Raw genomic sequence first — 70,695 nt, 5'->3', positions numbered from 1 at the left:
GCCTCCTCAACCCTCCTCTCCTCCCTTTCTGCATCCTTTGACTCTATGTCCCCTATCCTCCCGGCCGGCTCGGTCCTCCCCTCCTGCTCCGTGGCTTGACGACTCATTGCGAGCTCAATGAACAGGGCTCCAGGCAGCTGAGCGGAAATGGAGGAAAACTAGACTCCCTGCGGATCTGGCATCTTTTCACTCCCTCCTCTCTACATTTTCTTCCTCTGTTTCTGCTGCTAAAGCCACTTTCTACCACTCTAAATTCCAAGCATCTGTCTCTATCCCTAGGAAGCTCTTTGCCACCTTCTCCTCCCTGCTGAATCCCTCCTCCCCCCCTCCTCCCTCTCTGTGGATAACTTCGTCAACCATTTTGAAAAGAAGGTTGACGACATCCAATCCTCGTTTGTTAAGTCAAATGACACCGCTGGTCCTGCTCACACTGCCCTACCCATGCTTTGACTTCTTTCTCCCCTCTCTCTCCAGATGAAATCTTGCGACTTGTGACGGCTTCCTCTCTTCTCCAGACCATTTCCGGAGACCTTCTCCCTTACCTCACCTCGCTCATCAACTCATCCTTGACCGCTGGCTATGTCCCTTCCGTCTTCAAGAGAGCGAGAGTTGCACCCCTTCTCAAAAAACCTACACTCGATCCCTCCGATGTCAACAACTACAGACCAGTATCCCTTCTTTCTTTTCTCTCCAAAACTCTTGAGCATGCCGTCTTTAGCCAACTCTCTTGCTATGTCTCTCAGAATGACCTTCTTGATCCATACCAGTCAGGTTTCAAGACTGGTCATTCAACTGAGACTGCTCTTCTCTGTGTCAAGGAGGCTCTCCGCACTGCTAAAGCTAACTCTCTCTCCTCTGCTCTCGTCCTTCTAGACCTATCTTCTGCCTTTGATACTGTGAACCATCAGATCCTCCTCTCCACCCTCCCCGAGTTGGGCATCTCCGGCGCGGCTCACTCTTGGATTGCGTCCTACCTGACAGGTCGCTTCTACCAGGTGGTGTGGCGATAATCTGTCTCCGCACCACGTGCTCTCACCACTTGTGTCCCCCAGGGCTCAGTTCTAGGCCCTCTCCTATTCTCGCTATACACCAAGTCACTTGGCTCTGTCATATCCTCACATGGCCTCTCCTATCATTGCTACACAGACGATACGCAATTAATCTTCTCCTTTCCCCCTTCTGATAACAAGGTGGCGAATCGCATCTCTGCATGCATGGCAGACATATCAGTGTGGATGACGGATCACCACCTCAAGCTGAACCTCGGCAAGACGGAGCTGCTCTTCCTCCTGGGGAAGGACTGCCCGTTCCATGATCTCGCCATCACGGTTGACAACTCCGTTGTGTCCTCCTCCCAGAGTGCAAAGAGCCTTGGCATGACCCTGGACAACACCCTGTCGTTCTCAGCAAACATCAAGGCGGTGACCCGATCCTGTAGGTTCATGATCTACAACATTCGCAGAGTACGACGCTGCCTTACACAGGAAGCGGCACAGGTCCTAATCCAGGCACTTGTCATCTCCCGTCTGGATTACTGCAACTCGCTGTTGGCTGGGCTCCCTGCCTGTGCCATTAAACCCCTACAACTCATCCAGAACGCCGGAGCCCGTCTGGTGTTCAACCTTCCCAAGTTCTCTCACGTCACCCCGCTCCTCCGCACACTCCACTGGCTTCCAGTTGAAGCTCGCATCTGCTACAAGACCATGGTGCTTGCCTACGGAGCTGTGAGGGGAACGGCACCACCGTACCTTCAGGCTTTGATCAGTCCCTACACCCAAACGAGGGCATTGCGTTCATCCACCTCTGGCCTGCTGGCCCCCCTACCTCTGCGGAAACATAGTTCCAGCTCAGCCCAGTCAAAACTGTTCGCTGCTCTGGCACCCCAATGGTGGAACAAGCTCCCTCACGACGCCAGGACAGCGGAGTCACTCACCACCTTCCGGAGACACTTGAAACCCCACCTCTTTAAGGAATACCTGGGATAGGATAAAGTAATCCTTCTACCCCCCCCTTACCCCACCCCAAAAAAAATAAAAATAATAATTGTAAAGTGGTTGTCCCACTGGCTATCATAAGGTGAATGCACCAATTTGTAAGTCGCTCTGGATAAGAGTGTCTGCTAAATGACGAAAATGTAAATAGTGATGTGTATAGTGTATATTAATGTGTATATTGATGTGTATATTAATGTATAATGATGTTTATACAGGGCTCATCTGTGAAAGAGACCTTGGCCTCGGCATGACTCCCTGTCAAAATAAAGGTTAAATAAATAAATGTTCATGTCAAATTATTACATCAGTAAGCTGAAGCAGTAACAACTTCTGTTACGGTGCTTTTCAAAGGGCTATCATTCTTCTTCTCTTAAATAATAATAAATAATGCTGAAGGGAATAATTGCAGTAAGAGAATATTCTGGGTACAAAATGACTCATAGATTATTAATTTACCAGATGAGAAATAGTCTCAGCTTTTCCATATTTCACACTCATCAGCGTGTCTGTCACTGCCTTTCTGAGGGCAGGAAGAAATGGCCGTATCAACGTGAAGGATTATAAAAGGAATATGACTGGATCACGGTAAATGCATTAACAATAGGAGGTGAAAAGGGAATGCCACATGAAAGCTATAGGGGAATCCAAGCCTCAGACTCATGACGACTGCAAGTGGAAGTCCACAGCCTTTCTCTCTAAAGGACAGGGTGGACGGTGGCCTTGAGGCTGGTACTGAGTCACCCTGGGAAATGCAAAAGGACCAAGTTCTCTCTCTACTCTGCTTCTTTTTCTTTTGTCGAAATGGTTAACGGTTGGTTCTGGAATGATATGCAATGGTCGTTGAGCATTATGAAACCCTTTTGTCTATAGTTGATTTGGAGACTATATTGTGCCAGTTGGATTGTACTAGCTATGCATATTTCTTACCTAGTGATTCAACATTGTAGATTTGTAAATATGCCAGATGATAATTGTTTTATTGTTGATGACAGCGTTTGACAGGGCTCTCTTGATTTGATGGACAGTTCTCTCTTGATTTGTTTAATATCTGTATACCTCTAAACCTCTCTCTCTCTGTTACACACAAATCATCCCATAGTCAATTATACTATTTTTGATCTTAGGAGTTTAATACATATAATAGGCAGGGGACATTTATTCATATAGGCAAAATGTTTGTATTTTCTTTTACAAAACACCCAAGCACACAGAAGCATGCACATGCCCACATGCCCACCCCACTGATCTCTGCTTGTGGTCCTGGACCCTCTGCCTGTGGGTCACTAGGATGTCTCTGAGGGCCCTTGGCCTGTGGGTCACTAGGATGTCTCTGAGGGCCCTTGGCCTGTGGGTCACTAGGATGTCTCTGAAGGCTCTTGGCCTGTGAACTGGCTATTAGTGGGGCTTTAGCTCGATGGTTGCCATATGGTAATAAACTCCAGGCAGTCTCCAGTTACTGCTCTGTGATGTGGAGCCTTTGTCCTCGTGCTGTGTTTCCACAGTGCCTCATGAGGACGCTGGAATGAAAGTTTCCTGGACCTCGAGCCTTCCTGAGCAGCCTTCCTGAGCCAGGTTCTCTGAGCCAGGTTCTATCAAAACTGAGAGAATGGAAATAGTGTTCCAGTTTCCAGGCAGAAACCATCTCAACCTTCTGAGTCCATTCAGAGAGTTTTATAGACACTCAAAACAGATAACTGTCGTTTCAACCCCTGTCAATTGATGAATGGCATTCTTATGTGAACCACTCTGTTGTGGAGAAAAGTACATCTTGGGCAGAAACTGACAGCTGCTAAACACATGCCTGACACTCAGGAAGAATGAATCACAATAACCACTGTGTATAAGCCCATTTAGTAGATAAAAATGTACATGGCACAGGGTCATTGTACAGCAGCCTTTGTGCATTGTACCGGACAGTACGGTTTCCAATATTTTCACACATGCAGGAAATGTCTGCTCTTGCACAGCTTGGATAAGTAATTGCCCTGCTTGTATAATACTCCACATTTTAGTGTCTTTTCAATAAATAAAATATTCCTAGTGGCTGATATTCTACCCAGAAGCAGGACTGGAGCCCACTGGTCCACACTGATTATAATGAGCAGGATTAGGGGGACAGAGGGGCAAAAATATACAACTGGAGATTTGGGAACCATTTTAGGGCTGCAAAGCAAGTATTCACAGACAGTTTTGGCAATCTAGGTAAGAAAACAATTTAGCCATTGATCTTAGTATGTTCTGTCTCTAAAGCTTTATGAGAGTATGATTCATAGAATGACACCTCCCACTGTGCTAAAGCTGTGGTAAAATGTCTTTCCCCTGTTCAGACAGTAAAACATGAAGTTATTACCCACTAAGGGGTGTCAGGGGAAAGCTACTGGGCAAGCTGAATGGATTTGTTATGGGCATTAAAAATACCCTGGAGACAACAAATAAATATTCCAAGTAGAAAACAGTTATTTTCTTTTTTGAGCAAAGGTCGTGCTGGGAGCTGGAATGCACATTACCCTAAGTATGGTTTTAACAGAAGAACGGGCTAAACTCACTAGTATTTTTCAGTGGAATATGAGGCCAAATAGGATAGAGATTGTAGAAATGGTTTTGGACAGACCTGACTAAAGACCCGCAATGGGACACATTAAGATTCTAACAAAGAAAAACGGACGTCAGTGTGCTGCTAACAGTGTATCTTCCTCCACTAACCCTGTCCCCATACCGGGCTCGAACCAGTGATCCTCTGTTCGCAGACACACGTGATCGCCTTCCTTGACAACGTACCAACCGTTTAAGCTATCGAAAAATATCTCTCCCCGCGGACATAGATGGAACCAACCATGTTGCTATGGAGCTGAGGGTGGCATCAGGAGTATGCAGTGTGTAAGCCGGGCGCTAGGCTGCAGATGAGCGCTATGCCATGGAAGAAGGGATCAGTCAGGGGGAAGAGGAGGATCAGGAAGACGACGACACCCAGCAGGTAGAAGAACAGCATCAAGCAGCAGTGTGGATGCTCCAGGGCTGAGCCGATAGGAGGGAGGCCCATGCTGTTACAGAAGGAGTGGCACAGCACTGGCCCCACCAAATGGCCTGAGGAGAGAGACCAAAAACACACCAAGATGGACAGATATAACAGTGTGACAGAGAGAAAAACATTCCGATTTAAATTGAAAGATTGCACCCACAGGTATTCGTCCTGGTTCTTTCACGGGACTTCCTAATTGGCCTAGTAGTAAAGGTATATTTTAACGGTAAACATTTATTACCTTTTAATGTGGAAGGAAATTAACACAATCAGTCGTGATGTTTTTTCATCTGATTGTCAAACAAATCACTTCAAAAAAGTAAAGTAGGCTACTTGTGCACGTTCCTCCAGCATCCAAACAGTGCACTGTGCACCTGTGATTTTGATGAACGGAAAGAGACATCTGTTACAAAACACCAAAAAGTGTAATGACACACTTTTGTAGCCTGAATTAATTTATGCTTCTTGCTGACAGATTGACCTTTTTTGTACAAATTAAAGTCGGCACAACTGAAAAGGGGCTGAAATACAGATGCAAATACAGCTGTATGTGTCTGTACCGAGCTCACTGGCGCCGGAAACTGAAGGCCAAATTGAAAGAATGTTGCAAGTTCGCTAGTGGCAGGACCCAGTTGATACAATGTTGCAAGTTCTATATCGTGGAGCTCCGCCCCATAGGGGAGCTCTGCTCCTAATGGTTTACCCTCTGCCCTAAGGCAGCAGCAGCCTGAGACAAAATTATGCACACACCTACAGCCAATAGGAGTACAGGTGTCCCTATAAGAGGGGGTGCCTCCCCTCAATCAGCCTCCCTTTTTCTTCAGCGACTGGATGACTAGACTGAAGAGCCAAGAAGAGACGAAGCACGAAGACTCAGGGACGAAAACGCCATTGATATTCCAGTCATCAACGTCGTCTAAATGAGCACACCGGGAGATTTTCCACCCCCAAAAGCTCTTTTCAGAGCTCAGTGCAGATGCACTTCCATGGCGGCGGTGACCACCACGACTTATGTTTCGTGTGTTTGGGATCCCAGCATGCCAAGGAAGGCGTCTGCAGTCCCCCGAATTGCGCCTCCTGCGCCTCCTTTCTTTAGAGGAGAGGAAGCAGCGTTGGGCGTTTTCAGGAGGACATCCCCCTTGAGGATGTGTTGTCGATACTAGCCTCTGCTTCAGAGGCGTCGTCCGACGGCGCAGACTCTCGGGGAAGATGGGGATTTTGAGGAAGGGTCTGGCATTCCAATGGAACAGTCGGACCCCGTCCCTCATACTTTCAAGCCCCCTTTCCTTTGGAGAGCGAGAGGGCTTGTAGTCCCTATAGCGAAGGGGGATACGAGCTCTGAGAGATCAGAAGCTCTCTCTTTCGCTGCAGCCTCTCTGAGAGCGGATTTTCCGGGTCTCATTGAGAGAGCTGCTCAATGGCTGGCAATAGAGCTGCCCCCTCTTCCCTCCGCACCGGAGGTTGATATGATGGAGGGCGGTCCTTATTCCAGGCCAAGGAAGGCGGCAGAGCCAGTGGCTCCTGCCATGCCTTCTTTGGCTAGGTACGTTGGAGGCTCGTGGGAGGCACCTTTAGCGGCGCGTTTGCCTGTAAAAGCGTATCTCCCATTCACGAGAGTGGAAGGAAGGCTTCAGGGTCAGGGAATCCCCAGGTTAGAGAGCGCCATGGCGGCGTATCTCGTACCGGGTTCGAGCCCTTGGCCCTCTTCCAAGAAGGCCACGTTGCCATCCCAGAAGGACCGACTCACAGCGTCGCTGTTAGAGAAGTCTTTTGGGTTGGGAGCCCAAGCTGTAGCAGCAGCTAACAACATTGCCCTCTTGGCGGCCTCTCTGTCCCGTTTAACCACGGGTAAGACAGAGATGGCACCGGAGGAGGTGGAGGAGGCGTCCAGAATTTCTGGCGCCATACTCCACCTTACACAGGCGTCCGCAGTCTGCGCAGGGAGATCCATGGCCACTTCGGTGGTCGGGGAACGACACCTCTGGTTGTCTTTGACTTCCATGAAAGAGGCAGACAGGACGTCTCTCTTGAACGCCCCCCTCTCTGACGACGGCCTCTTTGGGGTCGCAGTCAAGGAGGCGACGGAGCGTTTTTCGAAGTTGGAGGAGGAGAAGAAGCAGTTGGCCAAGCACCTGCCGTTGGCAGGACGACTCGGCCCCCCTCCTCCCCAAAGGCCATCTACCTCCGCCCCTCTAAGTAGACCGGGATCTACGACGAGGCGGCGTAATCGGCGTCATCCGGCGGCCACGAGCAGCAAGGGAGCGGGCTCGGCCCTCCCAGCAGCTACGGTAGCCCCACTACAGCCGGCGAGGGAGGTGACGAGGACGCCGACCTGGCCCTCCAAGGGAGGCAAGAGGAGGCGTACGTGACGGGACGCGGGGGAGAGGATGGAGGACGCATCGATGGTGTCGAACGCGCCCACTGTTTTCCCCCCCACCCTTCGGTTGAAGGGACGGGTGCTGATGTAAATGCTTTTGTTGATGTGTTTAATAAAGAGTTGGCTCCACCTGACTTTGTCAAAAAAGAGCCTCTTTTCCATAATACGTCCGAGAGCGTTCAAATCTCACCCTCTCTTCCTTACCACTTCTAAGAGCCGTTCAGCCCACCGAGGGTGCGTTGCTGAACAGGCACTAAGAGTAGGTATCCAGAAGACCTCAATCAGGTCGTCACATCACACTTCACGTATAAGAAGTGCTTTACATAGAAGGCAGCAGTCCCGGTCAGATTCTGACATGAGGACGCAGCCGCTATTTGGGGATGGCGCACTAGTACAGACTAAGGTCTCCACTAGTACGAGCCAGACCCATGCTGCGTTCACGGAGGGCCCGTACCGCGGTCACCAAGGTGCCCAGAGTATCGGCGCCCCAGGCATTGTAACACAGCAGCTATCTGGGGACGGCGCATTATCGCAGACCAAGGTCTCGGTTAATGCGATTCAGACCCATGCTACGTTCACGGAGGGCAGGATTACTAGCGTTATGGGTATAACCAAAGTATCAGCTCCCCTGACAGAACGAGCCAGTACTCACCACACTGAGCGTGAATCAACCCACCAGGGGTGCAGAGTTGAACACACACAGAAGGTGAAAGTTAAGAAGGTATCAAGGCGCCGCCTTGTTTTACCTCATAGAGACCTCATACTACAGACTTCTAGGAGTACTGTAGTGAAGGGGCTCTGATAGCGAATTGCAGTCACCTAAGATGACGCAATCGCTTGTTGGGGATGGTGCCCTGCCGCAGGCTGTGGCCTCGGTCAGTGCAATTCAGACCCGCGATGCGTTCAAGGAGGGCAGGAATACGACGGTTACGGGTTTAACCGACATCCCTACTCCTCTTTCTTTCTCAGAACGCATTTCCTCTCCCTTTCACGGGAGGCCCACCTTGGGCTGTTCCACCACTTCAATGTTGGGGAACAGTGGCGGTAAGGGCCATAGAGGAATACAGGTCCTTCCTACTGGATGCACCACAGCTTCGCGCCCAGCCACTTTCTCAGCATTGCTGGCAGTGGCGAAGAAGCTGCACCCTCTCACGCTGGCTAGAACAGACGTTGCAGAAGGGTTATGCTCTCCAATTCCACCGGACCCCACCCCGTTCAGGGGAGTGGTGGAGACGGTGATGAAAACGCCAGACAAAGTGGCCGCTCTGATGACAGAGATTACGGAACTTTTGGCGAAGGAGGCGGTGACAGTAGTTCCCCGGGAGCAAAGGAACAAAGGGCTATATTCGCCTTATTTCCTAGTGCCCAAAAAGACGGGGGGAGTGAGGCCGATTTTTGGATTTACGCATTCTCAACGAGAGCATAACCAAACGGCCCTTCCGAATGCTAACGACAAAACGTCTGCTGGAATGTGTCCAGAGAGGGGACTTTTGTACGAGCATAGACCTAAAGGACGCGTACTTTCATGTGCTGGTTCAGCCGCGTCACAGGAAGTTTCTGCGGTTCGCCTTTCAAGGGGTGGCGTACGAATACACGAGGATGCCATTTGGGTACGCCCTGGCACCTCGCACATTTTCCAAGTGTGTGGAGGCGGCATTGGAACCATTGCGTCGTCAGGGAATACGGCTACTAGCCTACCTGGACGACCTACTGGTTCTCGCCCCGTCAGCAGAGCTGGCGATCACTCACACAACACAGACAGTGATGCATCTCACAAGTCTGGGGTTCGCTGTGAATTGGAAAAAGAGCGCGCCCTGGCCCACTCATCAGATTGTCTACCTGGGGATACAGCTAGACACTGTGAGGATGAGGGCTCGAATCTCGGACCCCCGAAGGGTAGCCTTGTTGCTAGCCCTAAGGAAGTGTCGTCCGAATCACACGGTGACGGGCGCTTGTCGATCATGTCACTTTTGGGTCTCATGTCGTCAGCCCACTCTGTGGTTCCGCTGGGACTCCTGCACATGCGCAGGACGCAGCGATGGTTCGCCTAACTAAGACTAGACCCATTGCGTCAACGTCATCGGTTGGTGGTGGTTCCCCTCTCGCTCAATGCAGACCTAAACTATTGGAGAAACTTCGCGGCGTTCTCACGCACGGAGTCCCGATAGGAAAGGTGTCCTCTCACATCCCAGTATTCACGGATGCGTCCCTGACGGGATGGGGAGGGACATGTCAGACACAAGCGATAGGAGGTGTGTGGCCTCAATCAGGTCGTCACATCAACCTCCTGGAGTTGGAAACGGTTCGACTGGTTCTGACCCACTTCGCGTCTACCCTTCGGGGTCGCGATGTGCTGGTCTGGTCAGACAACCGGACCACAGTAGCCCACATAAATCGCCAGGGTGGAGTCAGGTCGCCTGCTCTCCATCGGGCGGCAGAGGAATTGTGGCTGTGGGCTCACGAGCACCTTCGCTCATTGAGAGCAGCACACATTCCGGGCTACTTGAACGTAGGAGCAGACCTCATGTCAAGAGGGGGTCCTCGAGACGACGCAGTGGTGTCTGCATCCAGACATTGTTCTCCAGATTTGGGAACAATTCGGGAGAGCCGAGGTGGACCTATTCGCGTCACGCGTGAACGCGCAATGTCCTCTGTGGTTCTCTCTGAGGGAACAGGACGAACCGCCACTGGGAAGGGACGCCTTTGCGCACCAACCGTGGCCGAGAGTTCTCCTGTATGCATTCCCTCCGCTGTCCTGCATTCTCCCACTGCTAGCCAGGGTGAGGTCAGGGGGCTGTCAGTGATACTGATAGCGCCCGATCGCCCGGGGCTCTGTGGTTTGCGGAGATGAGTCAGATGTTGATTGCGCCACCTTGGCCAATTCCACATCGACGGGACGCGTTGTCTCAGGCGGCTGGCACGATAGGGAAATTGCCCATAATCGGCCAACCACTGAAGGCCTGGCTGCTGAGAGGGACAGGCTAGAGCGCCGTGGGTTATCTGATGCAGTGATCAGGACCATACAGGGTTCACGTGCCAGTTCCACTTCTAAGATGTATGCCAGTAGATGGAACGTGTTTTCACGATGGTGTGTCACACAAGGTGTGGACCCCATGAGCTGTCAGGTGGAGAGTATTCTCTCTTTTCTGCAGCTCATGTTTGATAAGCAAAAATCGCCTGCCACGATTAGTGTTTGCAGCAGCGATTTCAGCTTGTCATGAGGGTTTTGGCAGAGACAATGTCTTTAGTCACCCTCTAGTGAAACGCTTCCTATTAGGAACGCGGCGACTTAGGCCAACACCTAGAGTCACGCTTCCTCAGTGGGATTTGGCTTTGGTACTCGAGCGCTATGTAAGTCGCCGTTCGAGCCATTGAATCAAATACCCCTCAAGATGCTGTCTATCAAGACAGCACTGTTGCTCGCTTTGACTACAGCTAAGCGGGTCAGTGATTTGTGTGCTCTTTCGACGAGACCTGACTGCCTGGCCATCAATGGTGACCTGAGCAGAGCAGTGTTACGTCCCTAACCCGGCATTTGTGCCGAAGGTTATTAAGAGTTCATATAGGTCACAGACCGTGGAGCTGTGGGCTTTTTCTCCTCCTCCTCATAGAGAGAGGAGTGAGGAGAAGCTCCATCGCCTGTGCCCGGTACGCGCTTTGGCATGTTACGTCGAGCGCACAGCAGCGATTAGGTCATCGCCTCAGTTGTTTGTGTGTCACGGTGCGGCTGCACTAGGTAGACCACTTTCAAAACAGAGGCTGTCTCACTGGCTTTGTGAAGGCATTGAGACAGCTTATGAGGTAGCAGGGCGGCAATTGCCTCAGGGTATCAGAGCTCACTCCACTCGTGGAGTAGCGGCTTCTACTGCCCTTTTTAGAGGAACAGGAGTAGAGGATATCTGTAGAGCAGCATCCTGGTCGACGCCGTCTCCATTTATCCGTTTCTATCTCTTAGATATGTCTTCTAATTCTCTGGCTCGATCTGTACTCAGCGTGGCTGAAGGGAGATCTTGAGCAAGAAAGAGAGGAGAAGCAGGACTGTGGACTCAGGTTTCCATCAGGTCCGCTTTGGTTAGGAAGACGTGTTTTTGACAGATGTGTTTTCTAACTCTTTGGCTCGGTCTGTACTCAGCATAGCTGAAGGGAGATCTGGAGCTAGGAAGAGAGGGAAAAGCAGGACTATGGACTGGGTTTCCATCAGGTCCGCTTTGGATAAGAAAACATATTTTGTGACATGAATCCTGACTGACAGGATCAGTACAGTAGAGGCATGCGTTGATTAACAGAATGTGAGGTCATCTATCTGCTTGTTCAGTTAGTATGACTCATGTTTTTGTTCCTGCCCACTAATCTCTGGGATTCCATTGAGTGAGTGAGGCGGTCTACCGCGTTCATAATGTAGAGTGACACTTGATGTCATTCCATTAGTGGTCGGTAGTGTTTTCACAGGATATTGAGGCACATCTATCTGCTAGTACAGATTAGTATGGCTTCTATTCTGGTGATCTGCCCACTAGTCATTGGCATTGCCATTGGACTAGGTGGGGCGGGTTTTTTAACCGATGACGCGGTATATTGTGACGCCCGTAGGGGTTTTTAGTTGCAGTACTGCGGGACTCGGTTGCAGCCATTGCTAGGCTTGACTTTCTCGTTTCGATGGGAAGTGTTAGGCTCGGCAGGGAGTACATTTTGGGAGCGCTACGCTCCGCCTTAAACCATTAGGAGCAGAGCTCCCCTATGGGGCGGAGCTCCACGATATAGAACGATTAGTTACCGGAGTGTAACTCCAGTTCTATGAGTGGAGCGGAGCCCCATAGGACTTAAGGCCCTGCCGACCCTCTCTAGTCTCGCTGAAGAAAAATATCTTGGGAGGCTGATTGAGGGGAGGCATCCCCTCTTATAGGGACACCTGTACTCCTATTGGCTGTAGGTGTGTGCATAATTTTGTCTCAGGCTGCTGCTGCCTTAGGGCAGAGGGTAAACCATTAGGAGCAGAGCTCCCCTATGGGGCTCCGCTCCACTCATAGAACTGGAGTTACACTCCGGTAACTAATCGTTCGCTAGTGGCTGGACCCAGTCGATACAATGTTGCAGGTTCGCTAGTGAAAGCTCAAGACAGACAGAGAGAAAGGCAGACAGGCAGAGTAGATAGATGAATGCGATTGAAAGAACCTAACCCAACTTTCACTGGTTAAAACCATGACAGAGAGGTGAGGTTGTTCTTTTCATTTGGAATAAGCTTTTATTTTGATATTTACCACTGTAGCAGTAAAAAATACGAAAAATAATAATAAGATAATGGTTAAAATCGAGCCCCCCCCCCCACAGTTAGACTTTTGTTGCATTTAGGGGAGCTCATGTCTCATTTGACAGCACAGAATGCAGTCACGTGTGCTCATCTGTACATGTGTACACAGACACACATTCACCTGTCCTGATGAATATGAAGGCAGTGTAGGCACCAAACACTGAGGTGTAAGTGAACTGGAACACTACGGGGAATACAGAATTACATCATCACTGTAATTCACTAACAGGACACTGCACATGCTTTTACGATTAATTGGGGAGGGGAGGGGGTATATTTGCATTTGATTGTGTGTTTGTGTATTAAAAGTGTCTGGTTTCAAGGTTTCTGTAAATGTTTGTATGCCTTACATGCAGAGAGCAGGAGAACTGGCAGAGTGTCTTCTTTGAGTTGCAGCTGTTCAATAACATGGTGAAAATGGGCTGCAATGGTTGATGTGAGACAGAGATGGAAACCGTAACAATGGTGTTAATGTCAAGCAGAAGTTGTCAAATAACCTAGGCCTGTCTACTAACGTCTGCATTGCCCTACCCACGCCAAAGAAGAGAGGAGCGATGAAGATGGCAGCGGTGGGTCCAGTGCAGGGTACTAGCGTGGGCAGCATACAGGCCCGGAACACCAGCTCCTCAGTCAGTGGTGCGACCACCTGGTTCCCCAGCCACACCAGGTCCCCCCCACACACCACCCAGGACCTTGGGACTGCAGCAGGGTGAGTATCGTGATGGGTGCAACAAACAACATGCACTCATGCTCATGTCAACACCCACCCACACTGCACAGACTCACTCACACCAGGCCAACTCTGGGGGACATACACACCAACACTAGCAAGAGCATGCTCACAGACATATTGACACTTATACATGCTTGATATAACTCACCGAGGCTTGATTTAATTTATGTGGGGTTATCCATAGCTGACTGGGTCAAGGGCCAAGAAAAAACACCTGAGAGAAGAGTTAGGAGGATGTACTTGTGACCACAAAAGTTGATCAGTGCATAATTGAATAGCAGTATACCAGTAACATACCAGTCAATACCAGTCATCCTGATTTTTGTTTCAGATTTAAAATAGTTATGTTGACATAGTAGATTTTAGATTCAGAGTGTGTGTGTGTGTGGGGGGGAAATCTAATGTAAAACAGGCCCACTACCATGGTGAGAATGAGGGGTAACGTGGCAGCTGGCACAAAGCCCTCCAGTCCAATGCCCATCATAGCCCACTGGGAGGGGCCCAGCATAAGAGGGAGAGAAGACAATATGAATAGAAATATAGCCTTCAATAAGCCTACTGTACTCATTTCCCACCTACCCAGGAATTTCAGACTCAACTCAAGTGAAGTATGAGTATTACACATAGATCTGCACAAAGACTACAATATTGTAGAGTAGCTACATTAACACTAATCAATAACTTAATTGCAACTTTGAAAAACATGATGGATGTTGAGGTTTGGTTCTCCTATCTCTGCAATTTACCGTGACGCCCACCCAATCTGCCCAGCGTCTTTTAATCACACTGGGATGATCCCGGTGTACACACACACACACACACATACACACACAGACACACACCCAGAGAGACACACACAGGCCGTTAAGCAAATAATGCGCTTTTCTATAGCACTAGTACGCAACATTAGACTATTGACAGACTTCTGTGTCCCAGTCCACACAGTTACCTTGGTAACTTGCCCCACCATAGGTATAAACTGCCGACGTAAGAAAAGTAAACAGTATAGAATGGACACCCTGCATACTCCATCCAGCGCCAACAAACTATCAACAAACTTGCAACATTGTATCAAAATTCTTATTTACAATGAGGACGGTGATTGGGAGTCCCATAGGGAGGCGCACCCCAGCCAAACCCGGACGACGCTGGGCCAATTGTGCGCCGCCCTATGGGACTCTCAATCACCGCCGGATTGTGATACAGCCTGAAATCGAACCAGGGTCTGTAGTGACGCCTCTATCGCGAGCTACAGAGCCTTAGACCGCTGCGCCACTCGGGAGCCCTGACATGAGCGTGCACCTGGGTTGTTTCAGTAAACTCTCTTATGTCAGATGGTGTCCAGCTCAAGGTTTCGGTAAACTCTCTTATGTCAGATGGTGTCCAGCTCAAGAGGATTATCGGTAGCCTACTGTATAATAGCTTCATAATAGCTCCTGTCCAGGTTCTGTATTTTGTGATGACTCTGACCTCTGCTGGTCATTACACGTATCACATTCACTTTCAGTAGAAATGTTAGGGTCTGAAAGATATACAAAAAACGATATTTTGAGTCAACACAATAATGGTAATAATAACAATATACTTTGACTATGGACTGCCATGTCTTCTGGGCGTTAAAAGCATGTTAAATTATCCACAGCAAAGAAGAAATAACTAGCAAAAGCCAAATGATTGAATTAGTGGATAGAAATCAGTTATTTGTAGTTTTAAGGAGATATGTAAAGTAGATAGTACACTACATGGCCAAAATAATGTGGACACCTGGTCGTCGAACATCTCATTCCAAAATCATGGGCATTAATATGGAGTTGGTGCCCCCTTTGCTGCTATAACAGCCTCCACTTTTCTGGGAAGGCTTTCCACTAGATGTTGGAACATTGCTGCGGGGACTTGCATTAGGCCTGGCTCGCAATCAGCGTTCCAATTAATCCCAAAGGTATTTGATGGGGTTGAGGTCAGGGCTCTGTGCAGGCCAGTCAAGTATTTCCACACCGATTTCGACTAACCATTTCTGCATGGACCTCGCTTTGTGCACGGGGGCATTGTCATGCTGAAACAGAAAAGGGCCTTCTCCAAACTGTTGCCACAAAGTTGGAAGCACAGAATCGTCTAGAATGTCATTGTATGCTGTAGCGTTAAGATTTCCCTTCACTGGAACTAAGAGGCCTAGCCTGAACCATGAAAAACACTCCAGTCGACGCTTGGCATTGCGCATGGTGATCTTAGGCTTGTGTGCGGCTGCTCGGCCATGGAAACCCATTTCATGAAGCTCCGGACGAACAGTTATTGTGCTGACGTTGCTTCCAGAGGCAGTTTGGAACTCGGTAGTGAGTGTTGTAACCGAGGACAAATGATTTTTACGCGCCACACGGTTCAGCACTCGGCGGTCCCATTCTGTGAGCTTGTGTGGCCTACTACTTCGCGGCTGAGCCATTGTTGCTCCTAGACATTTCCACTTCACAATAACAGCACTTACAGTTGACCGGGGCAGCTCAAACAGGGCAGAAATGTGATGAAACTGACTTGTTGGAAAGGTGGCATCCTATGACGGTGCCACATTGATAGTTACTGAGCTCTTCAGTACGGGCCATTCTACTACCAATGTTTGTCTATGGAGATTGCACGGCTGTGTGCTCGAGTTTATACACCTGTCAGCAACGGATGTGGCTGTCAATGTGCCCTTGAGCAAGGCACTTAACCCTAATTGCTCCTGTATGTGGCTCTGGATAAGAGCATCTGCAAGAGCCACCCCTGGCTAGTACTGTAATAATGAAAGGTATCTGTTATCAGTCACCAACCAGAGGTCGCCCATATAGTATATTATAGGGAACATGTAAAGCTGTGATGGTACAGCAGCATTGTGACTTGAGATGAGGTCAAATTAAACGCTAAAGTGTTGGACATGCCTTAAATCCCTCCTGTTTATAGCCAGCTTCCACTCCAGAAAGAACCAAATGCTGTTGGCCTTTGGTTATGCACTCATTCATTAGGCAACAGAAATAACATGCAATGATTACACACAGAGAATCAAAACAAACATAAATCACAGTAATAAAACCACCATGTAATAATAGTATAATATAGCAATGATTAAAACAGACATTAAAAGATGGACACCATGATAGCAGATTTCCATTTGCCACGTGGTCTCCAGTTTGTGAAAATGGATTTACTTCACCCTGTCCTCAAAAGCATCCTTATTTTTTACCTACATAGTGTTTGTGTGTATGGGCCCAATGAGGTCTAAATCTGATTTCTGACGGATAGATGATACAAAAAGACTCTGGTTTAGCTGTCACAATGCGTCTCTTATTTCACATTGTCATCATCAACAGTCAGCAGTGTGACTAGGAACCATAAAGGTCATAAAGGATATTATAAACTGGGTGGTTTGAGCCCTGAATGCTGATTGGCTGACAGCCATGGTATATCAGACCATATACCATGGGTATGACAAAACATTTATTTTTACTGCTCTAATTACGTTGGTAACCAGTTTATAACAGCAATAAGGCATCTCAGGTGTTTGTGGTATATGGCCAATATACCACGGCTAAGGACTGTATCCAGGCACTCCGCGTTGCGTCGTGCATAAGAACAGCCCTTAACGGTGGTATATTGGCCACATACCACACCTCCTCGGGCCTTATTACTTAAGTAATATAGTCAACCATAGTTGAAAGAACATCCATGATTTCTTTCAATCACAATGTGTGTTTAAACAGTCTGATACATACAATCATCAGTTTTATGCCTTACAATGTGAACCACATTTTTATATTAAGATGTTTCCACTTCTGTGCATATCGGTGAATAACAATTGTGAGTTTATTTATTTTTTTTTTTTTTTTGGGGGGGGGAACTATTCATTCAGCACAAAACTGTCTTACTCACTCAATTATGGGCATAGGTGAAGATTTTAAAAATGTCAGTCAGTTCTTGAAGATCCCGCCACCTCCACCAGCATATTTTCCTGTTCTGTCAGAAGCACCCCAACTTCAACCCTGTACTGTTAATCTACGCATGGGCCTCTGGGGGTGAGAGGAGGGGGCAGGACAGTCTTAACAGCATCCTCCTCCAGACTGCCTCACTGGGGTGCTGTCAATCTTCAGGTTGTGCTTCTCTCCTCCTGCTGTGGCCCCGGGCCCCATGCGCTTCTTAATCTCAGCCGCCATGGTCATGAAGGATTGCTCCACGTTAGTTGCGTCCTTAGCACTGGTCTCCAGGAAGGGGATGGATAGGGAGTCAGCAAATTCCTGTTTGAGGAGAGTGAGACAGGTCAGTCACCAGTCTGACTAAAGTAGTACAGTGCTTCCATTGTAAGTAATACAGTGTGTCCCAAACGCATGTCAAAAATGTTATAAATTGATTTGCATTTTAATGAGGGAAATAAGTATTTGACCCCTCTGCAAAACATGACTTAGTACTTGGTGGCAAAACCCTTGTTGGCAATCACAGAGGTCAGACGTTTCTTGTAGTTGGCCACCAGGTTTGCACACATCTCAGGAGGGATTTTGTCCCACTCCTCTTTGCAGATCTTCTCCAAGTCATTAAGGTTTCGAGGCTGACGTTTGGCAACTCGAACCTTCAGCTCCCTCCACATATTTTCTATGGGATTAAGGTCTGGAGACTGGCTAGGCCACTCCAGGACCTTAATGTGCTTCTTCTTGAGCCACTCCTTTGTTGCCTTGGCCGTGTATTTTGGGTCATTGTCATGCTGAAATATCCATCCACGACCCATTTTCAATGCCCTGGCTGAGGGAAGGAGGTTCTCACCCAAGATTTGATGGTACATGGCCCCGTCCATCGTCCCTTTGATGCGGTGAAGTTGTCCTGTCCCCTTAGCAGAAAAACACCCCGAAAGCATAATGTTTCCACCTCCATGTTTGACGGTGGGGATGGTGTTCTTGGGGTCATAGGCAGCATTCCTCCTCCTCCAAACACGGCGAGTTGAGTTGATGCCAAAGAGCTCGATTTTGGTCTCATCTGACCACAACACTTTCACCCAGTTCTCCTCTGAATCATTCAGATGTTCATTGGCAAACTTCAGACGGGCCTGTATATGTGCTTTCTTGAGCAGGGGGACCTTGCGGGCGCTGCAGGATTTCAGTCCTTCACGGCGTAGTGTGTTACCAATTGTTTTCTTGGTGACTATGGTCCCAGCTGCCTTGAGATCATTGATAAGATCCTCCCGTGTAGTTCTGGGCTGATTCCTCACCGTTCTCATGATCATTGCAACTCCACGAGGTGAGATCTTGCATGGAGCCCCAGGCCGAGGGAGATTGACAGTTATTTTGTGTTTCTTCCATTTGCGAATAATCACACCAACTGTTGTCACCTTCTCACCAAGCTGCTTGGCGATGGTCTTGTAGCCCATTCCAGCCTTGTGTAGGTCTACAATCTTGTCCCTGACATCCTTGGAGAGCTCTTTGGTCTTGGCCATGGTGGAGAGTTTGGAATCTGATTGATTGATTGCTTCTGTGGACAGGTGTCTTTTATACAGGTAACAAACTGAGATTAGGAGCACTCCCTTTAAGAGTGTGCTCCTAATCTCAGCTCGTTACCTGCATAAAAGACACCTGGAAGCCGAAAATCTTTCTGATTGAGAGAGGGTCAAATATTTATTTCCTTCATTAAAATGCAAATCAATTTATAACATTTTTGACATGTGTTTTTCTGGATTTTTTTGTTGTTATTCTGTCTCTCACTGTTCAAATAAACCTACCATTAAAATGATACACTGATCATTTCTTTGTCAGTGGGCAAACGTACAAAATCAGCAGGGGATCAAATACCTTTTTCCCTCACTGTAGGTATTGGCGGGTCAGAACGTCTATTTCACCAGCCACGTTGGCGGGTGGTCAATTTGCAGGGCTCTACAGTGCAAGCATTACATTCGCAAATAAAAATAGTCAAAAGTCAAGTATGAAAAATGCTGCAGTAGCTGTTTTCAAAGTATTTCTGCCGTTTAGTTTTATAGCTGCTAATCTCACAAAGAAATACAAATCTATATCCCACCACGCACAGCGACACTGCCTGGCAGGGGAGCTTTGTGCAATGTGCTGATATATTCATTTTTGGAGGCGTTGCTAACAGGCATAAAAGCTGGTCTAATTTACTCAAAAGTTTACAAAGTGAGACTTTGTCCTCCTGTTTCTTGGCTATTTACATTGTTTTGTTCACAAGGTCGGTTGTTTTTCAATGTTAGTTTGAGTCTGCTGCTTCAACTGATAGCGAAGAGACGCTCTAGTCAGATCAAAAATCTCACAGACACACGTGACACTACTCGAGTGGCCTCGTTAACACGGTAATCTCTCGCCCTTAAAGGGGCAGTTGAACATTTTGTCTCTGGTATTTCGATTTAAAACACTCCGGTCACAAAAAAAGTAATGAAATTGAGCAATATACCACGACTTCTTACATTTCTTGTTTTAGAAACATTACAAAGAATGGTGATCTGTTTTTTTGTGTGTTGTTAAAAAATGTAATTATGGCCCAAAGAAAGTTGACTGGTGAAAACATTCGAGTGGCTGGTAGATTTTTTTCATTTACCTGCCACAGTGGCTGGTGGACCAAAAAGTTAATTTTAGGCCCTGATATCAACTACTACAAACTAAGGCTACAGAGTATACTATACCCAAATACTGTGATTAATCTGTTTCAGAGTCCACGTTTCCTGAGGACTCACCTTGGCTGTCGTGTAGTCTACTAACTTCTTGGTGGTGAGGTCACACTTGTTCCCCACCAGCAGCTTGTTGACGTTCTCGCTGGCATAGCGGTCGATCTCCTGCAGCCACTGCTTTATATTGTTGTAAGACTCCTAGAAACAGAGAAAATACCTCAGTTACGTGTTGTCAATAAATGCTGGTTGACTCAAAGATGTTAATGAATCTTCTTTTTGGAAGGGTGTCACTAACCTGATCTGTTACATCATAGACAATGATGATACCATGGGCTCCTCTGTAATAGCTGGAGGTGATGGTGCGAAACCGCTCCTGACCAGCAGTGTCCCACTAAAGACAATAAAAAAATATGTTAATTAGTTAACACACTACATGGCTGCAAGCATGAACTGCAATTAAACTTCCCAGGACAGCTGCCAGAGGTGCTGACTCAACTCACAATCTGTAATTTGATGGTCCTGCCGTCCAGTTCAATAGTTCGGATTTTGAAGTCCACGCCGATGGTGCTTATGAAACTTTCTGTGTAGGTGTCATCCTGAAATGCATAATTTAAAAAACACAGCATTATCAACACACTCACACAAATGGACACACAGTATCCATCCAAACGTTGATGTAAAGCTGAACACTGATCAACATGCCAATAACACTGATAGTTCTTACCGCAAATCGAAGCAGGAGGCAAGACTTGCCCACCCCTGAATCGCCAATCAGAAGCAGCTTGAACAGGTAGTCACTAGGGGGAAAACCAGGTTAGGGAACATTAAATAATATTTAGAGACTAACAAATCTATTCTATCAAGCCCCCAGCATTGACTTTCATCTGGGGAGTTACGCTAAGTTCATATGCAACGCTGTCATTTCCATCTGAAATTAGCTGTTATTATAGCTACAGTTGCAAGGGTGTGCAAAGAAATGTCAGAGGAAAACTTAAAATATAGAACGGTAGCAAGAGACCCATAGCTCATCCAACTAACTAGATCAAAATCTTATACCATTTTATGTCAGCATAGCTACAGCGAGGGAAAAAAGTATTTGATCCCCTGCTGATTTTGTATGTTTGCCGACTGACAAAGACATGATCAGTCTATAATTTTAATGGTAGGTTTATTTGAACAGTGAGAGACAGAATAACAACAAAAAAATCCAGAAAAACACATGTCAAAAATGTTATAAATAGATTTGAATTTTAATGAGGGAAATAAGTATTTGACCCCTCTGCAAAACATGACTTAGTACTTGATGGCAAAACCCTTGTTGGCAATCACAGAGGTCAGACGTTTCTTGTGGTTGGCCACCAGGTTTGTACACATCTCAGGAGGGATTTTGTCCCACTCCTCTTTGCAGATCTTCTCCAAGTCATTAAGGTTTTGAGCCTGACGTTTGGCAACTCGAACCTTCAGGTCCCTCCACAGATTTTCTATGGGATTAAGGTCTGGAGACTGGCTAGGCCACTCCAGGACCTTAATGTGCTTCTTCTTGAGCCACTCCTTTGTTGCCTTGGCCGTGTGTTTTGGGTCATTGTTATGCTGGAATAGCCATCCACGACCCATTTTCAATGCCCTGGCTGAGGGAAGGAGGTTCTCACCCAAGATGTGACGGTACATGGCCCCTTTGATGCGGTGAAGTTGTCCTGTCCCCTTAGCAGAAAAACACTCCCAAAGCATAATGTTTCCACCTCCATGTTTGACGGTGGGGATGGTGTTCTTGGGGTCATAGGCAGCATTCCTCTTCCTCCAAACATGGCGAGTTGAGTTGATGCCAAAGAGCTCGATTTTGGTCTCATCTGACCACAACACTTTCACCCAGTTCTCCTCTGAATCATTCAGATGTTCATTGGCAAACTTCAGACGGGCCTGTATGTGCTTTCTTGAGCAGGGGGACCTTGTGGGCGCTGCAGGATTTCAGTCCTTCACGACGTAGTGTGTTACCAATTGTTTTCTTGGTGACTATGGTCCCAGCTGCCTTGAGATCATTGACAAGATCCTCCCGTGCTCTTTGGTCTTGGCCATGGTGGAGAGTTTGGAATCTGATTGATTGATTGCTTCTGTGGACAGGTGTCTTTTATACAGGTAACAAGCTGAGATTAGGAGCGCTCCCTTTAAGAGTGTGCTCCTAATCTCAGCTCATTACCTGTATAAAAGACACCTGGGAGCCAGAAATCTTTCTGATTGAGAGGGGGTCAAATACTTATTTCCCTCATTAAAATGCAAATCAATTTATAACATTTTTGACATGCGTTTTTCTGGATTTTGTTGTTGTTATTCTGTCTCTCACTGTTCAAATAAACCTACCATTAAAATTATAGACTGATCATTTCTTTGTCAGTGGGCAAACGTACAAAATCAGCAGGAGATCAAATACTTTTTTCCCTCACTGTATGTATTTAAGGTCTCTTCTTGTTTTACTTGTGTATTTTGTTTTGCGGTAGACGTGTTTGATGTACTGTAGTGATGTAAGTTGTTGATTGCTGATAATTTGTATAACAAATATTTGTGCTTGATATTTGTAATTTGTATTTCGAATAAAAATAAATGTAAAAAAACTAGCTTGCTTGCTACATCTCGTCATCCGGTGTTACTCGGTCTGTGGAGCTAACAAAAACAACACCTAAACATCACCAACTTTACTCACTATTCAGGATTCATGGTGTCCGAAATCTGTGTTTTCTCGGCCCTTGTCTGGGTCACACACTCATCTTCTTGGTAGCTAGCTGCGTTGTTATCGTAGTGGGAAAGAAGACTTGTTGTTGTAGCTAGCTACCGTACAGTAACAAGCTTCGCTAACGTTAGCTCACCAAACCGCGTTTGGCAAATGGTTCTGCAATTTTACGAGCCAAAATGTTTTGTATAGTTTGTTGGTTAGGTAAGTGTTTGATGACTAATCAATTTAGCTAGAATTAGTGTTCTTGCTTTCTTTACCTTGTTGTTTTCCCTTCTGTCTCGCTTTCTTGTCATCATCCCTAGCCTTTTGCGCAGGTGTCAGTGAGTGATGACGTTGAATCGATTTCCTACACAGATGGGAAATGTAGTTCAGCCAAACCCCTTCTAAACGTCCTTCTGGTTCAGCTGGCTCAGGGTTAGGGCTCAACTATGGCCTGTATCAGTACACTGACACAATACACATTGTTTGAATATGTTTTCTCTAATTTGTTGTCATATTATCTTATGTGGTACTTTTTCATGGAGATATGTCATTGTGTTCTGTGAATGAGGAGTCATTTCTGAATATGTCTATTATCTTGATCTTGCACTATTATTTATTACAATTGTTTATGATGAATAAATAAGCATCCTTTGGTGTTTCAGAAAAACTCTTAAAATATATTATTTATCATTCACTGGTTTAAACAAAACATAATGCATATCATTTTTTAAAAGAGGATTGGACAAAGTAATACTTTATTGTCACATCATTACATTTTCAAATCTACCAATGATTAGTATCAAATAAATCAAATCAAATTACATTTTATTTGTCACATGCTTTGTAAAAAACAGGTGTGGACTAACAGTGAAATGCTCACTTACGGGCCCTTCCCAACAATGCAGAGAACAAAAAAAATAGAAATAGTAGAAAAAAATGGAAGAAAATAATAATAATAATATTAATAACACAAGGAATAAATATACAAATAATAACACAAGGAATAATAGTAATCATCATCTATGATAATAGCACATAACATCTAACTAGCCATTGGTAAATGTTGAATCTATTAATACTAGACAATTTGACAGTCTATGCTAAAAATAAAAATAAACCATGGAAAGAACTGCAGTGCCAGGTAAAAACAGTGGGACATACAGTATTATTTAAAGGATGGTATTTATTGTGCTGTATGTTTTCCAAGTAGGACTACTAACTTCTGTCTACAACTAAAGTTTCATGTTTGTACACTATCCTCTTTTTGTTTCATTTCTGGTTAGATCTGACTGTTCATGCCACTCGTAATATGACACACCTAACACAAACATTTCTCATGCACATGTCCAATCCATAAATAAAATAAAGATTGATAAAACACAATTAAAAGTTCTCACCAGAAGTCATCAAGACGTGATACTCTCATAAACTTGAGTCTTTCATCAAACATCTGGGTCCAAAGTAAAACACAGAGCTGATGTTACCAAACCCTCCTGTATACACAGAGCTGATGTTACCAAACCCTCCTGTATACACAGAGCTGATGTTACCAAACCCTCCTGTATACACAGAGCTGATGTTACCAAACCCTCCTGTATACACAGAGCTGATGTTACCAAACCCTCCTGTATACACAGAGCTGATGTTACCAGACCCTCCTGTATACACAGAGCTGATGTTACCAAACCCTCCTGTATACACAGAGCTGATGTTACCAGACCCTCCTGTATACACAGAGCTGATGTTACCAAACCCTCCTGTATACACAGAGCTGATGTTACCAAACCCTCCTGTATACACAGAGCTGATGTTACCAAACCCTCCTGTATACACAGAGCTGATGTTACCAAACCCTCCTGTATACACAGAGCTGATGTTACCAAACCCTCCTGTATACACAGAGCTGATGTTACCAAACCCTCCTGTATACACAGAGCTGATGTTACCAAACCCTCCTGTATACACATAGCTGATGTTACCAAACCCTCCTGTATACACATAGCTGATGTTACCAAACCCTCCTGTATACACAGAGCTGATGTTACCAAACCCTCCTGTATACACAGAGCTGATGTTACCAAACCCTCCTGTATACACAGAGCTGATGTTACCAAACTCTCCTGTATACACAGAGCTGATGTTACCAAACCCTCCTGTATACACAGAGCTGATGTTACCAAACCCTCCTGTATACACAGAGCTGATGTTACCAAACCCTCCTGTATACAGAGAGCTGATGTTACCAAACCCTCCTGTATACACAGAGATGTTGTTATCAAACCCTCCTGTATACACAGAGCTGATGTTACCAAACTCTCCTGTATACACAGAGCTGATGTTACCAAACCCTCCTGTATACACAGAGCTGATGTTACCAAACCCTCCTGTATACACAGAGCTGATGTTACCAAACCCTCCTGTATACAGAGAGCTGATGTTACCAAACCCTCCTGTATACACAGAGATGTTGTTATCAAACCCTCCTGTATACACAGAGATTATGTTACCAAACCCTCCTGTATACACAGAGCTGATGTTACCAAACCCTCCTGTATACACAGAGCTGATGTTATCAAACCCTCCTGTATACACATAGCTGATGTTACCAAACCCTCCTGTATACACAGAGCTGATGTTACCAAACCCTCCTGTATACACAGAGCTGATGTTACCAAACCCTCCTGTATACACAGAGCTGATGTTATCAAACCCTCCTGTATACACAGAGCTGATGTTACCAAACCCTCCTGTAAACACAGAGGCCTGATTATTTTGTGTCTAACCACCAGACCGTTCATTTCATAGCCAGTTCCACCAAAGCATTCAGGCAAAGTTCTCTTATATTGTTGATGAGATCAGTGAGATGTTTACAGACGTAAAAGTAGACATTATGACCTATACGTCTGAACCGCTTAGCTTCATGGTGGTCTAAAAGTATATGAAACATCTGTACAGTGGGCTTTCTGGCTATTGAATGACAGAGTAAGGCACATTGACAGACTGAACTGGAAAGGTCCTCATTTCTCAATCAAAAGTACTTCATGGATGGGCGACCTTCCCAGAGTCTCTTACCTCGAGATACATTGGGATTGTTTTCTTCAAGTATCTCCAAAAGGGAAGGCACACAGCTCCTTTATTAATGATCAGTCCCAAAATCCCAGTTAAAGATTTATTGCTGTGGTGACAGGTTTGTCTAGGAGTGTTTCATATTGTAGGTTGTTGAGTGACTGAGAGCTTGGTTTAAAGCAGGGATTGGGGAGGTTTAGATATTGATGGGTTGGTATTTAAGGCACTGCCCTATTTGTCATTGTCGTCCCTTCTCTCACTGCAGCACACACTTGTCTTTGTTGCTGAACTTCCTGCGTCTAAGCTCCAGCCCCCGCTCCAGACGCTCATCCTCCTCAACGGCACTGAGGACACACAAACACACACATAAACAACCACGCAGTCCTGCATCGTTTAAAACGTGTGTAGAATATGATGTGTGTTTATGACACTGTGTGTGCATGCTTAGTGTGTCATACTGTATAAGCATATATAAGCACGGATGTATAACAAACAGATGTCCTAGTCTCACCCTCTCTCCTTGGCGTCCAAGTCCCTGACCAGCACGTCCCGCTGGTTGACCAGAGAGACTAGTTCCTGCAGCAGGAGCTCCTCCCGGTGCTGCTGAGCGTTAGTCTTCTGCCACTCTGGAGAGAGGGGGGGGATGAGGGAAGATAGAAAAGTTTGTGGTCATACGCATGTCCATAAAAAAACGGAGTATACCTGAAAATAACAGACAGGCCCACACACTGAATATGACAACGTTTCGAACCACAAGGATCTTCTTCAGGTCAGACCTGGATCAAAACGTTGTCAATAAAGTTGGTAATTTGGAGCATATTCAGTGTGTGGGCCTTTCTGTTCTTCTCAGGGATGAGAGACGATATCATAGTAATTATATATACACACAACTGCTATAGGTCTACAGTCGTCTCACTGGTTGTGTTCAATGTAAACAAGGTTGTGTTTATCCATTGGACTCACTAACCTTCATTGGCCATCATGGCTCTGAGTTCTCTATTCAGCAGCTCAAATCGTTTCTCCAAGTCCTGCTCCTCCTGCCTGTTAAATACAATACATTCAATTACCTGCCCGTGGCTGGGTACACACACAGAACATAATATGGCACATGTAGTCAGATGGCACATTTCAGTTCAAACTATTTCCTAGTAACATAATCATGTTACTTATTCTTAAGAATAATAGATGGGTGAGTGGTCTGGTATGTGTCTTACAGCAGCTCCAGGTGGTCCTGTCTCCTGATCAGGGCGTTCTTCTTGTTGACCAGAGTGAACCACTCCTGGATCAGCTTCTCTTCCTCGTCACGGTCGCTACCTGGAGCAAGGACACAAAGTCCACATGGCACCTCAGAGGTTAGACCTTGTATCTACTGAGAAAAGTAGACAAAGGAGCCTGAGGCCTTTGATAAGCACACATAAAGGTAAGCCTGACACTGTTCATGTTTACAGCCCCTTTTTATATCGTTCTGTTTCTCACCTGATTCCATCAGTCTTCTGAGTCTCCTCTCCACGATGCCTGCTCTGTTGTCGATGTGCTTCTGTTCTGTCTCCAGGGCTTGCAGCTCACTCAGCACATACTGACTGGTGTCCTGCAGACGCTGACCATGAAGATACAGTGACACACATTGCCGAAACGGACATGCAAGGACAGACACAGATGAACATAGAGAGATGACAGAGAGAAAACGGTCAGGAGATTAGAGGGAGAAACAGGAATAAAGGCAAAGAGAAATCCAGGAAGTAAACGTCATACAAAACAAAGAGAGATGGATAGGTTACGCCATGGACATCAGTAAACACCCTAAGAGACACAGAGGACTAGAAGGTCCAATGCAGCCATTTTTATCTCAATATCAAATCATTTCTGGGTAATAATTAAGTACCTTACTGTGATTGTTTTCAATTAAAATTGTCAAAATGAACCGAAAATAGCTTCTTAGCAAAGAGTAATTTCTCAACATGAATTTTGTTAGGACTGTCTGGGAGTGGTCTGACTGGGAGGGGAAAACTGAAAATGTGCAGTTATATGTCACCATGGAAGGCTAAAACTCCATCCCACCAAAACAGGCTCAAATTTCAGGCGTTTTTTTACACTAAAAGGGCATTATCATAATTTTTACAATTTCACAGTATTATTCCAACCTCATAGTGTGGAAATATACACTGAGTGTACAAAACATTAGGAACAGCTTAATATTGAGTTACACCCCCTTTTGCCCTCAGAACAGCCTCAATTCGTTGGGGGAATGGACTCTACAAGGTGTCAAAAGTGTTCCACAGGGATGCTGGCCCATGCTTCCCACAGTTGTGTCAAGTTGGCTGGATGTCCTTTGGGTGGTGGACCATTCTTGATACACACAGGAAACTATTGAGTGTGAAAAACCCAGCAGTGTTGCAGTTCTTGATACAAACTGGTGCGCCTGGCCCCTACTACCATACCTCGTTCAAAGGCACTTACATCTTTTGTGTTGCCCATTCACCCTCTGAATGGCACACACACACAATCCATGTCTCAATTGTCTCAAGGCTTAAACATCCTTCTTTAACCTTTCTCCTCCCGTTCATTGATTGAAGTTGATTTAACAAGTGACATCAATAAGGGATCATAGCTTTCACCTGGATTCATCTGGTCAGTCTATGTCATGGAAAGAGCAGGTGTTCCTAATGTTTTGTACACTCAGTGTATATAAAACACAGGAAAATCACGTTTTTGACAGTGAGAGAGAAGGTTGCCTAAACCAAAAGAGAAAAACAAATATAAACAGTCAAGTGAATAATAACGTGACGTCAAGGTAAAGGTTTGAACTGACCAGAGTATCCTCCTCCTGGCTTGGGACACTGGACTCCTGGACTTGTGCTGGGCTCCTTGACTCTGCACACAGACCAAACAGCGAGACTGTATATTAGTATATTTACAACAATAACAACAAATCATTGGAGAATGCAGCCTTTCATATCATGCTTTACGCATTGTCATTTTCTGTTGTCTGCTCATTCAGTTCAGGTAAAGTCTCCCGGTAAACCTCCTACCGGATTCTGAGGAGCCGTTCTTCATCTCTCTGTCTGATACACTTTCAGCTGACTAGACAGGAGACACAAACACAATAGACATGATAGGTGAAGAGAAACATGGCCTGGTTTAAATAGCAAAAGATTGACATATTAATAGAACATCAATCTCCGTTCAAATGCAAGAAAACTGTTTTAAAAGCTGGGAAAATGGGAGAAAAGATACAGACAGTATTCAGAATGTACCTCTATGCTCTTAGATGTGCTACTCTGTTGTTCCAGCCCATCCCCTTCATCCATGGACTCACTTTTCAGCCGCAAGCGCCTTTTCTTCACCAGGTCGGCGTCTCTCACGTGACCAAATCCTGATTTGGCTGCAGAGGTGTGTGACCTGGGTGGAGGCACGGGGGTCTGTGTCTCTCCCGCTCCCCCATCCACATCCCCAGCTCCGCTTCCCTTCTCTTCCACTTTTGTCACCCGTTTAGTACGAGGGGGTGGCACTAGGCTCCCATTGGGCTTAGAGGCCTGTTCTGTAGCGCTCTCCTCCAGGGAGATGCTACCTTCCTGTAACTTGCGGGCACAGAAGCGAGCAGCTGCATCCACATCAGAACCCTCACTGCGCAAAGTCACTGCATAGCTGGACTGGCTGCTGTTGTGCTCGATCTGAAGCACACTCAGCTCCTGCCCCATAAAGTGGGTGCGGATCTGATTCAGGTAAGTCATGACGATCAGGCGGTCTGGCACAGAGAGCAGCACCATGTCTGAGGGCTCCAGCAGTCGGGAAATGCCCAGCGCAGCGAAGCCATCAAAGGCCTGAGAGAGAGGGAATGGACAAAAACAATGACTTCTGTGTTCCTTATAGACATTATGTATAATTATTTAAATGTGATAATGCGGTGTAAATATGTCCACGATATGCTCATTGACTTTTTCACCTTCTTGTTGTTTAACTTGATATCGTTGGGTTCCAGTGCCTCAAAATCTCTAAGAAAAACACCAGTAGTTAATAGAAGGACGGAGAGGACATTTTCTACTATTTTCTACTATTTTGTGAGAACTTCTACTCTATTTCCTGTAAGGAGGTGGCATAATTATACCTTTCCTACTTTCAGCTGTAAGGGTTGGTTTAAAGTACATGCGTGGACTAATAATAAAGTTGCTGGACTTTTCACATTCAGACTAGGATCGAATATTGTGGGTGATTTACAGTGGGGGAAGAAAAGTATTTAGTCAGCCACCAATTGTGCAAGTTCTCCCACTTAAAAAGATGAGAGAGGCCTGTAATTTTCATCATAGGTACACGTCAACTATGACAGACAAATTGAGATTTTTTTTCTCCAGAAAGTCACATTGTAGGATTTTTAATGAATTGATTTGCATATTATGGTGGAAAATAAGTATTTGGTCACCTACAAACAAGCAAGATTTCTGGCTCTCACAGACCTGTAACTTCTTCTTTAAGAGGCTCCTCTGTCCTCCACTCGTTACCTGTATTAATGGCACCTGTTTGAACTTGTTATCAGTATAAAAGACACCTGTCCACAACCTCAAACAGTCACACTCCAAACTCCACTATGGCCAAGACCAAAGAGCTGTCAAAGGACACCAGAAACAAAATTGTAGACCTGCACCAGGCTGGGAAGACTGAATCTGCAATAGGTAAGCAGCTTGGTTTGAAGAAATCAACTGTGGGAGCAATTATTAGGAAATGGAAGACATACAAGACCACTGATAATCTCCCTCGATCTGGGGCTCCACGCAAGATCTCACCCCGTGGGGGTCAAAATGATCACAAGAACGGTGAGCAAAAATCCCAGAACCACACGGGGGGACCTAGGGAATGACCTGCAGAGAGCTGGGACCAAAGTAACAAAGCCTACCATCAGTAACACACTACGCCGCCAGGGACTCAAATCCTGCAGTGCCAGACGTGTCCCCCTGCTTAAGCCAGTACATGTCCAGGCCCGTCTGAAGTTTGCTAGAGTGCATTTGGATGATCCAGAAGAGGATTGGGAGAATGTCATATGGTCAGATGAAACCAAAATAGAACTTTTTGGTAAAAACTCAACTAGTCGTGTTTGGAGGACAAAGAATGCTGAGTTGCATCCAAAGAACACCATACCTACTGTGAAGCATGGGGGTGGAAACATCATGCTTTGGGGCTGTTTTTCTGCAAAGGGACCAGGACGACTGATCCGTGTAAAGGAAAGAATGAATGGGGCCATGTATCGTGAGATTTTGAGGGAAAACCTCCTTCCATCAGCAAGGGCATTGAAGATGAAACGTGGCTGGGTCTTTCAGCATGACAATGATCCCAAACACACCGCCCGGGCAACGAAGGAGTGGCTTTGTAAGAAGCATTTCAAGGTCCTGGAGTGGCCTAGCCAGTCTCCAGATCTCAACCCCATAGAAAATCTTTGGAGAGAGTTGAAAGTCTGTGTTGCCCAGCGACAGCCCCAAAACATCACTGCTCTAGAGGAGATCTGCATGGAGGAATGGGCCAAAATACCAGCAACAGTGTGTGAAAACCTTGTGAAGACTTACAGAAAACATTTGACCTGTGTCATTGCCAACAAAGGGTATATAACAAAGTATTGAGAAACTTTTGTTATTGACCAAATACTTATTTTCCACCATAATTTGCAAATAAATTCATTAAAAATCCTACAATGTGATTTTCTGGAGAAAAAAAATCTCAATTTGTCTGTCATAGTTGACGTGTACCTATGATGAAAATTACAGGCCTCTCTCATCTTTTTAAGTGGGAGAACTTGCACAATTGGTGGCTGACTAAATACTTTTTTCTGTGCTTACATCTTGTCAGGATAGAAGTGGTGCAGGATGGAACAGAAAGCCAGACCATTACGCCAGGAGGTGTTAAAATTGGTGACCTTCACTCCCTTATAACCCTTTGTAACCTCCTGGCACCACTCCAGTAAAGACTTGCTGGAGGACACAAGACCAGGACTGGGCAGAGGACCAGACATCTGAGGAGGGTGTGAAGGAAAAAGAGAGAGGGACAGAGGGAGAGAGACCTGTTATAGATGACATTCTCATTGACATATTCAATCTTCAGCTGTGTTTTAAATATAATTAACTGTTTATATGCACTTAATCAAATCTACCTCATGGCTGATGACTAACACATCCTTCCCATGGGCTTCGTCCTTGTCCGCCGTGGGAGTGGAGGCCTCTGGGGCAACTTCCTGAAAGACCCCAGGAGAGGGGAGGAGTTTCTTCTTGCTGCGTCGAGGTGGTACAACCGTATCTGATGCTTGACCAGAGGGGACCTCCTTAACTGCTGGGTTCTGTCCATTGGACTGTGCGTCTTCACTGCCTGAGCTGGTAGCTGGATGCTGGATGTTCCCCTGGGTTGTGATGTCTGGTGAGGATGTCTGAGCAGCTTTCTTAGAGCATCTCGTTGGGACAGCCAGGTCACTGGACTTCTTTCCCCCTTCAGCCGTCTCAGATCTATACGGACAGAAATGGGATAAATAAGATGATGGGACAGCAAAGTCAAGTTTGCTGATATGTATAATTTCAGAATACATATCAGATTTCGTTTCAGTTGTACACTCCAAAATTATTGGGACAGTGACACATTTTTTGTTGTTTTGGCTATGTACTCTAGCAGTTGGGATTTGAAATGACGCACAAATATCACATCCTCCCCAAAATGCTAACCTCCCCTGTTATTGTAATGGTGAGAGGTTAGCATGTTTTGGGGGTATGATATTTCTGCGTCTATAACTTTCTAACTCATCATTATTCATGATTCATTCAGGATTATCCATAATCATTGTAGCATCCACATTAATGTTGAAGTATTTAGAAACATATTCTATTCTTATTTACAATAAAAGTGACTCCAAAATGACACAATACATTATTTACCATTCATTTCTATTGGGCACAAAATAATCTAAAACACAACCAAAACAAACAGAAAATGCATCCAACTAATTTGTAGAGTCACAAGATTGATGTAGTCATTGTGTGCCATGAATGTCAGATCAAATACTTAACTTTTTACTACTTTAATACACATAAGTGAATTTGTCCCAATACATTTGGTCCCCTAAAATGGGGGGACTATGTCCAAAAAGTGCTGTAATTCCTCAATGGTTCACCTGATAAGGATGAAAGCTGACAGTCTGCACTTTAACCTCACAGTCATTGTACCATTTCAAATGTAAAGTGCTGAAGCACAGAGCCAAAACAACAACAAAATTGTCGCTGTCCCAATACTTTTGGAGCTTACTGTATATCCTGCAAACAAACAAAAACAGTTTAAGTTAAGCACGGATTAATGTGAATATTATTTAACTGTGCAAGTAGTTACAAGAGCCAGATGACATGATCTAATTAACTTCAAATTGTTCTGCCAACTTACTGTTTATCCACTGATGTATCTACAGTGCACAGAGTAGCATCCTGTTCAATCTCAAGGCCCTCCTCTTCCTCCTCAACCCCTGATTCAGGCACCTTCTTATTGGAGACTGTCTCCACTAATTCAGTCAATAACAAGCACTCCTCTTGGGCAGTGACACAAGGAACGGTAGAGAGCGGGCCATTGTCTATTTCAAGTCCTGTGTCAACAGATACCCCATCTGTCCCTGTTTCTGTCCTCAGTATACTTTCCTTACCCTCCATTGGTTCCTTTGAATGGACTCTCAAGTTCACAGCGGAGTCTGATGATGTCATACACTCAGTGGTTGCCACCAGGTCCTCCAGGACCTGTCCCTGATTAGCATCAGTAATAGTCTCTGATGGGTTACTATTTGATGAGGAGGTGGCTATGGTAGAAGGCTCACAAATGATTTCCTGCTGACCTTTCCTTCCATCTAGGTCTAGGTGGTTTGGCTCAGGCCTGTATAGACTGACTTTCTGGGGGATCACTGGTGATGGAGTCTCCTGCTCCTCACTGGCCTCGGAGGCTGGGAGATCTTCTGGGTTCAGAGAGCGGTCTTCATCACGCAAGAAGGGTATCAGGCGTTTTCTGACGCGGGGGGCAGGTACATCTTCTCCTGCCATCTGACTAATCTTAGCCAGCAGCAACTTTTCCTCCTTTATGAGGCTTAGGTCGTCTTTGCGGGGTTCTGTAGGGCTTACGTGAGGGACCTTGGGACATGTAGTAGGTCTTCCAGGTTGAGAGGGGGGTATAGGCCATGGGACCACTGAGTTGACAAAGACATCTTTCTCATCGTCACCCTCCTTTGGTAGATAATACTCGTCATTGGCTCCCTTCTCTTTGGCTGTCACCAGAATGCTATCTGAAAAGTTGTTTCCATGGCGAGGATTAGTGGTTTTGGAATGTCTTCCTCTTCAGCATCAGTGTTAATGGTCTCCTTTGTTAAGCTAGGTGTGCTGCTCTCTTGTGCCATTGCGTCATTATTTGTATTATCTGGTGGAGGGACAGTTTTCTTTTTCTTTTGCTTTGGTGGAGCCAAGCAACTGGCAACAGGCGCTGTGTCTTGACTAACTCTCTCTGGGCCTACTTCCTGAAGAGGCACCGGAGGAGTGATTTTTTTATTTTTGCTGTGACAACAGGGAAGTGGCTCCAGTTCAACGGTTCTGGCAACAGGGCCTGCAGGAGGGGACAACAGTGACATGGCCTGCTGTGTGGATAAACCATCAGGGGGTGTGTCCTCGTGTGGAGCAGGTGGTGACGATGATAACACCCCTGGACTGTGAAACAGAGGTATCGATGTTAGCCATCTGGCATGGCTACAATAGCAATTCAATCAATTCCCCAAAATGCAGACTGCCACACAGTAAACATCAACACGGCAAGCTCACTATCAGCAATGTCCAGTTACATTCCCTGAAAACATTTCACTGGGTTCAGTTTGCAAAAACGTTTACATTCACATGCAAATGCACATTCAGCACTAACATCCAACAATTCAACTTTCTCCTCAGGCATGGTAGTAGATTCTACACACAAATATATAAAAAACACAAGTTCATGAGAAATAACTTTACGAGAAATCTTTACAAGATCATTCAGTATAAGCAAAGAAAATACTGTTCCACTCCAAATGCCTGTGGACAAAAACCAAGTCACAACTTGACAGAGCTCCATTCCTATTGCATGAATAAAATCTGCCTCATTAAACCTTGCAGGAAAGTAGTGCAGAGAGCGACAGGAGCTCAGGCACTTACCCTCCATCTACTGTATGTACAACTCTGCCAGCCACACTTTGCCCATATCCTCCTGCCCATCTCAAACTCCAACTCATCTGAATCGCTGTCAGAGATGAACACTGGATCATCTCCTTATAGGCTTTAGTGTCGTCAACGATGGGGGTGGCTTCGTTTGTATTTTCTTCCAAGCACTCTTCAAAAGCTATTTCATCCAGCTCTGCTTCTCTCAGCGGTGGGAAATTGTCTGTACGGCTTTTTAATAATTTTTGTTTTCTAGAGGTGGTAACACAGGTGGACGTCCATCCATCTCTGGTTTACCCTTCACAGTCTTCTCTTTCAGTGGTTATGTGATCTCCTTCAGTGGTTCTGTGATCTACTTCAGTGGTTCTGTGATCTCCTTCAGTGGTTCTGTGATCTCCTTCAATGGTTCTGTGATCTCCTTCAATGGTTCTGTGATCTATTTCAGTGGTTCTGTGATCTCCTTCAGTGGTTCTGTGATCTCCTTCAGTGGTTCTGTGATCTCCTTCAGTGGTTCTGTGATCTCCTTCAATGGTTCTGTGAGCTCCTTCCGTGGTTCTGTGATCTCCTTTAGTGGTTCTGTGATCTCCTTCAGTGGTTCTGTGATCTCCTTCAGTGGTTCTGTGATCTCCTTTAGTGGTTCTGTGATCTCTTTTGGTTGTTCTGTGATCTCCTTCAGTGGTTTCTTTGTGTGGTTTGGTGATCTCTTCTGAGGTTTGGTAGTGTCTTTATGTGGTTTGGTGGTCTCCTTCAGTGGTTCGGCCTCTTGCTCAATTTTGTTGGTTGTGTCCTTGATCATCTCTTGCTCCACAGTAGCTAAACGCAAAGTCTCCACTAAGCTTATCCTGCCAGTCTCTTCAGTTGTAGAGAGCTTTGTTTAATTCTTGTGGGTCCCTTGGACCGGTGATGTTTCTCTTCCATGACTGGGAGTTCCTCTAATGCATCAGAATAGTCTTCAAGTGGTAGGATCTCAAACCCAGATGGGGAGAGTGGTCTTGAGTCTGGTTCTCCTACCCCTCATCATTAGCAGACTGGTCTCATAAACTAGACGTAACATAGTAAACGTAAATCCGGGATATTCAAATTAGTATGATATGTTATGTTTGGTATGGTTACATAAGACAGAAGGTTACTTAACGCGAGCATCTAGCAACCCAAAGGTTGGGTGTTTCGAATCTCATCACCGACAACTTTAGCATTTTAGCTAATTAGCAACATTGCAACTACTTCCTACTTTTAAGCTACTTTGCAACTACTTAGAATATTAGCTAACCCTTCCCCTAACCCTAACCTTAACCCTTTCAGCTAACCCTTCCCCTAACCTTAACCCTTTCAGCTAAACGTTCCCCTAACCCTAACCTTAACCCTTTAACCTAACTCCTAACCCTAACCCCTAACCCCTAGCCTAGCTAAGGTTAGCCAGCTAGCTAACATTAGCGTTAGCCACCTAGCCACCCCTAGCTAACGTTAGCTACAACAAATTGGAATTTCGTAATGTGTTGCAAATTTGTAACATACTGTACATTTAGCAAATTCGTTGCATATTGTACGAATTGCAATTCATAACATATTGTATGAATTGCAATTCGTAAAACAAATCATACGAATTGCAATTCGTAACAAATAATAAGAATTGCAATTCGCAACAAATAGCACAAAATGTAATTAATATCATACGAAATGGATGATGGACATCCACAAATTAAAACATACCATATATGAAACTTAACATATCATACTAAATGGAGTCCCTCGGATTTACATACAGAATAATATGAAATGCTCTGAGACCACATTGTCATTAGACATCGGTCCAGATGGCTGAAGTATAGAAGTCACAGTCTCATAACTAGGGAATGGGGATATTTGAACTATGTTTTTAGGTTACTTTTACAGCAGGCATAGAAGATGCAGACTTTAAGAAATACTTCAAGGTGACATTGTTGAACACCTACTACTTGTTCATATTTCCATCCAATCTTTATACATATAGATCTGAAATCTGTAAAAATGGTTTAAACTAACTTTTTGTTATTTAAGCTTCGCATCTTATTGGTAACATGCTTTCACAAGCAAGGGTACTAAATGTCCCTAAAATGCCTGTGGCCATGCTGATCAAAGCTGACAAAGCTGAGCAAGCCTCGGTTGCCTGTCAGACTTACCCTCTGTACAGGCGGTAGGTAGCCTAGTGGTTAAGTGTGTTGGGCCAGTAACCGAAAGGCCGCTGGTTTGAGTCCCCGAACCGACTAGGTGAAAAATCTGCCATTGTGCCCCTGGAGCAAGGCACTTAACCCTAATTGCTCTGGATAAGAGCGTCTGCTGAATGTTTTTTTTTTTTTTTTATGTACAGGGCACTCACTAATACTATCATGAAAACATCAAGGCCTTCCTCCCGTACAGCTACAGGAACCTGCTCCAGCCTGTCCAAAACCCGCTCATCTTCCAACACCTCTCTTGTACTAAACTCTGATGTGCTCTCAGAGCTCTTCTTCAACACTGGATCTACCTGCTGCTCATTGTTGGCTTGTCCTGGGCCGAACATGGAGGAACCTGACTGACTTGCACCTTCTTCACTCTCAGTGTTGACAACAGCTAATCTTTCCAGATATCATGGGTGAATTGGGCCTCCTCAGTCGATGATGTGTCAAAGGCTCCTGAACTGTCACAGTCAAAGTAAATGTCTGTTTCTCTATTTTACTTGGAGGGAGATGGGAGGAAAATGCTACAGACACCTGTCTTGATAGGCTGCCACAGATACAGATATGAAATGAGACACTTGATTGGACAGTAGTCTGAAACCAGCACAAGGACTGGAATCCATAGAGTAGGTCATGATTTCTAATAAGGAGAAAATGACTAGTCTCCAGAAAAGTTATAGCCTAAATGCAGTGTTATTGGCACTTTTTGGCGAGCATTAAAACATTTTTAAAATGTCAACACCACCACAAGCATGCATGTCTAGTGTAAATGTACCTCACAGACACTTTATGTCATTCTGTGACGTGTTCAACCCCCAGTAACTTACCCTGTTTGCAAGGTACTCTTTGTTGGCTCCAATGTGCTCAAGCCTACTCCCTCTGTCCCCTTCTCCTTAGTTTCCTCCTCTAAAGTAGCCCACAGAGGCCTTTCTGCCTCAGTTACAGCCTCTCTACTGGGAGGACACTTCATATCGTGTGGCCCCTCTTCCTTCTTAACATCTGACTCTCCAGCTGGAGAAATGTCTGCTTCCAATGACACAAGCGTGTCTAACGGCAATGTGCGCTCCATGGTGGAGCTACCGACAGCCTTTGCGGGGAGATCCAGAGGGGGTGTAGTAGACAGTGATATTGATGGTTCACTGTCTTTACTGTTTTCCTCTTCAATCATCTGTTTTACAAGTGATTCAGAAGACTGGGCAGTGGGCTCTGGGGTAGGTGGCATTTGGAGCAGCTCTGATTCATCTGAGATGATTTGCTTGTGACCCTCATCTCTGATAATAGCAGCTTCTGGCTTAACATCTTTGTCTGAGCTGAGAGGGCGAGATGGCAAACATACGGGAAGGACATCAATATTATGGCATAATTAGCCTAGATACAGGGAATATTTACAGATCAGACACACTCAAAATAACTGTAGGACAGGGCCAGGCATCGTCATACATTTGAAGTATTGCCAAGGATAACCACCAGACCATAATTCACACCTATATGGTAATCTTGAACTAGGGTATCCCTGATGTCATCAATTACTCTCAGTGTTATATAGATGCCTTCCTTCCTTCCACACTTACCCTGTCTCCAGTGATTCCACGTCTGGCACTAACATGTTCTCATCTACTTCACCCTGTTCCTCCCTGAGGACTTCGTCTTTGATCATCACCTCTCCAGAGTCCTGCTCTGGTTCCTGATCCTTAGCTTTCTCCTCCAGGGCCTCCCAGAGGGGAACCTCTGCCTGCGCCAGGGCCTTCCAGAGTGGAACCTCTGCCTGCGCCAGGATCTCTGGCAGTTCTACATTCTCCATCGCATCCTCAGCTATGGTGTCTAATGTGAAGCTGAACTGGATCATAGGTTCAAGGACTTCATATTGAGGGGGTTCAGGCATCTTGGGTGTCTCTAAGCTTATTGGAGTAGCATCCATGGTTTTACCCATATAAATTGAATTACTACTGTTTGATAGTACATCTATTTTTACTGTTTTATCTACACTGACACTGCCTGACAAGGGAAACCTTTCTGCTTTTAATGACACATGCTCAGAAGAACTGAAAGAGAGACAGAAGGTGGCATGGATCAGGACATGGAGTGGCACAGAGGAAGAGAGAGTTAGACAATAGAAAGGTTGACAAGGTTAAAGGACATTTCGTAGAGAGGAAACTGTTAATAAGATGTGCTCTCACTTACCGCTCTTTCCGAACACAGTCAGCATCTCCTCTGTGTTCTTCCAAAACGCCTGCATCCTCTTTCGCTGCATTCCATTCAGAACTATGTGACTCCTCTACACTCTTGTTCACTTGAACTTCCAGAGGGGCTGATTTGTGCTCATCAGCTTGTGATAATGAGGCCTTCTCATCCCGGGGTTGATGGTCCATCTGTTTCTTATCATTCTCTTTGGAGCCCATAACCTCCTCAGCCCATGACAGCCTTTTTGCTTTGATTGGCATTTTCTCCAGAGGAGGGAGCTCTTGAGTAGGAATACTAGGCGGCTCAGCTGGTGTGGATGTAGTGCTGGGAGGACCTGCCTTCAGGGCAGCCATGTTTTTCATAATTTCCTTGTATTTGCTGGGAGGACCTGCCTTCAGGGCAGCCATGTTTTTCATAATTTCCTTGTCTTCATCTGACCTGTTGGTCAAAGCAGGCACTGGGCTCTGTTTCTCCTGCTTCTTATCAACGGGCTGCTCTGGGCCTTTGGTGTGCTTCTCAGCTACATCTTCCCATGTGATGTTTCCAATATCTGGAAGTGTCTTTGTGTCAACTGGCCCGTGCTCTACATGGAGCTCTATTGATGTTGGCACTCCAGTCGACTCTGGATCAGCTGCCTGTTCACTACTGTGTGGACAGGGACAATGACGTCAAGGGTCTGAGCATCAATGGAGATATTATTATCAGAAGTGTGTGTGTGTGTGTGTGCATGCGCGCCCGTGTGTGTGTGTGTGTGTGTATGTGTGCACGTGTGTGAATACACTTGCAATGGTAAATATATTTGTGTGTTAACGAGAAACAAAGATGAGCTTTCAATAAATACAAAAATGGTGTCAGTGTAAAATGGTTCAGTATAGTGTTTAGGCTTGTAAGGATGACATGTTATTATATATTGTCACATAAGGATGAAGAAAAACTATGAAACTGCAGCACAGTGTGAGTGTGTACTTGCCTACAGAATGTCACACTTACCCTCCATCCTGATGTTCCATTTCAGTCTTCAAGGTGCTGAATGGCGACCTCTTTATTGCGGCCACTTCTGATGTTTCTTCATCTGCATTGTCCTCCAAAAATAAGTTATCGGCCATGACTGACGGATCAGGCGTCTCTATGATTATGTCATCAAGGTCGAGCTCAGGCTCAGCCAATGGCGGCTTGTCTGCACTAAAAGGTGTTTCACCCGGGGTTGAGGCAGAGGTGTCCTCTGGTTTGGCAGGTTGAGAAGGCACTTCTTTGGTCTCATTGGATTTCTGTTTAAAGTCAGGCTTCTTTTCAGCCAATGGCGTGTTATCAGCACTAAAAGCTCCCAGGATGTTGGTAGAAGGCTCTTTATGGGTAGTGCTCTCAGGTGCTTCTGTCTCTGGGCTAGAGAAAGGCCATGGAGGAGGGAGGGCTGGAATAAGCTCTGCTGAGACTTCTGTGGGAATAGGGCCAGGAACACCAGTTGCTGGGTCGCCATCTTGCCCAGAACTGAGGACAAAGATACTTGGTGTCAGAGCTCAGACATTGAGAGCAGGGAGGTTGCAGGTCACACACATTGGCAAGGTCATGAACCAGTAGTGTTAGGGAGGGTTGTGCTTTATAGAAGGTGAAATGAAAGTAGGACTAACAAGACAGAGGGGAGGGGGTGAGTAATTATGGGTATGGATGGAAGCATGCTATGTAGTTGGGTATAAATAGAAAACACAAGATGCTAGAGACCTAGGCCTATTTATGACCTTTATGAGACTACAGCATGTCTCTGCACTGTTGCTGTAAAGCTGAAATCATGGCAATGATTCCTTTCACTCCATAAAACTTTTGCATCCATTGGCATCCATTTTATGGTTAGGCAACAAATTATAGCACCCAATAGAGACGAAAAGGCAATTTTTACATCAACAAATAACTTTCAATTCATTACATTTTCAAAATAAATACATTTACTCAATAGAATTGCATTTTTCAAATAATCTTTCTCAAAAACGTTTGTATATTGTCCCATACAATAATCTGTACTCTTACCACACCACTAGACCCCGACTTTGAATACCACTGCCCACTACATCACACAGCAACAACACAGCAACAACACAGCAACAACAGCATTTACAAATCGAAGTGTGAGGTCCAAGCTGACAAGTGGCTGTATGTATGGTATACCATCACTAGGAACTCACCCTTTAATGGTACTGGTATCTTTCAACCCCACAGCTTTCTCAGCAGAGGCTTGTTGGTTGGCGATCATGATGGTGCCAGCGGTCCTGCGGGAGCGAGGAGACTCGTTCCCTCTCAGGGCCAGGGGAACGGTCTCACTGGAGACAGACAGCCTTTGCTGCTCTGACAGTTTCGGCCCTAGAGCAATCAGGGAGTAAAACATTTAGATTATGCTATAATTAAGCAATAAGGCCCGAGGGGGTGTGGTATATGGCCAATATACTACGGCTAAGGGCTGTTCTTAAGCACGACGCAACGCGGAGTGCCTGGATACAGCCCTTAGCCGTGGTATATTGGCAATACCTCTTTAAAGAATACCTGGGATAGGATAAAGTAATCCTTCTAAATTTTAAAAAATGTAATTATAATAATAATCAGAAAAAATATATAAAAAATATTGTAAAGTGGTTATCCCACTGGCTATAAGGTGAATGCACCAATTTGTAAGTCGCTCTGGATAAGAGCGTCTGCTAAATGACGTAAATGTAAATGTAAATGTAAATGGCAATACACCACAAACACCTGAGGTGCCTTATTGCTATTATAAACTGGTTACCAACGTAATTAGAACAGTAAAAATACATGTTTTTGCATACCCGTGGTATATACCACAGTTTTCAGCCAATCAGCATTCAGGGCTCGAACCACCCAGTTTATAATGCAATATAGTAAATACTGTTTCGATAATTGTATTATATAAAATAATATCTTTATGACTGCATTTGAGTGTTATTCAGGGCTCATACATATCGGTGGTTAGTACACTTTGTACATTAGACTGATAGTGTAAATATAGCGAGAACATGGCAGAATGTCTCACCAAGAGTAGGACTGTGGTATTCCTCTTCTGTGAGAGTCTTCAACTCCCTCTGTATCTCTGTAAAACAAGCACACATACACACATCATGTCATGGGGATAACGTACAATATTATGTTATTTCCTTTTAAACATACACATTGCATCAGTGTGTACAACTATGGCATTGTTGACACTCAACCGTGCATAACATGATTTATACAGTATGTAAGTCTTGTCAGAACTGACATTTTACTGGCAGCAGTAACATAATTATCTACTCAATTACAGCTGCAACCGAATGTGACCTACTGTCTACAGACAACAGGGACTTTGTGCAGGATATATTTTTAGCTAAGTACACCACTTCATTGGTACTGTGTCTTCAGCACTGTCACAGGCATTGAAATGAATTTAGTTAAAGCTACATTTGGCCGTAGAATATTGTGGTTGTCTCAGTGCTTTGCCAACGGGCAGTGTAGGGCAAGGGACAAACTGTCCAGAATGGTTTTATTGATGAAACAAGGCTGATGTCTTGGAGCTAGTTGTCCTCCCATGCCCTCCCATGCCCTAATGGTATTCATGCTGTGAGACCTGTTGGTTCAGTACCTGACTGGAAGGCAGTGAGAACAGCCGAGGCAGGGACAGTAGCAGGAAGCAGAGGGACAGGCTTGGGTAGAGGGTCAGAGAGAGGGGCAACGACTAGGGCAAGTTTATGGTGGGTGTTAGGGTGAGGAGTTGGAGGGTCGTGAGAGAAAATACATTTGACAGGAGGTGAGGACTTAGGGAAGGGGATGGAAGGGGGAGGACAGTAATGGTCACACAGGGCATCCAGGTCTGGGCTAGTCAACAGGGGGACAGGGGCCATGGCATCTCTGGGAGAGGGACAGAAATAGGAGGGGGACAGGCCAGAGGGGCCTGACACAGGCCTGGGCCTCCCCCACTCCCTCTGCCGGACTGAGGCTGAGAGCAGAGAGGTGATGAAGGGGATTGACACAGAGAGAGAGAAAGAAAGAGAGAGAGAGAGAGAGAGAGAGAGAGAGAGAGAGAGAGAGAGAGAGAGAGAGAGAGAGAGAGAGAGAGAGAGAGAGAGAGAGAGAGAGAGAGAGAGAGAGAGAGAGAGTGTAGTAAGACAAATATTTATGATTGTAGGTAAACAAAGAAAGAGAAAAATGATATAATTAGTTCAGCAACCAGAATTAAGCAAGTCAGCTTTGGCTCACACTCCAAGAGAAGCAAGCTACACAAGCTATAACTTCAGAAGTAACACAAAGTTATCAGCTTTAGCTACCTGGCTCAGGTTTTGGGAGCTGGGGTTTCAGCAGCGGTGGGTCTGGCTGGGATAGGGCAGTAACAGTGTTTTTGCCTTGAGGAGAAGCAGCAGAGGAAAAGATAGAGGGGGAGGAGGGACGCTGATGAGTTGATACAATCTGAGGTCTGAAGACATTTGAACGAGCTGCAGTAGAGGAAGAGGGGGATAAAAGACAGGAGAGGCCAGAAAGATGATAGTGTAAGAAAAACTACAGCATGAGACACTCAAACCTCTATGAGTCCAACTTAAAGACATATAACGGCTAATGTGATAAAGCAGGTGGCCTTTGACCTATGAACTGCCATGTGTCTGGTACCTCTCTGTGGGTCGGAGGGGGGTTGAGAGAGGCCAACACCCCGAGGCTTCAAGTCCACTGCAAGGCCACTCAGAGCCCCCGGGAGACTACTCAGAAAAGACACAGGCGCTAGCAGCAAGAAGAAAAGGAAGTGAAAAGAGGGAAGAACAATAGCAGAAATAGAAAAATAGCAGAAACCAATGAATGAGAGCGATGACTTGGTGGAAAGAGGGATACTACAGATAGGCATGCCTTAAGACGTGCAGTGATGTTACTTTTACTTTTTCTAAACCACAATTTCCTGTTAATAATGCAGAGAACATTTCTGTTATCTTACAGTAACACTGGAAGTCTTCAAAAGTGCCCCTGGTTGATGCTACTAGTGATTTCTATGTTGCTCAAAATCAGTCTCATTAGACAGTCCAGACATTCCAATACCATGCCCTTGCTGGGGGATACTTCTGTTGAACAAAATGTTAAGCAATTCATAGGCAATTCAGGGAGTTCCATCATGCAGATTGAGAAACAAGTGAAGCTTCAGTAAGCACTTGTCAAGGCAGCATCATTCAGTCTATCTGTCTGGCTGCAGGTACCTGAGCAGCTGCTGGGATGGAAGATTTTGGGCAGTGGTTGATAGCGGGTAAAGGCTGGCACTGAGGGAACTGGGGGTCCTAGGGCCACTAATGGCACGGAGGCAGAGGGAACTGATGGAACTGACAGAACTGGTGGAACTGATGGAACGGGTGGAACTGGTAGAACTGATGGAACTGAGGCTGAGGACACTGAGGGAACTGAGGGAACGGATGGAACTGATGGAACCGATGGAACTGATGGAACTGATTGAACTGAGGCTGAGGACACTGAGGGAACTGAGGGAACGGATGGAACTGATGGAACCGATGGAACTGATGGAACTGATTGAACTGAGGCTGAGGACACTGAGGGAACTGAGGGAACGGATGGAACTGATGGAACCGATGGAACTGGTGGAACTGATTGAACTGAGGCTGAGGACACTGAGGGAACTGAGGGAACTGATGGAACGGGTGGAACTGGTAGAACTGATGGAACTGATTGAACTGAGGCTGAGGACACTGAGGGAACTGAGGGAACGGATGGAACTGATGGAACCGATGGAACTGGTGGAACAGGTGAAACTGAGGGCACCAAGGAGACTGGGGGCACTGGTGGCCTGGGGGGCTCAGGGGAGGGTGGCACAGAGTGTGCATGTCTGAAACGGGTTGGTGGATGTGGAGAGGGGGTCGGGGGGACAGGGGCAGTACCAGCTTTGCCACTCTCTTTCCCACAGGCTATCGGATGGAGAGGGGGATGGAGAGAGGGAGGGAGATGAAGATGTGGAAGAGTAGAAATAGAAAAAGATTAAGAGAAGGCGGGAAGGATGATATGACAGGTTGCAAATGAAATGACCGTCATAAATCAGATACAACTTTTTAACTGAAATTTCCAAGAAAACTAGCTAGCTGCATAGCATATAAATTGTTACTGAGGACTACTGTTGCTAATAGAGATGTATCTCTATTACTTTCTTCTTGGCTTTCTGATATCTATGGGGAAAGTATCTGATTCAATGGAAGATTTTGAAGATGTAATGTGGTGACTAATGTAAAATCATATCAAAGAGGATCCATCAGTTCTATATAATGTTATTTTTTTAATATTCTAAATGATGGTAATTTATACATTTATACATAAAGTATTGTGGTAGGATGATTGGAAAGGAGACCCAAAGGTGGGCAGGAGGGAGAGGAACTGGCAGAGGAACTGGCAGAGAAAGTGGTGAAAGAAAGCGTGAGAAGGAAAAGGTAGGGACAGGAGAGACTAATAAAAAGTTGTGGTAGAAAAGTGAGGATGCCATTATTTATTGGAGAGAAAGGAAGGCAGAATGTACGAGGTATGTATGAGTGTATAATTGAAGTGTACCTGCAGCAGCTTTGCTAATGCTAGCTCCAGCACTGGACCTCCTGTCTTCCTCCTCATCACTCTCGTTGAAGTCGTCAAGGTTACCGATGTCTGTGGGTTTGACACTCATCAGACTGGCCAGACTCTGCATGTCCTCGTCACTGTGGGAGAGTAACACAGCATTGTCACCTTGACACATAATGATGTCATTACTGATGTTATTACCGTAGTATGGGTGGTAATTATGAATCTATCGTTATTGGGATATTATGGGATGGACTCACGTGGCTTTCCCCTCTCTGAGAAACACACAGGACAGGGAGAGCTTCAGAGTTGCCTCCACCACCTTGACAGACAGGGGCTTCAGCTTCAATGTCAGGTCTTGCTGAGTGGGAGTGGCACTGGCAAACTTCTTCATATTCACGTCCACTGCAGCCAACACCTTACGTTGACCCTTTGTCTCCTGCAAAGCAAGCAGCAGGAATACATTCATGAGCGGGCTTTAGTAGTACCATTAGATTATCTTTAATGAAATGTCATATTTCAATGCGGGCCGTTATGAGATATTGTAATTAGATAGAGGTAGAAACTACACTCACACTCTCAATGACAAACGTCCAGTCTTTGTCTTCAAACACATCAGAATGTGGATCCTAGTGGGGTAAATACAGAGATAGAAATGACAGGGGAAAACGACACATGTTGCACACATTTTTGTATGTTATCAATTTACATTAGAAATGTCTAAAGTGTACTCATGTGTACTCATGTACTCATGAATACCCATGGGGTGATATTTACCCTGAAGAGTGTGACGGAGATATCCACGTTTTCAGGTACGGGCCACACCACCATCCCCCTGTAGGGGTTCTTGATGCCCGGCTGCCATCCATGAAGCTAGAGAGAGAAATCAAGGCTACATCAAAACGTGATACAAGTTATAGAAATGCATCCCTGCCATTCTGGTGGGATGAGAGCTGTGCTGTTTTGAGGTAGGTAAAACAGGGTGAGTATTTACCTTGGAGCACATACGCCTATTTCTTCTGGTCCAAACCACCCTCACTTTATCTGGTTGCCTGAAATCATAGAAAAAGGTGATGCATCAAAACATGAGACAAGAGACAGTGAGAAATGCTATAAATTGTTTTGTAGCTTCTTTTAGTCCTTACATAATTCAGCATAAGTTCTCTTCTTTGGATTTTCAATGTAATCATTTCCACAAAAACACTAATATAAACACCAACACACAAGTTCTCTGTTATTTGTTGTGAAACAATTATTTTTAAGAAGAACGGGACTGCTTCCCCAGTCAGAGTCATCCCTGGTGGTTTAGCTCCAAAGAAGAGGTTTGTTTTAAACAACCTGAACAACGCAAGGGAATCATGCCCTAACAGATATTCTATTCCACAACAGATGACGAAGAGGGATAGCAGACAGTAATGGGGATCTTGTGAGAGTCACATGATCACAATCAGCTGAAACCCAATACACACAACCCAAGGGCTGGAAGAGACACAGTGTGTGTGTGTGTGTGTGTGTGTGTGTGTGTGTGTGTGTGTGTGTGTGTGTGTGTGTGTGTGTGTGTGTGTGTGTGTGTGTGTGTGTGTGTGAAGCCAGGGACCTTTGCTACTACAGTTCTGTACTACACATCATAGCTTTGGTCCAGAGTTCCTTACAAATGCATTCCTCATTTAACACGTGGACTAATTTCTAACATCACAGAAATGTACTAAATATCTCACACTAGGCCACCTGAAATTACTGTCAAACATAATATGGTGTTCTACATGTCTATTGGTGAAATATCAAAAGTAAATCTCGGAATCGATTTGACATTACATAATGCATTCATGAAATATGTCATAGGCCTACACAAATGTTTGACTGTTTGTCAGATACATTTCATTTACATTTACATTTTAGTCATTTAGCAGACGCTCTTATCCAGAGCGACTTACAGTTAGTGAGTGCATACATTTTCATTGCTATTCTATCTGTCCTCAATGTGTAACATTATACCAGTGTTGTTCTGTCTCCACTGACTGGGAGAAGTTTCCAACCCTTGGTTTGTCAATTGTTTGTTAAAAGGAGAAGTTCTGGCTTCTGGAACACAGGAAGAATGGAAGGAAGCTGCATTATGGCACTGACCTGGCCAATGGCACTGTTTTCTTGAGGCCTCTGGGGGTGTGGTACCTCACAGGAGGAAGGACCCATATTGCACAATCACTTTTAACCTACAGTCCGAAGACCCTCCCATCCTGATTGTTTATGTTATAACAAGCCCCTCCCACTTTATTATAACTATTTAATGTGTATCCAGAATACAGTTGAGCTGTTTGCTCACTAATATTGCTTGTAAATGGTAATACACCTGAAATGTGTTTAACATATTACTATTGTAGGATCTATCTAAACTGAATTGAAGTTCCTCTGGTGCAGGGGACTCCTTACTAACATAGAGAGTTATTGGGCTAATGCAGCCTGTTGAGGAGAACATGGAAAGCAGGGTCAAATTCAGTTCTGTGTCGGGTTTCAGGCTAGTTATAGCAACAGAGAGGAAGGGAGTTGAAAGGGAGCTGAATGGCATGTTTGGGTGGGGAGGGGGTTGCTTTTAAAGCATTATGGCATCATAGGGCACAGAAATAGACTGACAGACTGGGACAGGCAAATCAATTACAACAGGAGAAAGCATGCCCATACTCCTTCCCGAGTTACCAGAGGCCAATATGACTCACACCAAAAGCAGGCCGCTGTGTCATGCTCCAGCTGTCACAAACTCAACCAGAGGCAAGACTGCTCATTTGTTGAGACTGAAGACTTGACCCTGACAGCTGCAACCAGTAGTAAGGCTTTCTCTCAAAAAACCTCCCCCTCATTGGTTCTCATGTTAGAACAGCTTATGACAAAACATGAGATGGACAGTTTGATCGCTCTTCATGTTTGTGTTATTATAAGTGATACCCAGTTCAACTGGAGAGCTTCAAGTTCCTCTGTGTTCACATCAATAAGGATATATCATGGTCCAAACACACCAACACGGTTATAAAGAAGGCACGACAACGCCTTTTCAGGAGGCTGAAAATATTTGGCATGGGCGCTCAGATCCTCAAAAAGTTATACAGCTGCCATAGCCGCAGGAAGTCGTTTCGAGGTGGGGTGCTGCAATTTGTTTTTCGACAGGGACGGGGGGACGGGGGGGGTTGCCCACTCCACAGATATCAGCCTGCTAATACAGGACTATTAAAGGCCCAGTGCACTACTTTAGTGAACATAAATTTTTTTCAAAAACATGTATTTTTATATATATATATTTTTTCATTGTGATTTTTCAGGGGGTGCTGCAGCACCCTCAGCACCCCTACTTCCCACGGCTATGACAGCTGCACTATTGAGAGCATCTTGACTGGCTGCATCACCGCTTGGTATGGCAACTGCTTGGCATCCGACCGCAAGGCACTACAGAGGGTAGTCTGTACGGCCCAGTACATCACTGGGGCCGAGCTCCCTGCCATCCAGGACCTTTATACCAGGCGGTGTCAGAGGAAGGCCCTAAAAATGGTCAAAGACTCCAGCCACCCAAGTCATAGACTGCAAGCGGTACCAGAGCGCCAAGTCTGGGACCAAAAGGCTCCTGAACAGCTTCTACCCCAAGCCATAAGACTGCTAAACAGCTCATCAAATGGCTACCTGGACTATTTACATTGACACCCTTTTTTTTCTCACTGAGTCTCTTGCACTGGCTCTATGCACACTCACTGGACTCTAACCACACACTTACTGTACGGTAGCTAGCTACAGCAACAAGTATTCTTTCCTACTACGATAGCAACGCAGCTAGCTACCAAGAAGATGAGTGTGTGACCCAGACAAGGGCCGAGAAAACACAGTTTTCGGACACCATGAATCCTGAATAGTGAGTAAAGTTGGTGATGTTTAGGTGTTGTTTTTGTTAGCTCCACAGACCGAGTAACACCGGATAACGAGATGTAGCAAGCAAGCTAGTTTTTTTTACATTTATTTTTATTCAAAGTACAAATTACAAATATCAAGCACAAATATTTGTTATACAAATTATCAGCAATCAACAATTTACATCACTACAGTACATTAAACACGTCTACCGCAAAACAAAATACACAAGTAAAACAAGAAGAGACCTTAAATACATACAGTGAGGGAAAAAAGTATTTGATCCCCTGCTCATTTTGTATGTTTGCCCACTGAAAAAGAAATGAACAGTCTATAATTTTAATGGTAGGTTTATTTGAACAGTGAGAGACAGAATAACAACAACAAAATCCAGAAAAACGCATGTCAAAAATTTAATAAATTGATTTGCATTTTAATGAGGGAAATAAGTATTTGACCCCCTCTCAATCAGAAAGATTTCTGGCTCCCAGGTGTCTTTTATACAGGTAACGAGCTGAGATTAGGAGCACACTCTTAAAGGGAGTGCTCCTAATCTCAGTTTGTTACCTGTATAAAAGACACCTGTCCACAGAAGCAATCAATCAATCAGATTCCAAACTCTCCACCATGGCCAAGACCAAAGAGCTCTCCAAGGATGTCAGGGACAAGATTGTAGACCTACACAAGGCTGGAATGGGCTACAAGACCATCGCCAAGCAGCTTGGTGAGAAGGTGACAACAGTTGGTGTGATTATTCGCAAATGGAAGAAACACAAAATAACTGTCAATCTCCCTCGGCCTGGGGCTCCATGCAAGATCTCACCTCGTGGAGTTGCAATGATCATGAGAACGGTGAGGAATCAGCCCAGAACTACACGGGAGGATCTTATCAATGATCTCAAGGCAGCTGGGACCATAGTCACCAAGAAAACAATTGGTAACACACTACGCCGTGAAGGACTGAAATCCTGCAGCGCCCGCAAGGTCCCCCTGCTCAAGAAAGCACATATACAGGCCCGTCTGAAGTTTGCCAATGAACATCTGAATGATTCAGAGGAGAACTGGGTGAAAGTGTTGTGGTCAGATGAGACCAAAATCGAGCTCTTTGGCATCAACTCAACTCGCCGTGTTTGGAGGAGGAGGAATGCTGCCTATGACCCCAAGAACACCATCCCCACCGTCAAACATGGAGGTGGAAACATTATGCTTTGTTTTTCTGCTAAGGGGACAGGACAACTTCACCGCATCAAAGGGACGATGGACGGGGCCATGTACCGTCAAATCTTGGGTGAGAACCTCCTTCCCTCAGCCAGGGCATTGAAAATGGGTCGTGGATGGGTATTCCAGCATGACAATGACCCAAAACACACGGCCAAGGCAACAAAGGAGTGGCTCAAGAAGAAGCACATTAAGGTCCTGGAGTGGCCTAGCCAGTCTCCAGACCTTAATCCCATAGAAAATCTGTGGAGGGAGCTGAAGGTTCGAGTTGCCAAACGTCAGCCTCGAAACCTTAATGACTTGGAGAAGATCTGCAAAGAGGAGTGGGACAAAATCCCTCCTGAGATGTGTGCAAACCTGGTCGCCAACTATAAGAAACGTCTGACCTCTGTGATTGCCAACAAGGGTTTTGCCACCAAGTACTAAGTCATGTTTTGCAGAGGGGTCAAATACTTATTTCCCTCATTAAAATGCAAAATCAATTTATAAATATTTTGACATGCGTTTTTCTGGATTTTTTTGATGATATTCTGTCTCTCACTGTTCAAATAAACCTACCATGTTAATTATAGACTGATCATGTCTTTGTCAGTGGGCAAACGTACAAAATCAGCAGGGGATCAAATACTTTTTTCCCTCACTGTACATATTACCTCAATTACCTCAACTACCTCGTACCCCTGCACAGTGACTCGGTAGTCCTTGTATAGAGCCTTGTTATTGTTTTTTTATTGTGTTACTATTTTTTTTCTTTTTTTCTTTTTAACTCTGCATTGTTGGGAAAGGGCTTGTAAGTAAGTGTTTCATGTTAAAGTCTAGACATGTTGTATTCTGGCACAAGTGACAAATACATTTTGATTTGAATCGATCGATCACCATGATGGGGCTCAACGCTCCAAGGCTCATGTACAGACGTTGTGTCAGATTTCAAATGGTCTGTGTTTTAGTCTAAGTCTGAATCTTATCTGCTAAGAAATAATGATCTAATCAAACTACTGTATAGTACACAATAGCTCTGTTGGAACATGACAAAATACGCAAGGATATGGCATGGCTGGCAGGCCTGTTTGCAAATTACATTGTTGTGTAGAGATCTCCCTTATCATGGTTGATAGAAAATAAGTATGTAGTAACTTTGGGATTCCACTAAGAGTGAAAAGCATTGTTTTAATTGGATCAATCATTAGGCTATTGATTGAGGCCCTTCTCCACTTAAGATCAAAGTAGGCAAAGGGTAGCCTAATTGATGACATGTCTGATGACATCAACACAGATAGCTTAATTAACATTACAAAGAAATACCAACAAATCCAATCATAGTGAAACAAATAAAGTTAGAAGTGATATCACTCTGGAAAACATTTGCCCTGCTTCCCAGTATCTGGTCATGTCATGACATCGTCATCATCATGATACAGATTCTCCTGTCAGCTGAGTGAACTGACATAATGTCTGTCTTTATCAGTCTGACAGTGATGTAATAGGCTTGTGGTAGGGGTAGGAGTATTGATGCCTTTTGTGTGCATTAAATCTACAGTTAGGACTGTGCCCATGGGACACACTCTTCTCACGCCACTTCGATATGAAGTGATTTTCGTTGCAAGTTAGGAGAGTCTTTTTGCAAACCCTAAACATTTTCCTAACCTTAAACTCGGTCTCCTAACCTGCCATGTTAATTATCCTGAACTGCTGCGTAAATTCTAACCTGTTACGACAAAGTCACTTTAGTATCAAAGTGGCGTGAAAATAGTGTTTATCCTGTGCCCATAGCCTACTATAATTACAATAAACGCGGAAATGTAGAGGCTCAATGCGATTTCACAGCCACAAAGTCAAAATTGGCTATAGCGTAAAAGAAAACGTTGGTCTTCATTTATGGTAAGGGTTAAGCGTAAAGTTATCAGTGTGGTTAAGGTTAAAGGTTAGGTTTAAAATAAAATTGTAAGAATATAAATTGTAGAAATAGGCGGGGTTTAGCCATAATTATGACTTTGTGGCTGTGGAAGCTAGTGACGACAGCTAATGCGCTTCTCTTATTCATATTACTGTATCAGAGGAAACAACGAACTAACTACATTTTGCCCTCTTCCTGTAACTGTTGTCACTAGTAAGAAAATGGAATACGGCCCGTTATGGATTTGATCAAATAAATGGAATAGATTCTTGACAAGGATGGCTAAAGCAGCGCCCATGGTGGTAGGCTGCGCAAACCTACTTTTAAAGTATAAGTATTACAAGGAGAAACGCCCTTCATGGGAGCAGATAACGTGAGTCAATAGCATGTTGTGAAAATGAGTTCGTTTAACCTAAAGAAATAACATAACCTACCATTTCTTCGTGCATTCCAACACAAGTTCTTGATAGGACGCCACAAACTGGAATTTTGAAGCTTTCTTGCCAACGCGTTGTAATCTTTTCCAAACCGAAGTCATAATTTAGTTGAGGTATTACAAAGTTTAAAAAAGTAAGTTCCACTTTCTTCTAACTCCTTTCGGGATGGTTGTTCAATGACAGTTCGTGGTGTGTAAAACCGTTGTCTTCAAGCTGACCGTATTCAAAAGGGACAGCCGCAGGTGAAGTTTCATTGAGTTCAGTCACATAAAACTGTCAACATCAACTAAACACATTGAAGAAAAAAACATGTAGCACGGAACTACGGTAATTATTAACTACAGTATTTATAAGCGGAACCGAATCCACTGTCTTGCGCATTTCAACACTTCCACATAGTCAGAAAAGGAAAGCCAAATATCCTAAATGCAACTGTTAGTCCACAATGTGCATTCCAGAGTAAAAAGACACTGTCGACAATTCATCCAGGTATATAATAGCTGTCCTTCGCCCAGCCAGGGAAATAAAACTGTCAGATAAAGCCACCATAACACATTTTAGGCTACGTTACACTGACAGTGCAATAAACTCTCCAAGTGGTATCATTTGTTGCGTCTGTATGCTGCAGATAGAGAAGGGGAGCGGTTGCTAAGCATTGATGATGCGGCAGTATGCAAAGTTCCTTAGCTCTATCTTCTTTCTGCCTATCCGTACAACAGTAAACAATAACATTTCAGACTTTGGATTCCGTCCATGGTACGATGCCACTGTCAGTATGATGACCTTTAAGGAGTCAGATGACACTTATCCAACTTTGCTGAAGTTTATTCAAAAGTAATACTTTGCCCTGAATTGTTCACTCAAACTATTCTTGGCGCGCTTCTCTGCAGGATACATTGTATCCATTTGTAAAGTGCTCTTGCGTATTTGACACTTTTATCCTAATATTTTATTTACATTTTAGGAACATCCTTTAATTTCCTTACTTCTCTAAAAGGTTTGTGATTCAGTTTGGGCCAAAGCACATTGGGCAGTAAGATTATGCATGAGTTTCCATGAAGAGAGATGTCCTGTCCCACTGCGTATTCGGAGCAGCCGTGCATAGGGATTTTCCGTAGCTGTGTGGAGTATATTTTTGGAATGAGAGGAGGGTGGGGTAGGTGGACAGAGGCAGCTGGGGATAGAGGACTGTGATACAGCCTACACTTGGAACACAGCAGCTCATGTGTACCTCTCCTTTCCACTTTGCAATAGTATAATAACAACATTGACAGAGATCACAGGCTATAAAAAATCACGGCATGTTATGACTAGGAGTTATACATTTATTGAGCCTAAGTATATTCAAAACGTCATTACTTAACATATGGAACTTAACAAATAATGTGTTTCCAGTATTCAGGGAAGAGATCAGTGAAGTAGACAGCTGGCTAGAGCCGAGAGTTTCCTAACTCAACCCCACCTTGTTCTCTGAGACAGAGTGAGTGTTCTGCCAGGGTGCAGCAGCGGATGTGCAAGTCATGACTCAACGTGTTATTTACCTTGACTCAAGCAGCAAACACATCACTATTAATCAGTGTCTGAGAGACATAAGGCCAGGGAATGACCTGCAATGAGAAGATGACTTGTCTAATTTATCTTTGCTCAGACTGTAGGTTAACTATCATAAACTGAGTTGAAGCCACATGAGAAATTGTTTCATGCTCACGCTACAGATGGTTATATCGGTCAGCTAATACAGTATACAGTAATACAGTAAAGGCCCAGTGCACTACTTAATTTTTTTGATTTAATTCAGATTTTTCAGGGGGTGCTGCAGCACTCTCCGCATCCCTACTTCCTGCAGCTATGTGTGGCCTATTTATAGAAATACATGGGACTTTCTAAAAGGAATGTAAAAGCTCTCACCCGTTTTAATGTTCTGTTGCTATATGAATAGTCAAATGAAATGGGAACTGTCTGCCAATGGTAATAAGATATGGTAGGCTGTCATTGTAAATAAGAATTTGTTCTTAACTGACTTGCCTAGTTAAATAAAGGTTAAATAAAATAATAAATAAATATCAGAGACTGTTATTACTTGAAAGATCACATTGAAAGATCTCCCTTATCATGGTTGATAGAAAATAAGTGCTTAGTAACTTTAGGATTCTGCTAAAAATTAAGAAAGTATTGTTTTAATTTGATCCATCATTATTAGGCTATTGATTGAGGCCCTTCTCCTCTTAAGATCAAAGTAGGCAAAGGGTAGCCTAATTAAAGTTACAAATAAATACCAACAAATCCAATCATAGTGAGAGGAAAAATTTGTTAGAAGTTATACCACTCTTGAAAATATTTGCCCTGCTTCCTAGTATCTGGTTTATGTCAGGGCATCATCATCATCGTGATGATACAGATCCTGCTGTCAGCTGAGTGGATGGAAGTAATGTCTGTCATTTATCAGTCTGACAATGATGTAGTAGGAATGCAAAAGCTCTCACCCCTGTTTTAACGTTCTGTTGCTATATGAATAGTAAATTAAATGATTGAAATGGGAACTGACCACCAATGGTAATAAGAATTCAGAGACTGTTATTACGAAAATACAAACAAAGGTTGCAGTAAAGTGGCCTTGCACTGTGACTATTAGGGAAAGGATAATGGATGTCTGAGGCATGTATGGGGCTTCCTGTTTTCAGTTAGTCATTTCCTGGTGGTTAGTGGATCTATAAAGTAGCTTGCTCAAGGGTAGAGTTGATCTATTCCTGTAATTACCATCAAAAGTTACTTTGTGTTAAGCAGTACACTCTTAGAAAAAAGGGTTCCAAAATGGTTATTCGGCTGTACCCATAGGAGAACCCTTTTTGGTCCCAGATAGAACTCTCTTTGGTCCCAGGTAGAACTATTTTGGGTTCCATGTAGAACCCTCTGTGTAAAGGGTTCTACATGGAACTCAAAAAGGGTTCTACCTGGAACCAAAAAGGGTTCTTCAAAGGGTTCTCCTATGGGGACAGCCGAATAACCCTTTTAGGTTCTAGATAGAACCTTTTTTTCTAAGAGTGTACTTGCCGCTCTGATAAAAATAGACATGGGTTGCCATACAACTTCCCTTTATACTAAATATGATGGCAAGCTAGCAAGATAAATTACCAATGATATCCGGGTTGTATCCCTCTAACCTTCCTTTACACTAAACATGATGGTGTTTCAAGTTTAAACATTACTTTTATAATGTTTTATTCAAATTCTCTTTCAACCACTAAATAAGTAGAAATACTAGATGCTCAGGTCTAATTCTGTTTGTAAGGAATGCATGATGATGGTATTTGAATGTTTTACATCTACTGTTCTGGACTCCTCCTGCTACCCTGGGGAGAGAACAGGGATCATTGCCTAATAAGCCCATGTGTGGCTGGAATGGTTTGTTTATAATGGCCAGGCAGTCAGAGTGGTGCTCTCATGAATCAAAAACAAGTACAGTCATAGAGCTTGAAAGGGCTAACCAATGATATCAATGGCATCCACATATAACTTATCCTGTGAGATACTGTAAGTAATAGTTAGATGCAAAAAGGCACACTTCCATGGTTATCAAAAAGGCACACTTCCATGGTTATCAAAAAGGCACACTTCCATGGTTATCAAAATGCATACTCTGCCGTGAGCCAGAAACACAGGAACAAAAGTACCGTTTTTGGAACTGAAGGGCTTTCTGACTTCACCTTGGGAAACAAAAATGTTCAGGTTTTCTACATATGGAACAGATGCTGATATCTGTCACAACACATTTTGCCATCTAGTGGTTAGAGTATGTCAATAACCCCTTTCCAAACCAATAAATTACAGTTGAGCTGGACCCATAAGCGGACAATTGACGTACTGTAGAGTTATAACTTATAACACATGGTTACTGTCCATCGCATTTGTATTTTTAGGCCAAGATAATAAAAAAGCTCAATCCATAAACTGCCCATCACAACAAACAAAAACGAGTAATACCGACATTGTGTGTATGTGGCTACATGTCTAAGATTACATTCAATCTTAGAATTGTAGAGAAAAAAATAATACTTAAAGAAAAATACATTGTTTTACAATCCTAGGCCTTTGACATCAGACACTGCCACTTAAACAATCTTCAAGCGTAGTACAAGTATGATTGGATACCAATGAAATATGTTAAATTAATTAGAGGCATGTTACACCAAATTCAAATACCTCCAATTCATCAGGTATTTGAAATATGGCTTTTGTTTTCAAGATAGGCACAATTAGTCCAAATCAATTAGCAAGGTCTTTTTAATGATGTATTGTATAGTAACAAGGTTGTTGGAGAAAATGTCAGCTCCTTTTGTGATGGAGATAGATCATCAAAATGTCCTTCTGCCAATAACCTAGCTAGTTGGGTACAAGTATAATAAATAATTAAACGGCTATACAGAACAGGAAACAGCTTATATTATGTAAACAGAGGAAAAATATTAGTTGGTTTATAAGGGAATGTGGAAAGACTCTTTGATCAATTGGTCCCGGGAGTTTTGAGTTGGCTGGAGAGTCAGTGAAGTGCCAGGTAGATCCTGAGGTACATTATCACCATAGTTGCCCTCCTCCTCCTCTTCATAATAATCCTCTTCCTCAGAGTAACCATTTTCTGTAGTGATGGTGCTCTCTGACAGCAGAGAGTTGGAGATGTCCTGAAAGGCTCCCTTGTACTCCTGGATGGACTCATAGAGAGACCACAGCTGACAGTGCAGAGACATGTCCAACTGTCTGAGGCCCACCTAGGACACACAACAGGAACGGATAATTGTGTCAATAATCTCATACATTAACTATATAAACGTTGTCAGTTGAATACAAATGAACAAGAACAAATTTAGGTAAATTGAGCTGAAATTGCTGCCCTATTATTTCAGGATGTTCTCTAGATTTGTGCTATTTGCTGACAATAATCAAAGACAAAGCTGTGAGAAATGATCAAAATATTGTGTGTTTTGGTGTTTTTACTTTCCTTTTGTTGTTTTTCACATTTCTGTATGTTTTTACATTTCTTAAGGACTCTTGTAAGACTAGCCATTGGGCTAAAATATATCCTAATAAAATAAAATCAACTGATTACAGAATAATATCCTACCATTTCTTTGCGCAGCGTTGCGTCCAGACGTGCAGGCTTGCTGCGGCCGAGAGAGTCGATCACGCTAGACTTGCTGATGTCGACCTGAAGGCTTGTCCGTTTACTGTGGACTTTTTCGATGTCCCTCCATGAGCCACCACTGGAGTTAAGGATGCCGTTCAGGCCTTTTGGCAAAGCGGGTAGTCCTTCGATTGAACAGACGCTGCCTGGCCATCCAGGAGGACTCGACTGGAGCCCGTTCATTGTCTACCTCTTTATCAATGTCTATTTAAGAAAAAAAAAAATAAGAAAAAAAACTTCTGCTGCTTTTATTATAGGCCAGAAATATTCAATCATAAAGAAAATACGGATTCAATAATGGAAGCGCACTATCATGTGCAGTATGTGATGATTTCAAAATAGTAGGCTATAGCCTAGTCGTTATTGTCTCAGATCAGCAATCCACCGATGATGAGCATTTAACAGAACAGGTTGCAAATGTATAGACGGAATGTATAGTTTCAATAAAAAACGTTGCTTCACCTTCACTCCGGTTATTGTATTTCCAACGAGTCCTCAATAGCACAATACAGGCGCCGTGCACACAGCATCCATGTGGATGAAAAATTGCTTTGGCAATGAAAACATAACGTAGGCCTATGTAAATGTTACCAAGATGAATTCATGTCTGATATCCTTGCTTTGTTTCCCACTACGTTTTTCTGTCTCAACTGCGAACCTCGCCCTCGATTAATATCCCCTCCCCGTCCCGTCCCACTTCATCGCAGAGAGACCCGAGGCGCTGCACCGCTTCCCCGCTGTCAAAACACACTATATTTGAGGATAGAGGAAACAGTATTAGGACGTCCTTAGGAACAATATTGCCGAATAACTAAACTATTATATGTCGAGGCCGGTGTTTTTTTCTTCATTCTAGCAATACCAAATTCTGCACCTTGACCCATTTCCAAATGCCTTACATCAAGACAAAACCACTGAAAACCATAAATACTGAATTTTCCAATTGTCCCCCACGATTAAATCAGGGAGGGGACTATGGATCTTTCTCCGTCAGTACATTCCTACTTTCGTAACACGTGATCTCAGACAGCACTGGGCCGATTTTGACGAAACTTGGGTGAATGGTGCGTCTTTCCATATAGATCCGGCATTTACAAAATTACACTGATTGGCCCAATGAGGGAAATATAGTAATGAAATGAAATGTGTTAGTCACACGTGATATCGCAATTGGCCCAAGGGGGGGCTGCATCATTCGTGGGGCACGACATGTTTACGGTTGCCTTGTATTTATACAATAACCCCTATACATCTAAAATTATACACTATCCCAGTTTTTACAACAAATACACACAGAACTTCGTTCAGTACTACATCACAGCAAATATCATTTTGCATCCATCCAGTCTCTTATCAGAAACATCCTTAATAGTTGTTCCAATACTATTTGTTAACAAGTAGGCAACTCCCACTACTGCCACCACACTACTGAATATTAAAAATATCATCTTCTAGTATAAATAGATTGCTACTATATCTACAACTCCATACAATTACATTACATGGCCACTTTGTCACTCTATTGTTGTGTGGCCACATAAAACAAAAGCCACTTGTTTTAAAATGAAGTAATAACCACAGAGAAAGTATGAATAAAGTGGATGAATTCCAATTTTTATAAACAATTGATGTACATTAATATCAACCAGTCAAACAACACTCAACTATATTTAGTTCAGAGATATTCAACCACTCAGAGGTGCCCATTCTCACCATGCAAGTTGGTGTCAAAACTTTACCCTGAATCCACAGAGAAGCCTTCAAATCAAAAGTAACAGCAATGTTTTAAAAGATGTAACACTACAGGTCCTCAAAATACAAATGATGCATACACAGACAGTTGTCCAAGTTTATTACAATAACCTTTACCGGCAGAGGTGAAGCAGTTCACTTTTGCCACAAAAACCTTTGCAAGGGAATCAAGCTGCTATAACTTCCGGTGTTGCTTATGTGGGCGTGTGTTTATGCCTTGTTTCTGTTTTTAGAATTTCCATCAGTTCAGTCTCATGATTGGTGAAGCTCTTTCAGGCTGCGCAGTGAATCTGCACAGCTGCGGATGAGACTGCACAGCTGGATACTAGCCTCTACTGAGGCTGAGTGCTGGAGCTCCTGTGTGGCCCACCGCAGCTTGTGCAGCACTGCGTCCTCAGCACTGGACAGGGCTGGGTGAGGTGCAAGGGCTACTATGGGGGCTGGCACATGGACTGGCTGGATGGAGGGGGTGGACGCAGGGAGGAAGCTGGGGGTCACGGTGGTTGCAGGGGTGGGGTTTGCTGGTGGAGGTAGGGGTCCTCTCAGTCCTGACGCAGCCCCCTCACAGTGCTCTGGTCGGGGCTGCCCTGTGATGGAGAGGGGAGCGTCACTGGAGGGGGCTCCATTGTCCAGAGGGAAAGGCTGAGAGGCTAGCTGTCTCTCTCTGACCTGTGACAGGGCAGCCTGGGCATTTAGGGCTGAGAGTGAGAGGACAGTAACAGGAAAGAGAAGGAAATGACAAGAAAAAAAAGTTTAGTTGGAGCAAGAAAATTATTTGTTCAGTTGCAAACTAATGTTAGATGAGTCATAAACTGGGCCCAGTTAGCTCAGGAAACTCCTTTCCTAGCCTGACTACCTACCCATCCACATTGCTCCAGCCAAACGCCACGCCCACTTGTGTTTCTTTGTATGGCGCGATCAACAGAGCAGCGAAATTAAATTCAGGATGAGTTGTCAGGCAACTCCTTTCCCCCAGTCATAACAGAAATTCTCCTAGCCCTGCACAGACTCTTACCTGGGTTGTCCTTGTCTACGTCAGAGTCCAGCTCCTGACATGCAACACAGTAGTTCTTCTTCTGCTTGTCCTGAAGGAGAATCGTCTGGACAGGCACAAACGACTAATTATTCAACTCAAGCCCAAATACTACTTAGACGCTCATTACAATCTCCTAAAACAAGATCAATCAATCCCTTCATCTTTAAAAAGCATTACATAGTACATTTATTTAGTTATAGATCTCACTCAGTAAATATATAACAGGTGGCAAATATATAAACTGGGATGGTCTGGATTATCCCCTACTCACCCCACATTGCTCGCAGCATTCTCCTAACATTTTGTAGCCATTGAGGAGGTAGGCACCCATGAGCTTGCTTATTTTGTCCTGTCGTTCCCGCTGAGCATGAATAACCTTCATCTCAGATTCTGAAGGGGGTGTCCACTCGAAGTCATCGTCGTCTGACAAGAAAACCATGGAGGGTGAGGGGAGGAAACCGACATTCAAACTACCAGAACTCAGTCATATGGACACGGCTGGCTTGCTCATCACGCAGCTAGCTAGTTTATCAAACTGACAGTACAATAACTTAACGCGTTAGTCGATTTCGGTTAACCTAGCAAGCTAGCTGATAGCTACACCAGCTAGGTGATGATAATTTAACTTTTGATAGTGCGCAAATAGTAGCTAGTTAGTTAGCAAGCAAGTATTATGCGACGTCTGTTTGTGCTAACTAATCTGGAGACACCAGTAGACCAACTAACGTTAGTTGACTAACGTTAGCCAATTAGCCATCTACTGTAGCTGGCTAAGCTGACCAAGCTAGCTGTCAAACTGGGCTTCCGGTCAAAACTTTAACTCACAAAAACGTCCATCTGGCATTCTGAAAGACAATTAGCAAAATAAACTTGTGAGATAGCCTACCAAAGTAAAACATAAGCATTTAAGGAAAGTAGCTTGTTTATTTACCTGCATTCAGTGCCATGATTCCACTGCTATGCCTGGTTGCTGCACGCCGTTTCTTTACAAAAAATTTATGCAGCTACACATGCGTCCACTAAGTTTGAAATGTAACGTTATAGGTCTGTTACTGCCACCTGTCGTATTGGAAGACTATAGCTAGCTAGCTAAGAGACAGTACAGTAAAATATATATTTTAAAATAACTAAACCAAGATAGACCACAGCACGTCGTTTCAAATGGGAACAAATGAGTCATAGTGGGCAGGTGGGCGGAGCCAAGCACGAGCTACCAAGATCCTATTGGCGTGTTCTAGCATATATTTGCAAATTGCGCGTGTGCAATAACTCAATTCGTCTTTGCACTCCTAAACAACGCAATTATTTTACAACTTTGGCAAAGAGTAAAGTCTACAAAACATAGTCCACTCTGTTCTTAACATATTCTAGTTTTGGGAACAGAAACATTTATTGAAATCAAATGTTTTATCGATGAGAAAATTAACAGAATGTCGACCAAAATCCATCTCGTTCCATCTTCTCCCACTGCCGGTCAATGGGCTTCCTCTCACTCCCATATTTGGTAGTGAGTGGAAACGCCAAGTAGATACTTCACATTTATACATCCGGTGAAATATCTGATTCATTGTTCTATCTGTGGTACAGTAAATTAATCAGGAGTGCCAGAGTGCGCTCAGCGTGCCCTCTGGGCGTTCGTAAAATCATAGCGTTGTCAGATTGTCCGTTTATAAATTCAGAGCGTTTCGCTCTGGCCTCACAACGGCGGTCAAGCACCTTAAGCTAACTTGCTAACCATTGCTAGCTACTTCCAGACATAAATGAGAGAACACCTCACTCTGACCATTTTACTTGCCCCAGCAGAGCTGGTTAGGCTGTTTTCATGTTATCCAGAGCGTTGGTGACTGTAACTGTGCTGCTGGCAACAATTTCATAAAGTTTTTTTGCCGACGTTTACTGACACCGGTCATATTCAACAGGTGTTGCCCGTTCGTAAATTTATCAGTTATTCTGCAATCTGGCACACAGACGAGAGTGCTCTGAAATCGGACTAGATAGCCAGAGTGAATTTACGAACGCGCACAGTATGAAGCTAGGCTGACATCCCTGGTCACGCTTGTCGGCGACGTTGGCTAGCTAAACTCATGCGCACAAACACGTCATCGGGTCTAACCTTTCGGACTGCGCACGTGCAGGCCATCTAATCAAAGGCACTCCTTTAATATAAAGTTGTTTTTCACAAAACTTTAAACTTGTCAGTTTGTCACTTTTACGAGGTTGGAGTAATAACATGTTCAGCTACTTAAGACATTGTCTCGTAAATGTAATGAATCTAGGTTGTGCCTTTAGATTTCGAGAAAATTAATAATAGTAATATGCCATTTAGCAGACGCTTTTATCCAAAGCGACTTACAGTCATGCGTGCATACATTTTTTTTGGGGTATGGGTGGTCCCGGGGATCGAACCCACTACCTTGGCGTTATAAGCGCCGTGCTCTACCAGCTGAGCTACAGAGGACCGCTAAGGAATAATGTTTCACTTCTCTCATTGACTTCTCAAACCCCAGCCTGGTCTTCTTTGCAAGCGTTCCCGAATGTCGTCGTCGTCTTCTTCTTCTTCTGCTGCTTCTTCTTCTTCTGTGGATTTTATATGGCAACTAACTTTCAGGTGCATTTCTACCACCAACTGGACTGGAGTGTGGACCAGAGACAGGGAAGGTCTACATCCTACCCATTATTCCCGTCTCCCTAAAGAAACACATAATTAAATACTACATCCCATTGGCTCTTCAACCCCATTACTCTTTCAATCTAATAACAATCTCTCCCTTTCCCTCTCATATTACTGAAATAGAACATGTTCCACTGTCTCTATCTCCTCCTGACAGTGATCACACCTCCCAGTCGGATGTTTTCCTACCAATTTCAATGTACTGTTGAGCCTTGTGTGTCCCAGTCTCAGCCTTGTGATTACACTTTCCTCCCTTCTCTCTGGACCTGAGGACCTCCCTGCCCCCACCTTTTATTACACTTTCCTCCCTTCTCTCTGGACCTGAGGACCTCCCTGCCCCCACCTTTTATTACACTTTCCTCCCTTCTCTCTGGACCTGAGGACCTCCCTGCCCCCACCTTTTATTACACTTTCCTCCCTTCTCTCTGTACCTGAGGACCTCCCTGCCCCCACCTTTTATTACACTTTCCTCCCTTCTCTCTGGACCTGAGGACCTCCCTGCCCCCACCTTTTATTACACTTTCCTCCCTTCTCTCTGGACCTGAGGACCTCCCTGCCCCCACCTTTTATTACACTTTCCTCCCTTCTCTCTGTACCTTAGGACCTCCCTGCCCCCACCTTTTCCTGGATATTATGCAGGTGTCTTCCCTTTCCCTACCTGTTCCACAACTCTTGCTATTTGTTTTTAACCACTGTTTTTATCAACCCCTTGGCTTCTGCTTTACTGATTAACAGTTCCATTTCAACATTTGGATGTTTGAGAGCCTGCTTGGCGAGAACATCCACCTCCTCATTCCCCTCTACTCTCACATGAGCTGGTACGCAGAGGAACATCACAAATACCCCCATCTGTCTCACCCTATACAAGCACTGCAAAACCTCATACAATACATCCTGTTTGCTCCGATACACAAATTAATTTAAGCTCATCAGTGCTGCACAGGAGTTAGAGCAGATGACTACCCTGTCTGGCTTCACCTCCTCCACCCACTCTGCAGCCAAGAGTATGGCCATCAACTCCGTTGTGTATACGGATAAATTATCCATTGCTCTTTTTGTCACTGCCCCCTTTAACTCAGGAACACTAAAAGCTGCACCTGTTTTAGGGTCCTTAGATCCATCTATGAATATATTCAAGAAAGCATAGTACTATGTACTTAAATGTTCACTTACAACTGAATCCACTCCTTCCTCAACAGCTCTTGCTCTCTCAAGCAACCCTAGATCTATCACTGGCTGAGGGAGAAACCAAGGTGGGATAGCAGGAAGAACCACAGAGGGGCTAAACTCCTCCCCAAACAACCCCATCTCTCTCGCCATACCATTACCTATCCACCCAAAACTTGTATTCAGATTTCGTTCATGTTCCCAGCACTCTAGGACAACCTTTTTTGTAGGTTGTGTAACCTTATGACCTTTAAGATTGACCCAATATGTCATGGCTAGTTGTTGTCATAGATCCCTTTCCTGCAGTGGAATGACCAAAGTGCCCTCTAGTGGCCTCATGGGTGGAATGTTATTAATATTTTTCATAATTCCATAATTAATAAACTTTTTTTGTGTGTGCCGAAAATCAGGTGTTTCTATGTCAAACGGTTTTGTCATATTTCAGTCTTCTGTGATGTATATAAAATGTAATATTGGGATGCAAACTCCAAATTCAATACATTTCAACTCTATATCTGACATTGTATGGGTACCAAGTGTGTGAGGTGTACACTTTTGTTTCAAAATGATTTATTTAAGACTACCCAGAAACCCTCTGCGTGACCCTGATTTAGCCCACTGCATTAGAACGTTTAACTGCACCAGTTGGTTGACTTAGATTGTCAAAAACGTGTTATCTGTATTTCATCTCCAACTGAAAACATAAATAAAGTTGCAAATGAGCACTTGTATCTCAAATACATTGTTACAGTTGTTGGTTAGCTAGCTAGCTAGCACATTTCAGCCATATTAGCATAGATGTGACATCAGTCAAAACACCACAAAATAAGACATGGTATCAAAAACAAGATAAAACGAGCTGAAACAAGCCACTTAGGTTTGACCACATGGCAGTTTCTTGTCATTGAGTAGCCTACATTTACATGCACACAGTGGTGTAAAGTACTTAAGTAAAAATACTTTAAAGTACTACTTAAGTAGTTTTTTTGTGTATCTGTACTTTACTTTACAATTTGTATTTTTTACAACATTTACTTTTATTTCACTACATTCCTAAATAAAATAATGTATTTTTTACTCCATACATTTTCCCTGACACCCAAAAGTGCTCCTTACATTTTGACTATATTGCCTCTGATCTGGCGAACTCAATAAATGCAAATGCTTCGTTTTTAAATTATGCCCTAGCTATCTGTAAATAAAAATATAAATCAATGAAAATTGTGCTGTCTGGTTTGCTTAATATAAGGTATTGAAAATTATTCAGACTTTTACTTTTACTTTTGATACTGAAGTATATTTAAAACCAAATACTTTTAGACTTTTACTCAAGTAGTATTTTACTGGGTGACTTTCACTTTTACTTAAGTCATTTTCTATTAAGGTATCTTTACTTTTACTCAAGTATGACAATTGGCTAATTTTTCCACCACTGCATGCACACTAATAATTCTATATTAAACTGATTATGACAGTATTAGGCCGAGTATGGAAATAGTCATGTAAACATCTTACTCTGCTTATCTTAATTGGCTTAAGGTCAAAATCGAAGTAAACATACACTGATTAAAACACCTGGTTTTCTGAGCAATCTTTAGAATTATTAGGACATTCCAGTGGTGCATTTGATCTGCGAATATGCCAGCAATGGTAGCGCAAGCCTTCCTATTCGTGAGTGAAGTAAATTCGGAAAAACTGGAAGTATGCATCTTAGAAATAGTTTTCACATACAAACTTTATATGTCCGAACTCAGAATAAAATAGGCTTGTCAAAAATAACGGTCACTGCGGTAGAACGTTTATTTTGATTTACAATTTTCTGCATTTATCAAAAGTCCCATCAGGTAGCTTGATTTCAGATGTGTTCATGTAAACAGGATTATTAGGGAAATCGTTCTTCTTGCAACGCATGTAAACGTTTTAAACGAACTATTATATTAATCTGACTATCCACAATAATCGTATTATTGTGTGCATGTAACCGTGCGTTACTAGCTATCTGGCCATCCAGGGCTGGGTTTCCCTAAAGCATCGTAGCACTAAGATCATCTTTCGTCCATTTAGTTTCAATGGAATTAAGATGCTTTTAGTGCTACAATGCTTTTGGGAAACCCAGCCCAGAACAACACACGGTCTTCTGCCCCTTTGAAGCGCGCACATCTTTTTCGTGACGTTGTCAGCTAACCTGTCTACAGAGATAAAGAAACATCAGTTAAGTAATATTAGAGGTAGAATAAACCTCTTTAGAATGGCATGGCTGCCAAAGTTTTTGTATTTATTTTTGGTAATACCAAACAGACCTTATATGGGCAAATAAAATTCATAGAATAAAAAGGAAAGTTTTACATCTTCCTATGTCTGAAGGTGCTTTTAACCTTCCAGACTTGGAATTGTATCAACTCGCTACCCATGTACTAAAGAGAAACAATGTGCTCATATTGAAGATGCGCATGCTCATTCCCAAAATATTTGTATGAGTCTATTTTCAAAGGATAAAGCTAAGAACATTAACAACTTCCTAGTTAAGAACACTATAACTATATGAAAGAAAATGAAACGTATTTTATGATAACCAATTTCACTCCCTAGAAACACAAACTTATGGAACAATCTTTGGATAGCTGTTCAGAATTCATCGGTAAATTGTCCAACATGGAAAACGAAAGGCATAGAAACCGTAAATTAATTGGTAACAGGAAATACATTTATTTCCATTACAGAATTAAAAAGTAATTTTGGACTGACCAATGCAGATAGTTTCAAATACATGCAACTTAAAAGTTACATATCACGAAATTTCGATTTGAAATCTTTTGGACATCAGAGCAATCTTGAGGAAATCTTATTTGAGTCAGGAAAGGATGTTCATATGATAGGGAAGATATACAAAACCTAGCAGAGAGCATATCCAACTGACAATCTCTTAGAAAAAAATATTAACTATTGGAACCAAGATTGGGATGGGGGTATGAGCATGCGTGTCTGGGCAGATGAGATTGAGTCATTGTTTGTGTGTGTCTGTAAATTGTTGTTCGTATGTATAAATTCGTAAAATCAGTCAAGTAAACACAGTGCCTTCGGAAAGTATTCAGACCCCTTGACTTTTTCCACATTTTGTTTCGTTAAAGCCTTATTCTAAAATTGATTAAATAAAACATTTTCATCATCAATCTACACACAATACCCCATAATGACAAAGCGAAAACAGGTTTTTATTTTAGCACATTTATTGAAAATAGAAAACTGAAATACCTTATTTACATAAGTATTCAAACCCTTTGCTATGAGACTCGAAATTGAGCTCAGGTGCATCCTGTTTTCCATTGATCATCCTTGAGATGTTTCTAAAACTTGATTGGAGTCCACCTGTGGCAAATTCAATTGATTGGACATGATTTGGAAAGGCACACACCTGTCCATACAAGGTCCCACAGTTGACAGTGCATGTCAGAGCAAAACCAAGCCATGAGGTCGAAGGAATTGTCAGTAGAGCGCAGAGACAGGATTGTGTAGAGGCACAGATCTGGGGAAGGGTACCAAAAAATGTCTAAAGCATTGAAGGTCCCCAAGAACACAGTGGCCTCCATCATTCTTAAATGGAAGAAGTCTGGAACCACCAAGACTCTTCCTAGAGCTGGCCACCCGGCCAAACTGAGCAATCAGGGGAGAAGGGCCTTGGTCAGGGAGGTGACCAAGAACCCAATGGTCACTCTGACAGAGCTCCAAAGTTCCTCTGTGGAGATGGGAGAACCTTCCAGAAGGACAACCATCTCTGCAGCACTCCACCAATCAGGCCTTTATGGTAGAGTGGCCAGACGGAAGCCACTCCTCAGTAAAAGGCACATGACAGCCCGCTTGGAGTTTGCCAAAAGGCACCTAAAGACTCTCAGACCAGACCTCTGATAAAACCAAGATTGAACACTTTGGCCTGAATGCCAAGCATCACGTCTGGAGGAAACCTGGCACCATCCCTACGGTGAAGCATGGTGGTGGCAGCATCATGCTGTGGGGATGTTTTTCAGCGGCAGGGACTGGGACACTAGTCAGGATCGAGGCAAAGATTAACGGAACAAAGTACAGACAGATCCTTGATGAAAACCTGCTCCAGAGCGCTCAGGACCTCAGACTGGGGCGAAGGTTCACCTTCCAACAGGACAACGACCCTAAGCACACAGCCAAGACAACGCAGGAGTGGCTTTGGGACAAGTCTCTGATTGTCCTTGAGTGGCCCAGCCAGAGCCCGGACTTGAACTCGATCGAACATCTCTGGAGAGACCTGAAAATGGCTGTGCAGTAACGCTCCCCATCCAACCTGACAGAGTTTGAGAGGATCTGCAGAGAAGAATGGGAGAAAATCCCCAAATACAGTTGTGCCAAGCTTGTAGCGTCATACCCAAGGAGACTCAAAGCTGTAATCACTGCCAAAGGTGCTTCAACAAAGTACTGATAAAAGGATCTGAATACTTATGTAAATGTGCTATTTCAGTTTTTTTTTACATTTGCAAAAATGTCTTACAGCCTGTTTTTGCTTTGTCTTTATGGGGTATTGTGTGTAGTTTGATGAGGGAAAAACACAATTTAATCTATTTTAGGATAAGGCTGTAATGTAACAAAATGTGGAAAAAGGCAAGGGTTATGAATACTTTCCGAATGCACTCTGTATACTCTGTATTTGAGGGTATCTAACACATAACTCATGCCCTTGGCGTACCGAGTAGGCCTAGTAGAAAAACATCCACAATGTTGTAACATACAGGCCTATGGTCATCTGGCACTTTAGCTCTGAAAGACACAAGACAATGAATTGTTTTGGTCAAGGGCGCAACTTTCACTGGGGACATTCTGAAATTGCATTTTTGTCTCTCCCAGTTTTATCATTGCACTGTGATACAAAACTCGGCTGAGGTGTGCTTTAGGGCCACTTTAGGACCTCAGAGCGGTCGGGTAGGCCGTTTTCCGGTTTGAGCCAGCTGGATTTAGGACTCCACAGACACCACAGAGCATGCGGACAGGCTGTGTGAAGGCTAAGCTTCTGAAAAGCTGGTGTGTAGGACCAGCACGGTAGAGATGAACAGAGGCAGCTGCTGTCTGTGTTGCACTTTTTCTCTGAGTTGTAAAAGCAAGGAGAGCAGAAACTGGCTACTCTTTAGTTGACTGATCTAGCTGGCAAGGTAACTGCTGTTTGACAGAAGAAAACATTTAAGTTTATTCCCAGTGTAACTGACATTTTATGTTAGCAAATTTTTAATCCCCTCTCAACTGAGGTGAATGAACTACTAGCAGCTAGTTAGCTAGCTAGCATCTACCACAGCCAGTTCAGCTCTAGCTAGCAATATCTAACAGCTGTTGTGTGTATGGAAATGTTTTGTAGCCTTTGTTTTGTCCTGTTTCAACAGAAGTACATTTGATGATGTACCATTGTACCATTAGCTAGCAGAGCTAGCCAAAAGTTGGCTAACGTTAGTGAGCTAGCTAGCTAGCTCACTAACTTTAGCTATTATTTTTGCCTCAATCACA

General features: G+C 44.0%; 5 protein-coding genes across 7 annotated transcripts; all 5 read right to left on the bottom strand.

Moving 5' to 3' along the window:
* Window positions 1–17,015: 17,015 nt before the first annotated feature.
* On the bottom strand, window positions 17,016–23,131 carry LOC121542112 (ras-related protein Rab-1A-like). Its single transcript, XM_041851579.2, has 7 exons — window positions 23,039–23,131; window positions 22,752–22,830; window positions 20,781–20,853; window positions 20,557–20,652; window positions 20,352–20,447; window positions 20,123–20,254; window positions 17,016–17,690 (listed from the first exon to the last, which is right to left on the bottom strand). The coding sequence occupies exons 2-7, from the start codon at window positions 22,763–22,765 to the stop codon at window positions 17,496–17,498; spliced, it is 606 nt and encodes a 201-aa protein (XP_041707513.1). The 5' UTR covers window positions 22,766–22,830; window positions 23,039–23,131; the 3' UTR covers window positions 17,016–17,495.
* A 569-nt stretch (window positions 23,132–23,700) lies between these two features.
* Window positions 23,701–25,847, bottom strand: LOC121541386 (uncharacterized PPE family protein PPE12-like). The gene is made up of 3 exons (XM_041850363.1): window positions 25,836–25,847; window positions 24,276–25,541; window positions 23,701–24,242 (listed from the first exon to the last, which is right to left on the bottom strand). The coding sequence occupies exons 1-3, from the start codon at window positions 25,845–25,847 to the stop codon at window positions 24,186–24,188; spliced, it is 1,335 nt and encodes a 444-aa protein (XP_041706297.1). The 3' UTR covers window positions 23,701–24,185.
* Window positions 25,525–56,311, bottom strand: LOC121542110 (EH domain-binding protein 1-like protein 1). Of its 3 annotated transcripts, XM_045208203.1 has the most exons (26): window positions 53,374–56,310; window positions 46,937–46,994; window positions 46,720–46,815; window positions 46,518–46,571; window positions 46,203–46,381; window positions 45,940–46,079; window positions 44,020–44,127; window positions 43,683–43,847; window positions 43,001–43,354; window positions 42,416–42,472; window positions 41,559–41,733; window positions 40,372–40,869; window positions 39,382–40,026; window positions 38,772–39,242; window positions 38,028–38,510; window positions 31,963–32,308; window positions 31,652–31,824; window positions 29,773–29,821; window positions 29,084–29,650; window positions 28,859–28,910; window positions 28,639–28,700; window positions 27,306–27,426; window positions 27,044–27,143; window positions 26,797–26,870; window positions 26,341–26,455; window positions 25,525–26,173 (listed from the first exon to the last, which is right to left on the bottom strand). In XM_045208203.1, the coding sequence occupies exons 1-26, from the start codon at window positions 53,475–53,477 to the stop codon at window positions 26,086–26,088; spliced, it is 5,334 nt and encodes a 1,777-aa protein (XP_045064138.1). In that variant the 5' UTR covers window positions 53,478–56,310; the 3' UTR covers window positions 25,525–26,085. The 3 variants fall into 3 exon arrangements, with proteins under 3 accessions (XP_045064138.1, XP_045064140.1, XP_045064139.1); XM_045208205.1 differs by lacking the exons at window positions 43,001–43,354; window positions 43,683–43,847; window positions 44,020–44,127 and having other exon boundaries at window positions 53,374–56,308; XM_045208204.1 differs by lacking the exons at window positions 25,525–26,173; window positions 26,341–26,455; window positions 26,797–26,870; ... (6 more) ...; window positions 31,652–31,824; window positions 31,963–32,308 and adding exons at window positions 33,876–34,525; window positions 44,592–45,308 and having other exon boundaries at window positions 53,374–56,311.
* Window positions 56,312–57,639: 1,328 nt separating this feature from the next.
* On the bottom strand, window positions 57,640–59,550 carry LOC121542109 (leucine repeat adapter protein 25). Its single transcript, XM_041851572.2, has 2 exons — window positions 58,493–59,550; window positions 57,640–58,139 (listed from the first exon to the last, which is right to left on the bottom strand). The coding sequence occupies exons 1-2, from the start codon at window positions 58,733–58,735 to the stop codon at window positions 57,849–57,851; spliced, it is 534 nt and encodes a 177-aa protein (XP_041707506.1). The 5' UTR covers window positions 58,736–59,550; the 3' UTR covers window positions 57,640–57,848.
* Window positions 59,551–60,145: 595 nt separating this feature from the next.
* On the bottom strand, window positions 60,146–62,489 carry LOC121541303 (protein ZNRD2-like). The gene is made up of 4 exons (XM_041850286.1): window positions 62,272–62,489; window positions 61,612–61,763; window positions 61,320–61,404; window positions 60,146–61,002 (listed from the first exon to the last, which is right to left on the bottom strand). The coding sequence occupies exons 1-4, from the start codon at window positions 62,285–62,287 to the stop codon at window positions 60,557–60,559; spliced, it is 699 nt and encodes a 232-aa protein (XP_041706220.1). The 5' UTR covers window positions 62,288–62,489; the 3' UTR covers window positions 60,146–60,556.
* Between the last annotated feature and the right edge of the window lie 8,206 nt (window positions 62,490–70,695).

The sequence above is a fragment of the Coregonus clupeaformis genome, chromosome 27 (assembly GCF_020615455.1).
Source record: "Coregonus clupeaformis isolate EN_2021a chromosome 27, ASM2061545v1, whole genome shotgun sequence".
NCBI lineage: Eukaryota > Metazoa > Chordata > Actinopteri > Salmoniformes > Salmonidae > Coregonus > Coregonus clupeaformis.
This window is presented reverse-complemented; position numbering and strand designations above follow the sequence as displayed.

Excerpts from the sequence above, each read along its gene's own strand:
- LOC121542112 (XM_041851579.2), bottom strand. Across the intron at positions 20,255-20,351 it reads TCTATGATGTAACAGATCAG|GAGTCTTACAACAATATAAA; the intron begins GTTAGTGACACC and ends CTCTGTTTCTAG. Across the intron at positions 17,691-20,122 it reads TAGACTACACGACAGCCAAG|GAATTTGCTGACTCCCTATC; the intron begins GTGAGTCCTCAG and ends CTCCTCAAACAG.
- LOC121541386 (XM_041850363.1), bottom strand. Across the intron at positions 24,243-24,275 it reads ATACAGGAGGGTTTGGTAAC|ATCAGCTCTGTGTTTTACTT; the intron begins ATCAGCTCTGTG and ends GGGTTTGGTAAC.
- LOC121542110 (XM_045208203.1), bottom strand. The coding sequence starts at position 53,477 with ATGACTTCGGTTTGGAAAAGATTACAACGCGTTGGCAAGAAAGCTTCA. Across the intron at positions 46,816-46,936 it reads ATAGGCGTATGTGCTCCAAG|CTTCATGGATGGCAGCCGGG; the intron begins GTAAATACTCAC and ends TTCTCTCTCTAG. Across the intron at positions 27,427-28,638 it reads GCCAGGAGGAGGATACTCTG|CGTCTGCAGGACACCAGTCA; the intron begins GTCAGTTCAAAC and ends CTTCATGGTCAG.
- LOC121542109 (XM_041851572.2), bottom strand. The coding sequence starts at position 58,735 with ATGAACGGGCTCCAGTCGAGTCCTCCTGGATGGCCAGGCAGCGTCTGT. Across the intron at positions 58,140-58,492 it reads CAACGCTGCGCAAAGAAATG|GTGGGCCTCAGACAGTTGGA; the intron begins GTAGGATATTAT and ends TGTGTGTCCTAG.
- LOC121541303 (XM_041850286.1), bottom strand. Across the intron at positions 61,405-61,611 it reads AATGCTGCGAGCAATGTGGG|ACGATTCTCCTTCAGGACAA; the intron begins GTGAGTAGGGGA and ends GTGCCTGTCCAG. Across the intron at positions 61,003-61,319 it reads CGTAGACAAGGACAACCCAG|CCCTAAATGCCCAGGCTGCC; the intron begins GTAAGAGTCTGT and ends TCTCACTCTCAG.